The sequence below is a fragment of the Crinia signifera genome, chromosome 5 (genome assembly GCF_055691185.1).
Source record: "Crinia signifera chromosome 5, ASM5569118v1, whole genome shotgun sequence".
NCBI lineage: Eukaryota > Metazoa > Chordata > Amphibia > Anura > Myobatrachidae > Crinia > Crinia signifera.
The window spans coordinates 64,395,186-64,467,274 of NC_139221.1; the positions used below are offsets into that span (position 1 = coordinate 64,395,186).

The 72,089-nt window shown below is 43.4% G+C and overlaps 1 protein-coding gene across 1 annotated transcript; it reads left to right on the forward strand.

Moving 5' to 3' along the window:
* The first annotated feature begins 297 nt into the window (after nt 1-297).
* On the forward strand, nt 298-55,640 carry LRRCC1 (leucine rich repeat and coiled-coil centrosomal protein 1). The gene is made up of 20 exons (XM_083187352.1): nt 298-458; nt 691-759; nt 2,327-2,532; nt 18,409-18,474; nt 19,339-19,506; nt 23,990-24,162; nt 26,140-26,358; nt 26,434-26,639; nt 27,321-27,516; nt 27,602-27,750; nt 28,684-28,888; nt 31,422-31,561; nt 36,066-36,267; nt 38,235-38,420; nt 38,855-39,029; nt 40,328-40,491; nt 48,238-48,446; nt 48,549-48,686; nt 51,611-51,746; nt 55,345-55,640. The coding sequence occupies exons 2-20, from the start codon at nt 695-697 to the stop codon at nt 55,465-55,467; spliced, it is 3,126 nt and encodes a 1,041-aa protein (XP_083043478.1). The 5' UTR covers nt 298-458; nt 691-694; the 3' UTR covers nt 55,468-55,640.
* Nucleotides 55,641-72,089: the final 16,449 nt, after the last annotated feature.

A 72,089-nucleotide genomic window follows, 5' to 3' on the forward strand; every position in this document is an offset into this window, starting at 1 on the left:
CGTAGTATGTTGTCCATATACTAAAAAGTTCCACACACTGGGGATGTGAATAAAATGTTATTCACATCCCCAGTGTGTGGAACTTTTTAGTATATGAAAGTACTACCATATACAGTAAAGTACTACTATACAGTATATTACGGCTGCCTAAAACTTTTGAGACTGTCACTCAGACTGTCACTGTAGTGAGAGCCAGTGGCTGAGCAGGAAGAGGCGGGGCTGGCTGTAGCCGGAGCTCAGCTGAGTGAGCAAGCCAGGAGAGGCGGGGGCTGCGTGTGTCTGTAAGGCTGAGCAGGCAGAGGCGGGTTTGGATGCTGTTGCTATGGCACCCGACAACTTCCGCCATGCACTATCAGTGCTACACAACCCTGCCCTGCTCTGAGTCTGAGCAGCCGTTACAGTTTACACTGCGGCGGGCGGGAGGGAGTGGACTAGCAGGCGGCCATCCCTGCTACCAGGTAGTAAACCACCGCTATCCCGGAGCTCTCAATGTAAATAGCCGCCATGTGTCCCGGGCGGCATGCTGGGGGCCCGGCTCTATTTCTACTATTACACGCAGAGCTGCTGCACTCCGGGCTCACTGACAGAGTTCCCAATGTTACAATGTACAATGTAGCCATGCACTGATCACACACCTTTCTTTCTCTCTCTCTCTTTCTCTCTCTCTCTCTATCTCTCTTCTCATCACAGAAATATGAAGATGGCAGGTGGGGATCCCCATAGTAAGGAACTGACTCTGATGGACAAACAGGTGACCAGGTAAGTGTAACATTGTATACATGATTATACATTAAGCCCTTCAGTGATGTTTTTTTTTTTCTAAGGTAGCGCTCCCCCTAAAAAACTCGCCCAGTGGGGAGCGCTACCTTAGACAAAAAACACCACGCTGAACACTATGTCAGTTGCTGCCCGGCCCTGCATGCAGCAACCCGGCGTGTCAGTAGCCGGCGCCACAGGCTGTCATAAAACAGCGGGGAGTGCGGGGTGAAGAGGAGGTGCGGGGGAGAGGGAGCTAGCTGAGTTCAGCAATCAACTCAGCAGTGCTGCCCGGCGCTAAACAGTGGCAATCCTGAGAATTTTCCGGGCTTGCCAGTCTGGGCACTGAAGCATAGCCCAGAAAATTCTCGGGCGTACCACTGAAGGGGTTAATGGTGCCTATACACTAGGGCGATATTGCTTACAATCCTTCAATTTCAGCCGCACCTGTGTGATAAATTGAAGGATTGTATGACGCAAGGCATGGGCCGCCAGTCGTATGCTGCATTGAAAAATATGGCATAATATTTATCGCATGTGGTACCAGAGCAAGCAACAGGAGGGAAGGCAGGCAGTGGTGTAGGGGAGTGGGTGGCAGGAGGGCTGGCGGGTGACAGAATTTGATTTTTTTTTTTTATATATACTGGGTGGCCCTCTGAAGGTGAGGCCTCTTAATTTGTTGATAGCTCTCAGCCAATCAAAGGGCCGCCCAGGGTTTTTTCAAATGCTACAGACTACCACCATCTGCCAGCCCTACTGCCGCTGCTGCGCAACACCATCGCCCACCAGCCCTCTTCCAGCACCCGATGGCATGCAAAAAAAATGATGGGTGCTGAAAAAAAGCACATAGGATGCGGTAGGACTTTGCATCTGCCGGTGGCCTCTAGATAACGCCTGGGGGAGCAATTCACTGACATTACTGCTATGATGATAAACTGGTAACTAGTCAATGATAAATGTTGCTAGAGAAGAGATTGGGCGGATGTCTATAAATCCATTCAGAACTTAATGTGACTATATATTGCAATTTGGTTCCCGGGCCAAATCTTGTCTACCCAATTCCATTTCCTGTACCTACTGAACAGCTTTCAGAACAGGAAGTGTGATGTGCTGCATTGAAAATTATTCCCCTGCGGCTACTACATATATTAAAATATATTTGGGAATGTTTTCAAATGCATGCATTGTGTAAATATTATTGGCACTTACAAGAAGGCTGCTGTCCCTTTGCTAATGTACCAACTAAGAAAGCCAATCCTGGGGCATTTTTTCAATCCCGGGATTTGGGATTAAAAAAAAATGCTTAATCCCGGGATTGCCTTCCCCAATAACTAAAAACTTCCCCGGCTGCCCCACACATTTACTTACATGGATGGGTGCAGCCGGTAGCGAGGCAGTCGTTGCGGCCAGCAAAACTGAAATCCTGGCCAATCCTGGGATTGGCCACCCTAGTACCAGCCCTACACAGGTCATATCTTGGCTCTTTACCTGACACCATATTTTGCTGACTTGCTTTAGTAGACCTCTGATCTGTGCTTGCTGATCTCATTAATTTTATTTGTTTTACCAGCTTGCTGGACATTTCATTGAACTCTGACCTACTGTCCATCAATTTGCATTGTAATCACATCTTGAAGATTGAAGGGATTGCACACCTCTACAATTTACAGCATTTGGATTTATCATCTAACCTTATAACCAGGATTGAAGGACTAGACTCCTTGCTACGTCTGCAAAGCTTGAACCTGTCCTGCAACAAGCTCTCAAGAGTAGAAGGTTTGTTTTATTGAGTTTACAAGGGAGGAACTTTGGGGTACTCCAGTGAATTAGAGTTTAGGTGCCCATACATTAGGCCTACTTGTCTGATGGACAAGTAGGACCTAATTTTCCTTTAGCTTCCCCAGCAGCTGCCTGGGAGAGCTCACTTCGATTTATCCCATGTATTTCCCGGGGAGCTGCAGGGGGCAGGAGGTCCGGGCTGTGGGTGCATCACGGATAATCTGCAGTGGCCAGGAAGCACTGAGCGCACACTGCGGACAGCTACAGAACATACATTTAAAAAAAAAAAAAAGGCCTACCACTGATTGGCTGAGAGAACTCTCTCAGCCAATCAGCAACAAGACCACAGATTGGCTGAGAGAGAGAGCACTCTCAGCCAATCAGCGGTAGGCCTATCTTTTGAATTTTTTTTTCACTTTCTGCTGCTGCTGTCCGCAGTGTCCGCTCAGCGCTTCCTGGACACTTCGGACAGCCCGCCCTGCACAATGCTGCTCCCGCAGCCCGGACCCCATGCTGCCCAACCCCTTCACATAGGTCTGTGCCAGCGGTGCTTCACTGCTGGCAAACACCTCCGGATCGGGCCTCTGATGGGTGCAATCCAAAAGATTGAACCTGCAGCAGGTTCAATCTGTATGGTCCGACCCAATGCGCACAGGACCATGCATCGGTCAGATGGTGTGTCAAACACACCCAATTTGGTCCGATTTCTCGGCCCGATCATTGTGAATCGAGGCAAATCATCCCAAATCGGATAAGTGTATGGGATGAGGGCCTTTTGCCTTATGGGTCACGTTACTGGACTACAGAAATGATTTGCCAGCGCTGACTGATGGCTAGGGGAAGAGTAAGAGCTGTCTGTATTGGTACTGGGTTGACATTGACCCACTCAGCAGCACTGACTGCTCAATATCCTGTTTATAACGGTGTGAGTACTGGTAGGCAGAGGTAAAGGCGGGGTATTCTTACAGTGGACAACCCCCTTTACATTTCTTAATTGTAATTAGAATTATAACATTGATTTAAAACAAAATGTAAAAAAAAATCTCTAACATCAGTATACAACTTGACCAGTTCTAAACAAATACCAGCAGGTAATACAGCAGAATATTAAACGTTGCTAAATGTGGGGATAGGATGGAAGGCAGGCATCGAAAATATAACCAAAAAGTGAGATTCTAATATGTACAATATTTATTATTATTATTATTTATTCATACATTTCACAAGTCACGCCTCTGTGGCTGATCTCTTCGTTAAGGGTGTTTTGCCAACCACCTATATATTAACATTAGACTCACCATACACAAGTGTCACAGTAGTTAATTACTAATCAGTAGAGACAGGATTATATGCAACATAAAAAGCTTGAAATATGCATGCAAATATGCATGAAAAATACTTAAAATATGCATGAAAAGTGTTAAAATATGCTATACATTAAATAATAAAAGAGGTACTTTTTAACTTATTTATTTAAAAATCAGCATACAATTAGTTGCAAATAAACCTCAAAAATAGGCCCACAGCGTCTGCAGATGTCTAGTGCTGTACACAGGATTTTTTTTTCTTCCTGGCTGCTACAGCAGACTGCAGCGTCCAAAGCTCTTGCGTCAACTGCACGGACCCTCATCTCCGATGGATCAAATGTCAGCATAGCGTGTGAAGGCGGCGCAGTGGAAGGCTTCCTCCCTGTGCCGCATACTCACTGACACGGCATTTCCTCTGCGTCGCGTGATGTCACAACCCTTCCGTCTGCCTCCTCTGCTGCAGAAGTCTGTTTCTTGGTGTGAAGTCCCAGGCAAGGGGCAGGCAAAGGTTCAGGAGCTTCGTAATGGCATCTGCCCGACTGACATTTATCAACATGAATTGGCAGCCTAGAGCAGTGTCAGACATAGCATACATCCAAGGTTCCCCACACTGCGCACATATTGCCCCGGCCTGCACACTCTACCACTATCTGGCCAGCAGCAGCAGGGCAAGGCAGTGCTGTGAATCGCGGGTGGAAAGGGGGCAGGGCCTAAAATATGCACCATCACTAGATTTTAGGTAAAATATGCAATAACCAGTGAGAATGGGCAAAATATGCAAATGCATATAATCCTGTCTCTACTAATCAGTAATGATACAGAATTAAAATATCATAAATAAAGGTGTTAATAGAATAGTATAATTATTTTATGGTTGAATCCATTAACATTTTGTATTCCTTTTTTTGGTGTGTATATTGCATCATTATGGACTTATTCAATTTGACACTGAATCCTAATATTGAGTATTTTTCCGGTCTTACTATCAAAAGTGGTTTTACAGGATTTCTATAATGGTTTTAATTGTGCCGTTACCATCCTCTAATATAAAAAGTTATGAATATAAAATGTTCCTGTTATAAGTGTTTACCAATGCATGTGGTGGTGCTGGTTTTGCTGTATGCGCAGCTCAGCATTAATTGCAATTCCATCTACACAATACCTTCACACCATGACAGAGAGGTCTAAAGGCCCCCATACATAGAGCCGACTTGTCCTAAGGACAAGTCGGACCCAATTCTCCTCCGAGCCGCCCGGCAGCTCCCCAGGAGGCTCACATACGATAAGGACTTTGATGGGCCATTTTTTACATGTGATAAATCGCATTCGATTTATCACATGTAAAAAAAATAACAGGGAGCTGCAGGGCGGTGAGGAGCAGTGGGGGCGGGCGGCTGGGGAGGAAGCAGCGGGGCGCAGCAGCGCGTTACCAGATCAGTGCTGGGGCGGGCGGCAGTGACAGTCAGTCTCCACTGTCTACTATAGCGCTGTAGCGGGCGGGCAGCCGCGGCAATTACAACTTTAAAATAACATGTCAAATGACTGCCTGGCTAATGATTGGCTGGGATAGAGCACTCTCAGCCAATCAGTGGCCTCCCTCCGCGGCCACTGAGAGTCATTTGACACATTATTTTAAAGATGTAATAGCCGCCGCTGCCCGCCCGCTACAGCGCTATAGTAGACAGTTGAGACTGACTGTCACCGCCGCCCGCCCCAGCACTGATCTGGTAACGCGCTGCTGCGCCCCGCTGCTTCCTCCCCAGCACCCGCCCCCACTGCTCCTCACCGCTACGGCGCTGGACAGTGGAGAGAGGCTGACTGTCCAGCGCCGACTGATTTATTAAACATCATATGTCCCGCCGGTCCGACCCCTGGGGCCGGGTCCGATACGCACGGGACCGCGCATCGGACCCGACCCCATGTCATGAAGAACCGATTTGGTCCGATTTATCGGACCGATTGTGTAAACGGGGGCGGTGCTTGTAGATTACATCATCTCCAAGAGCTGCTGGGCTGCCCCCAGCCTCTGTGCACCGTTAGTCTAACCCCCACCCCTCCACAAGGTGAATGGGGTTTTAGCCTCGGTGTAAAAGGGGTATCAGTCTGATCATCCCTTGCCATAGAATAGCTGGAGGTGAGGCTAATAAAGTGTGGAGAATGGCAATTCATGACTAGGTAAGGTCAGAAATTATCACAAAGTGTAGGCAAAGGTTGCAGGTGTAACTTTACATTTGCTCATAGCTTGCACAAAGGAATAATGGGGCAGATGTATGAATCCTTAAAAAGAGATAAACACGAGGGTGAAAATGTACCCAATACAGATCTGATCGCTAGGCTGCATATTTTGGCTGCCTAGTGAGCAGGTAAACACCGCCCCTCCGAATGCACCCCCCTGCCGACCGAATCCCCACGACATGATACGAGCGGATGTGTACGCTTAGACATCTGCTTGCATACGGCCACACACCACCGAATGATTTTTCCTCTCTTCGCAGATAAAAGTAAGCCTAGACTTCCTTTTATTCTGCATGGTGATGGCCGAATTGGGGTCGCTGGCATCATCCACCCACTCTGAGCAGGCAGCGTCTTTATGGGTGCACCCACCATTTTAGTGGGCAGGCCCATGAAACACTGGGCAGACCCCAGAAACCGGTCCCTGGCTGCCCCGGTTAGTGAAAAACTTGGGGGTTTACAACTATTTGCATGCAGAGACTCCCACAATCAGGGATAGTGCTGAACTGGACCTGTGCGAACAGGTCTGAATCGTCCCCAAAGAATGATAAACATCCAGCCAATCAGCTAATGACTGTCATGTTATACGCTCTTTCAAAAATGACAGTTAGGATCTGATTGGCTGGACGTTTATTACCCTTGGGTATCTCTTTTTAGGGCTTAATGCATCTGCCTCAATGTAACATGTTTCCCAATATTTGAAGTTTAGCCTCACTTGACACCACACCCTGCGACACAATGCCAATAATAACAGTAACACACACACACACACACACACACACACACACACACACAATGGTGGGCCCATATGACATGATTCACCAATAGTTACTTCATTAATAATGTGGCCCCCTAAGTGTGTATTATTTAAGTATATTAATGTTATTACTTGAGGGTGTCTATAGGGGGTGACATTGGACAGCAGGGGGGCTGTAGGCGGATGCCTTCTGGAATAACTTTTGACACAGCTCTTCGGCTCTTCAGCGGTGACCGAGACATACAGGGAAGTCTTGGCGGGGCAGTATGCGTATTGACGTCGGCAATGCAGCATGGACCACCAAAACCTGATCATGTGACTTGGTAACCGGGGGCTACATGGGCTGGAAAGTTTTGTCACGCCTGTTCAAGTGATTGTGGGCTTCTGTGGGCTGTTTAAAAAGCCCTATTAAGGTGCCCTTACACTAGGGCGATTCACATGCAATTTGGTCACTTTTTATGCGATCACAACAATAACTTGCATGAAAAGCGTTTAAACTGCATGTGATTAACGTCTGGTCCAATGCGATGCGTGGTCCAATGCACATCCTATCAGAGACAGCGAGTCGCACTGGCTGCAGAAGAGAGCTGTCTGATCTGGCTTGGATCGCATGCAATATATTGTATGGAAAAGGACCACATACGATCCTGCCACCAAGGAAGGTCCTGGACAACTCAAGGGGCGATTGCATACACGAGAACCTGCACAAGTCTATGACCAGCTTTAGACACTGCAGTCCCAATTTTTTTTGCCCGATTCTCTAGACCCTTCTGAATCGTGGGGCCTGGCATGAGCACCCCCTTTGAATCCCTCTGCTTATTGGGCCTGAGGAAGTGTGGCTATTAAATAACAACTGCAATAGTAAAAATATAAACAATGCATTGTACGTTAAACGGGAGTGGCGTAAGATTGACCTTGGACTGTCTCAGAGCAGATTCACAAGTTTCCCCTCTCTTGCACAGATCGTTTGCAGTCTCATCTTACAATGACGTTTAGTCATTTCATGTTTGTTTATAAACCTGCTTACCTAATTATTTTTACAATAGGAATGTTCTACTATACACTTAAAAGCCCCTAAACTTCTGATTGACACACAAAGAAAAAAACTGAATGGTAACCAAAGTAAATTAAATAAGCTGATACAATTGTGTTTAGAATTACAACCACACAAGTGTCTTTTCTAAGAGAACGCCACACAGCTGAATATAATGAATTCAATTTATTAGTACATAATTAATAATCCCTTTATAATAAAATAAAAAACAAATACATTTGTACACAGATAATCAATAAAATTGAATATGGTAACTGAGATCACACTCCTATATAGATGCTAAGATCAAGTCCTGTATTTATATTCAGTAACTCTCCAACGTGTCCAGTGCTTCAAATTATAAAAATGAGGTACTGTAGCAATCAACACCTACTTATATTAGCTTTGTATAGGGTGTCCAAGCAGGGTTCCGATCCTGTATGCTTTTATGGCAAATTATATCCACTCTTTTATGTTGGTCGGCTAATAAGTATCCAGACAGATTACAGCTCGGGCTGTTAGAGGTGCCCTATGCAGAGGAGCAGTCCGGAGCAACCAAGAGCTGGTTCTCACGGATGGTTCAAGCTAACCTGTGTGGCAGCCGCAGCCTGATGTCGTGCTGCTGGAGGATGCAAGCGGCAGGGAGCCAGCCATCCGTCTCCTTTGATGACGTATAATTGTCGGTCTAGTGGACTCGCCTAGAGGATCAGAAATTTGGTCCCAACAATTTCTGCACTGTGATTTTTTTTTTTTTTTGTAAATGCCGATAAAATTTGGTGGTGAAGCCAGAAAGCAAGTTCTTCACCAAGAGAGTGTGATCCGGTCTCAAACCCCTTAATGCGTTTCTCCGCTGTTTTTCTTGTGTTGAGTGGTATCAAACTATATTTAAAATCAGTCACATGTGACTCATGTTACATTTTTGTCCCCGGTCAAAGGGCTCTGATACAAATTACTGAAATCTGTACAATCCTTGTGAATTAATCAGTGTATGTGTGTGACCATGTACAAAATATTTCAAGTCAGGCAAGCTAATTCTGTTTGCATGTGATTTACATTACAATATGATGATTGGTTCTCAACAACTTCCAAATCTGTTCAGTGTTTACACATGTGGGAAATTGAAACGTGATAAATATATCGGTATTCAATTATCACACAATATGCTAGGATTTTTTCGCAGAAAAAAATATACTAAAATGTTAGCTGTTATTTGAAATGTCATTTTCATGTATTGGGGGTATTCAGTCTGTGACGATGTTTCCGGACAGGGGGATATATTGGCACTCACCTATTCAATGTTAACTACAGCATTGAAGGCTGTCAGATCCAACTTCTTCCAAAGTCTGATCTGTATTGTTGGAAACAGTCATGGATTGCCGAATTCTCATCCGTTTAATGACGATTTGCAGCCATTTTTCGCCAATTTCAGAAATTTTCCGACACTTGACTGTCGGTACATTGAATACTAACAGTCAAATTAGTGTCAGAATATGGTGAAAACAGCTGGGATTCCGACTGTTGGGATATTTCGAAAGTGGGAATCCGAGATTGATTACCCCCATTGTTTCCTATACTGTATTTCATGGAATGACCCAGTTGTGTTTTTCCCATGCTTTGTAAAAAAGCTTAGCTCAAAAGTAGAGCAACATATTAACTTCAAATTTTTTGTTAAATTGAACAAAACGTTCTCCGCCTCTCTCTGTATGCTAACCGAGGCTTACGGGGTAGATTGTATGTCACATGCTTGTGTGTTTGAGTGGCACAAAATATTCAAACCAATTAAGTTTTTTTCCATAGCCGTAACAAATTAGATCCGACTATTCAATTGCAACCATTTTCACCGCTATTAAAGGCATTGGTGAAAAATGCCTTAAAAAGCAGTGAAAGCAGCTGCAATTTCACTGGTAAACTGGCAAAGACACATCGATCGGCGGCTAATTCGATGACCCAGGTGTTTTTCGCCACTTCAGAATTTTGGCCTAGCTGAGAAATTGGCCCTCCAATTGAATAGGGCGAATTCCCATTTACCATAAAAAAATGAAAAAGAGTGCAGCTTTTCCCCCCAACCTAATTTAGTACCCCCTCAGTGATTGTTGTAAGGATGTTGGAGATGATGTCCCAGAAGGCCTAGCACATCCACAACAAAAAAAACATATAAATGATAGCAGGGTACTTGTTTCCTAGCACGGCCACAAAGATGTTGATCGGGGGCATCGCGGCCATCGCATGCACTAAAAAAATCGGGTGCGATGGTACCGACGCAATGCCCGCGATTTTCCCATAGGGAACAATGTTAAATACCTCAATTTAGCCGCGATGCCCCCGATTTACCATAGGAATCAATGTTAAATGGCTCAATTGACCCAAATCATCATAGGGAACAATGGGAAATGGGCCAGAAAACCCAAAAAACACAGCTGAACACTGAAATGTCCCCCCAAAAGTAGTTGACGCCACCCCACGATCAACGCGAACCCGAAGCGTGGCGAGGGGCGGCGGTACGCGTCCTCCGACCTTTTCATACCCCCACTATCCACGTCGGCGTGGAGTTGAGAATAGAATAGTGTGGCGAGCGTAGCGAGCCACCGAGCCCGAAGCGTGGCGAGGGGACGCGGATACCTGTGAAGCCCGCGAAGGGACGCGTTTACCTGTGAAGGTATCTGCGTCCCCTCGCTGCACTCGCCACGCTTCGGGCTCGGTGGCTCGCTGCGCTCGCCACACTAATCTATTCTCAACTCCACGCCGACGTGGATAGTGGGGGTATGAAAAGGTCGGAGGACGCGTACCGCCGCCCCTTGCGGGCTCGCTGCGCTCGCCACGCTTCGGGTTGGCGTTGATCGTGGGGTGGCGTCAATTACTTTTGGGGGGACATTTCACTGTTCAGGGGTGTTTTTTGGGTTTTCTGGCCCATTTACCATTGTTCCCTATGATGATTTGGGTCAAGTGAGCCATTTAACATTGATTCCTATGGGAAATCGGGGACCATTTAAGCCTTTTTTAGCCGCATACGACGCGACTGACGCGATATTGACTTTTTTCAATGCATTTCAATGGGAAAATCGGGGGCATCGCGTCGGTCGCGTCGTATACCACTAAAAATGACACCCGATGCCCGCGATTGTGGCCGTGCTAGGAAACAAGTACCGATAGCAGAAATGGTAAACATTGACACATATTAAGATTTAAGATCTAAAGCCCTGTACCCACAGGGCGATTTAAGCCATTATCGTATCTCCAGTGTGTGTGTGTGTGTGTGTGTGTTTTTTGAGTTGTGGGAGATAAATCGCTAGGAGTGGGCTTCCGCAGCCAGCCCTTTGTGTCGCTGGTTGCGATTTCTAGTCAAAATGAGGTACAGACAAAATGAGACAGAATTGCTTGCAATCTTCAGTCAACTTCGGTTGCTGATGAAAATGGTACACTGAGCAATATGGTCGCTGAGCAATATATTACTGAGCGATATTATGCCAAAATTGCTCAGCAACCATAAAGCACTGTGTGTACACCTTTAACATGAAAAAGGTTTGTGCTGAATTGGTTCCAAGGCATCTCCATGCAGAGCATAAAGAAAATAAAAAATAATAATTTATGCAGACATTTTAGGACAAATTCAAGGAGATTCAAATGTTTTAGGTTCAGTTATTACCTGTGAGGAATCATGGATCTTCCACTACAATCCTGAGACAAGACACAAGTTGATGCAGTGAAAACCCCATACGACAGGTGGTGCACCAAGAATAAAATAAAGTACATTAAAGCAAATCCAAATAATTAAAAGCAATGTTAATTGTTTTAATATCATGGATTTTTAATATCATGGTCTATTATTATTATTGTAGCGAGTTTATTACCTCGCTACAATAATAATAATGAGTTGTGGTTATTAAATACAAAGATTGATGCTATAACTTACATTTATTTATTATATTGAGTACATTATAACTCAGTTACCCCTCTATGTACTCCCCTTCTGCATATTAATACACAGCAGCATTCCTAATTTTCATTAGACAAAGCTGTGCAGTAGCTCATTATCTGCCAGCTATATCCCATCGAGTACAGATTTACTTTACCTGTTTGTTCATAATTAAAAGCTATATTTCTGAGTATATTGTGCTTTTTTATTTAGGTACTTGTGCATTATCACGGCGCCCATGCCCGCGGATCGCATCATATGCAAATATTGCATGCAATTTGCATAAGATGCGATTTAGCACACCACCACTAGCCACGTCAGCCTAAAGTGTGGCGAGCTGACGCGGTACGCATCCTCCCGACCTGTTCATACCCACACTATCCACGTCGGCGTGGAATTGATTTTATAAAGTGTGGCGAGCGCAGCGAGGGGATGCGTGAAACAAGCCCGAAGCTTGGTGAGTGCAGTGAGCCCTGCAAGGGGACACGGAATACATGTCAAGTAATCCTTGTCCCCTGCGCTCGCCATGCTTCGGGCTCGTTTTCAGCGTCCCCTTTTTATAAAAACAACTCCACGCCGACGTGGATAGTGGGGGTATAAAAGGGTCGGGAGGGCGCGTACCACGTCTCCTCGCAGGGCTCGCCATGCTTCGGGCTGACATGAGTAGTGGTGGTGTGCTAAATCGCATGTGATCCGCGGGCATGGGCGCCGTGATAATACACAAGTACCTTTATTTACTGTTTAATCCAAAGTTTAGGTGCTTCTTGAATCCTTCTTTATATGTAAATTATTTTGTTGTTGTTGTTGTATTTTTAGAATATATTTCGCATGCTCTATAGGAATACTTTTATTTTTTAAGCATTAAATGCAGGTATGAAGAACCTGTATGCCTTTATTAGTAAAAGCTTAAAGTTTAAGGAGGGTATTCATTTATGGGCCACGGCTGTCGAGCTGGCCCGACAGCCGTGACCCTGTCCCATTCTCGGTCTGCTCGACCGAGAAAAAGCAGACGGGTTCAATGTCCCGCCTGCAGCGGCACAAGAAGGGGGCGTGGCCGGGAAGAGGCGAGCTGCAGCTGGGCGCTTGTCACTTGACTGCTCGTTCTGCCGAGATACCCTGTTCAGTGTGGTCAGAGAAGACCGCATTGAATAGGGTCCCGCAGCCATCTCCCCCGTTGGGAGATGGCTGCAGGTGATTGGAGCATTTTAAAGTTTTAGGGGGTATTCAATCACCTAGATAAAGATAAACTAGAAATTTAGAGGGCTAACTATAATTTCTTTAGTCTTGTACTTCATGTCGCTTCATGTGGACAGGCCCAAAGGTATTTGGTAAAATCTGGCCTCCATAATCACAGGAAAGTGTTTTTCGAAAGCATTTCTTATTTCATCGTTCTAAAGGAAAAAATAGCATTAAAAGCTGACGTGATTGTGAAGATAAGTATACAGTGCATGTACAGTGCTAGATGCTCGGTGCCTTTTCCAACAATAGATCTTTAAAAGTCATTTTTTTTACTGTCATTTTGCTTTTAGAAATTATAACCTGTTCTGAAGGTAATGCATTACACCTTCCAGAATTTGGTGATTCCAAAATTGTCTTTTTTTCTTATACAATTGTAGATACTTTAAACCACTTACATTAACTTGAAAACAGAAACCTTAAATGCTATAATATAGCTGGTGGAAAAGACATGTAATTTTTGGGGGATATATTGCTTTGAAATTTAGCGGATATAATAGAGCATAATCATAAACTTTTCCTGTAATAATAACTATATAGAAGTTCTAGAAGTCTGATGTATAATCCCAGAAGAGCTGGATGTTTCCTTTAATTATAAGAATAAAAAAAGTTTGTGCATGTCAATCATAACTGCCCACATGCCACTCAGACATCCGTAGATACTCCAATGAGACCTCACCCACATGCACTGTTCCTATAATAATCCATTCAGACCTCACCCACATGCAAACATCCTCAGATACACTCTTCAGACCCCACCCACATTCATAAATCCTGAGATACTGTAGTCAGACCCCTCCCACATGCATACATCCTGAGATACTGTAGTCAGACCCCACCCACTGGCATAAATTCTGAGACACTGTAATCAGACCCCTCCCACATGCATACATCCTCAGATACTCTAGTCCACAGGTTCTCAAACTTGGTCCTCAGGACCCCACACAGTGCAAGTTTTGCAGGACTCCTCATAGAATCACAAGTGAAATAATTAGCTCCGCCTGCTGCTCCTTTTAGAATGTGTCAGTGCGTAATGAGCACACGTGTGCACCAGCTGGGTGACCTGGAAATTGTGGACTGTGGGGGTCCTGAGGACTGAGTTTGAGAACCACTGCTCTATACCAACATGTATATTCAGACCCCACCCACAGGCATACATCTTCAGATACTCTCTTCAGACCCCACCCACAGGCAAACATCTTCAGATACTCTCTTCAGACCCCACCCACAGGCATATATCTTCAGATACTCTCTTCAGACCCCAACCACAGGCATACATCTTCAGATACTCTCTTCAGACCCCAACCACAGGCATACATCTTCAGATACTCTCTTCTGTCCCCAAACACAGGCATACATCTTCAGATACTCTCTTCAGACCCCACCCACAGGCATACATCTTCAGATACTCTCTTCAGACCCCAACCCCAACCACAGGCATACATCTTCAGATACTCTCTTCAGACCCCACCCACAGGCATACATCTTCAGATACTCTCTTCAGACCCCAACCACAGGCATACATCTTCAGATACTCTCTTCAGACCCCAACCACAGGCATACATCCTCAGATACTCTCTTCAGACCCCAACCACAGGCATACATCCTCAGATACTCTCTTCAGACCCCAACCACAGGCATACATCCTCAGATACTCTCTTCAGACCCCAACCACAGGCATACATCCTCAGATACTCTCTTCAGACCCCAACCACAGGCATACATCCTCAGATACTCTCTTCAGACCCCAACCACAGGCATACATCCTCAGATACTCTCTTCAGACCCCAACCACAGGCATACATCCTCAGATACTCTCTTCAGACCCCAACCACAGGCATACATGTTCAGATACTCTCTTCAGACCCCAACCACAGGCATACATCTTCAGATACTCTCTTCAGACCCCAACCACAGGCATACATCTTCAGATACTCTCTTCAGACCCCAACCACAGGCATACATCTTCAGATACTCTCTTCAGACCCCAACCACAGGCATACATCTTCAGATACTCTCTTCAGACCCCAACCTCTTCAGTGCTTGGATGTTTTTGACACCTTGATGTATTGCTAAATAAAATAACATTTTACCTGACATCCATATGGTAACTGACTGCCTATTTTGTGTGAATAGGTAGCTGGATGGCTTATTCGGAAAAAAATACAGTAATAGATATAATGTTTTGGCATCTAACATATATACTAAACTATACTTTTATAATAAGTTTTCCAATCCCTTAACACAACAGTATATAATTATCTTGTATTATAGAATTATGGAGCCCAATTTACTGTGCACTGTCCTCTATCAACAATAATAAATGCAACCCCAAGCTCTATGCATTCAATTGTAGATAGGAAAAAGTTGTAGCTTTACCTTTGCTACAGAAATGGTCACAAATAGGAGCTCTATGCTTATTGATATCTAGTCTATCTAATTTAATTGACATACTTCAAAGAATACATTTGTTTACTAAACGTACGCCCCAATTTTGTGTGCATGTTAAAAATGTTTCCTGATCATGAAAGTATGACACATTATGTGTGATATAACCTATTACAGTGCAGCTACTCCTAAAATACAACTATAGACTAGTAAAGTCACTAAAGGCCCATACACACTGGGTGATTTTGAGCTGAAAGCTTGTCACTTTAACAGTTTTAGCTGCTTTTAGCTCAAAATCCCAGTCCATCGATTTTCGCCATCAGCGCTATACATACACGCTTGGCAAAAAAAAAAATGCCCAGTGTATATGCACCTTAATATAGATTGAAAAGTTTCTTGAGATTCTTAATGCTGCCCCTACATATGTGCGATTGCATTCGATTCGATATCGGGTTCCATTTCCCTTGAAGCTCACCATTCCATAAATCGCATGAAATTTGCATTTTAGTGCATTTGATTTTGCATTCGATCCATACGATTTATCGAATGTACCGTTCGATAAAAAAACTGGGTGGAAGAGGAGTGGCCAGGAAGTGTCCTGAACTGTTCAACAATCGCAAGTCGGCATTTAGAAAAATCGCATGCGCACAAAACAGTATTCGACCGCACGTACAATTTCAGCATTGGTATGCAGACCAGACCTGTGCTAGAAGCACCTCAGCAGAGAACGACACCCCAGGTAGGGAAGAGGAACTGCATAGGTTTTGAAAGATGCAGGTAGAAGGAACACTAGATATTTTGGGTGATAAATTGACCTGGTGCTTGGAATTTGTCAATATTTGTACGTGATGGTAATAAACTGAAGTATATCTGATTTTATATTCTATATGATTATTTATATACTGTATCTGACCATGTATTACGTCAAAGCAGAAATCTACATTGTTTTCTTAATTAGAAGACTGGTTAAATGGGCTATAGAGACTTTATATCGTATTTTCAAGGCATTCGCTACCCATTATATGTAGTGTTCTGGTGTACACTTGTAGGACACCATTTGGGGTGCTTTCCCCTCTGGACCTGCTATGGGGTATTACTATGGGCAGTACCTGGACCCTATGCCAGAGGCTTAGTCAGTGACTTTTTATACCTTTGTCACCTGACAGCCAAGCACAGATGCTCAAAAGATCAGCACCTGTTCTGTCAAAACCAACCTGGGATATATACCCATCCCAGAAACATGCAGAATTCATGTATCTTTCTACACATTTGCAGGTGGTAAGTGATGGTAATCCTCCATCTCTTTAGCTATACTGTTACTTATTGCCCCTTGCTGGTGAGAGCGTACTCTGGATGTTTATATTTATGTTCAGTGGCATAGCAACAGTACCCGCAGATGGCTTGGAGACGCTGGGTGGCTTGTGGGTGACCTGTCAGTGCAGAATAGAGAATCAAGCACCGTGGGAGAGGCTTTAGCCTTACAGGAGATGGTGATTAAGCATACTAGAGGAGGTGGCAGTCATTTTGGAAGGGACATTTTCAATAGTATGAAGGGGGTCCTCACCAGGACCGCAGACTTGCAGCAGTCTGGGTGGCAGCTGGGATGGGTGATTCCCTGAAAACTAGCAGAACCCTTGAGAGCAAGCAAGTACTATGGGGAGAGTAGCATAATATTTTTAGTTATGGTAGTTTATTTCCTCTGAATACATTGGGGAACACTGCGCACCCATCCTGGTAATGCTTTTTTTGTTGTTCTTGTTGAAAAGGTTTTTCTCAAATGATGGTGTTCTTCACGTTTCCCTGTGTTTCTGTCCTGTGGTGATGGGTAAACACAATAATTAAGTCCCTGCAGGTTGTGCATAGGGACAGAGGGATTGAGCATACAGTTTATAGAGCTTAAACTCATAATATGGACTATAGAGGTTTGAGAGAAAAGCATTTAATGAAAGGATAGATAAATATCCTGCTTTTATGTTATTTTAATTGTATGTATCAATCATTTTACCTCCATGAACTATAAGAGGTGACTTCTGACACATCACAAGTATTCTTACAGCAAATATAGATTTCTTATGCATTAAGGTCCATACACACTGGGCGACTATGCCCAGCGTGTATGGACAGCGATGATGTCAATCATTGCTGGGGGGAAAGCCGCTCAGTGCATAAACACTGAGCGGCTTTCCCCCTGCCCGGCGCCAACTGAGGGGGGAGGACAGCATTGCGCAGAGCTATGCAATGCCGTCCTCAACGCCGCTCATCTGCTGGTATTACCAGCAGATGAGCGGCTTTCCCTGCGATGATGCGGGAGCTCGCAGCAGTGCTCATCGCAGGGTCATACTTGCCTACTTTTGAAAACTAGTTTCAGGGAGATTATAGTTGGTAGTAGAATTTTGAACCAGCGTCCCATTCAGGGGGTGTGTCATGCTCCGCCCAAAGGGCGTGTTTAGTTCCATATATTGAGAGATTGTGAAAAGAGATTGTGAACGTGGCACCTAGAAGCGTGGGTGTGTACTGCTGCATCTGAGAGGAATCTTTTAAAATGACTTTTATATCCAATTGTAGATGAGCCCCAAAGCAGTTAGTAAGAGCTACTAAACTTGCTAAAGTGCTGGGAAATAGTGCTGTTGATGCAATGTAAATATATCTATTGCTCATTCCTTTTTACCCCAAAATATAACAGTGTAATGTGGGCTAGGTGAAATGAGGGAGATTACTAGACTAATGAGGGAGAGAGGGAGATTGCTTCTATTTCAGGGAGTCTCCTGCAGAATGCAGGAGGGTAGGCAACTGTGCACTGGGGCATACACACTGGGCGGCTTTAAACTGAAAGCCGCTCAAACTGGGTGTTTTGAGCGGCTTTCAGCTCAAAGTTGACCAGTGTGTATGGGCCTTTAGTTTCCCTGAGCTGTATTTATTCTCAATATCTCCTTTCTTGTATGATTTTATTTAAGCAAACATATTGTCTCCTGTTATCAAACATTTTGCAATGATCTGTTTTCCTCAGGGCTGCAGAAGTTATTACATCTCAAGAAACTGAACGTATCTTATAACCGCATACATGACCTCAGTGGTAAGTCGGTGTCTCTCCTCGGTTTCCTCATTTCCTTTGTTAAGATTGTGAATTGCCAGTGAACAGGTTTATTAATGACTTGACAGTCAAGCATTGGTATCTTAATGCAATCACACACTACATCATTTCTATTTGTATAATGGTTTGTGACAGCAACATCTTCATGATATTATCACATTGTACTCATTTACAAGCTGCTCTGAGCTTTTATAGTGTTTACCATATTGGGGTCTCAGTGTTTTACCCTTTCAAACAGAAGCATCTTGAGATAAAAGTGTATATAGAAATCATTTTTTTCATACATCCGTTGCAGCACTTTGAATAAGAATTATTGTTCTCATTAAAGAGTTAGAGATTTCCTCTATCATCCAATCTGGGGGAAATTTCTTGTATTTACTGTGATCAGAGTGGCTGGCTACGAGTAGAGGCGCTAAAAGGTTATCTAAAAACTCCACCCCTCTAACCCCTCCCCCTAACACTTGGGAACAGTCAATCTGATGAGAAGGCCGGAGAAATCTTCTGATTCATGGCAGGCCAGCCACAGATTATGGCTATGGTGGTGCTGACGTGGTTTACATCCAAACAGTTTTTGACGGTACACAATTGGTGTTGGGCCAAATATAATAGCGTATGTTGCTGTGACTCTAGCAGTGATCCAAACTGCATTCATTTGTTACACCTGAGCTGTACTGAATGCAGAAGCAGACGGTAAATACAGTAAGGTCCACAGCTGCCTTACACCTAGAACAGGTGCTATCTTACACCTATGACTCTGATTGCAGTCTGAGAGTACAATGAGTGTAATAAGAGTATTATCTGACAGAGCAAAGTGATGATTTGTCTATGTATCATTTTGTTTTCCAGGACTAATTCCTCTTCATGGTTGGAATCACAAACTCAGCCACCTCTATCTCCATAACAACTGCATTAATAGCCTAGACCATGTAGTGCACAGTATGGTGGGACTCCACTCTTTACATTACCTTACATTAAAGCAGGATGAGAAAGGCAACCCAGTTTGTGACACAACAGGTAATTGACACATGCATTCAAGTGACTTGCTATAATCAAAGCAAAACAACGATTTGGGGGGGGGGGGGGGTGTTATCAAAGCTTGGAAAGAGAGAAAATAAAGTACCAACCAATCAGTGGTCCCTCCCCCGTCCGCACTTCTACCGTTGCCCCCGCCTCCATTCGCTGCATTAAGCATGTGCCAGCGGCAGGCCCTGCTTGGGAAAGTGTGGGTCTGCTTGAAAGTTCGGGCACTCGAGCTGTCCCGAATATCCTCAAGCCTGCCGCCTGGCCACTACTGTGAATGGCGGCAGGGGAACTCCAACATACGATTGCCGGGAGGGATGGAGAGGGGGGGAGTGGTCTGCCCTGTCTGTGGTGGGTATTTCTGGGGCAGGAAAAAGGTATGTCCTGCCCCAGAAAAACCCACCACTCAAGGGGTTAAAGGAATATCTACATAGGTGTATAGAGGCCCATTTCCAGAAACAATCATTCCAGTGTTCTAATAATACATTGTGTTTGCTAATCGCATTAGAAGACTAATGGATGATTAGAAAACCCTTGAACACCCTTGTGTAATTATGTTATCACAGCTGAAAATGGGTTTGCTCATTAGAGAAGCTATAAAACTGGCCTTCATTTGAGCTAGTTAGGTATTTGTAGCATCACATTTGTGGGTTCAAAAAAGAGAATTGTAGTCAGAAAAGGAGAACGTTCACGAGAAACTCGACAGTCTATTCTTGTTCTTCGAATTGAAGGCTATTCCAAATTGCAGTATGTACTACTCCCTTCAGAGAACAGCACAAACAGGCTCTAACCAGAGTCCTCAACTGGCAGCTTCATTACATGGTACCCGCAAAATGTCAACGTCCACAGTGAAGAGGCGACTCTGGGATGCTGGACTTCTAGGCAGAGTGGCAAAAAAAAAGCCATATCTGAGCCAATACAAGGAAAAGACTAGTATGGACAAAAGAACACCGACATTACACAGAGGGAAATTAGAAAAAATTGTTATGTAAAGATTAATCGAAGTTTGAGGTGTCTGGATCGCAAAGAAGAACATTTTTGAGACACAGAACAAGTGAAAAGATGCTGGAAGAGTGCCTGACACAATCAGTCAAGCATTGTGTAGGTATTGTGGTGGTCTGCAGCTGCTTTGGTGCTTGTAAAGTGGGAGAATTGTACAAGGTCAAAGGGATTTTGAATAAGGAAGGCTCTCACTCCATTTTGCAATATCATATCCTGTGGACAGAGCTTGATTGGAGCCAATTTCCTCCTCTAACAGGATAATGACCCAAAGTACACCTCCAAATTATGCAGGAACAATTTAGGGAAGAAGCAGGCAGCTGGTATTCTGTCTGTAATGGAGTGGCCAGCACAGTCACCAGATCTCAACCCTATTGAGCTGTTGTGGGAGCAGCTTGACCGTATGGTACGCAGGAAGTGCCCATCAAGCCAATCCAACTTGTGGGAGGAGCTTCAAGATACATGGGGTGAAATTTGTTCAGATTACCTCAACAAATGAACAGCTACAACGCCAAAGGTCTGCAATGCTGCAATAGGAGAATTCTTTGACAAAGCAAAGCAACATTATTATTTCAAATAAAAATCATTAGGTACTTGTGTATTATAGCGGCGCCCCCGATGTGCATCGCGCGATTTTTTCATCGCGTTGCATGGCATGCCCCCTATGCGATGAAAGATCGTATAAGCACCATAATGGGTGCTTACAATGTGAAATGCACCACCACGCCACCCCCCCCCCCCCCCCCCACTATAAACGTGAACCCGAAGCGTGGCGAGCGGCGGCGGTACGCGTCCTACAACCTTTTCATACCCCCACTATCCAAGTCGGCGTGGAGTTGAGAATAGAAAGTGTGGTGAGCGCAGCGAGCCACCAAGCCCGAAGTTTGGCGATGGGACGCGGATACCTTCACAGGTATCGGAGTCCCCTCGCGGGCTTCACAGGTATCCGCTGCGCTCGCCACGCTTCGGGCTCGCTGCGCTCGCCACACTTTCGATTCTCAACTCCACGCCGACGTGGATAGTGGGGGTATGAAAAGGTCGGAGGACGCGTACCGCCGCCCCTCGCGGGCTCGCTGTGCTCGCCACGCTTTGGGTTCACGTTTATAGTGGGGGGGGGGGGGGGTGGCATGGGGGTGCATTTCACATTGTAAGCAACCATTAGGGTGCTTATACAATGTTTAATCTCGTCGCATCGCATTGTATGGCATTGTATGCCATGTACAATGTCATACAATTTTAAAATTGTATGACGTACAGTATCGCGTCGAATCGCATACCATTGTATGCCTTATGGTATACGATGCGATAGGCGCCGCCAAAATACACAAGTACCAATCATTATTTCTAACCCTTTCAACGTCTTGACTATATGTTATATTAATTTTGCAACTAATTAGATAAATATATGTCTGTTTTCATGTAAAACGCAACATTGTTTGGGTGACCCCAAACTTTTGAACAGTAGTGTTGGTTGTACTAGATAGATATCTCACTGTAACTCAGAGGTGGTGGCCCTACAATACTTCACATTCTAAAACTATTTGTCACTGAGGAGTTCATATGTTAGCCTGTAGAACAAATTATTTTTTAGTGTTCATTCTAGCACCCTGCACCTTTTAAACCCCATTCAGTTCCTCTTTCCTGCATGGGGTGTTGGTATCTGCTTTGGTGCCTCTAGTGCAGTCTGGTTTGTATCTCACCTAGTCTAGTCTGTGCTAAAACCCCAAAGCAGAGAGCGACACTCTAGATAGGAAAAGGAACTGCATGGAATTTAAAAGGTGCAGAGTGCTAGAATGAACACTACTTCTTATTGTGTGTGTGTGTGTATGTGTATATATATATATATATATATATATATATATATATATATATATATATATATATATATATATATATATATATATATATATATATATATATATATATATATATATATATATATATATATATATATATATATATATATATATATATATATAACAAACAAAATGGTCAGGAATTGCGCTAAACACGGTCTTTCGACCAGCTGCAACTCTGGAGCGACTCTCCTGTTAGTGAGAGACAGAAGATAGAATACACAGATGGGGGGTGTCCAGGCTAGCTAGTGGAGTTAGCATCTACACTCCCCTACTGCGGATTTTACTACCATTTTTTACTGAATGTGAGAAAGGAAGTCCCTGCCTTCAAACTTGTAGGGTATATCCACATTTTTGGATCTCACTCTTTGGGCTATAGACACCTTTTTGTTTACCTTTGAAGGAAGTGTCTCCGGATCCCCAACCTTGGATTTTTATCCTTGGCTTTATTCTCCGTCCCTACCCACCCTGATTTTAACAGACTATACGTGTAAAGGAAAATTGTCCATTACTGCCATTGTTCTTTGGATGTCTGGCCCATATTAGGCCATGCCATGCCCCTGATGAAGTCGTGTAGACGAAACGCGTTGGGCTTCCAATAAAGAATTGGTTTTTACATTCGAGGTCTTCGGTTTCATTTTTGAAGTTTACAAATACTCCGTCTGAATACAAGTGACTCCAGGATCACATCTATTTGGGACTTATAATTTGTGGCTAAAGTGGTATCACTTGAGCGCACTCTGGACACCCCCCATCTATATATATATATATATATATTGCACTTACAATCCCGGTGGCCGGAATGCCAACACTTTCTCCCTCCGTGGGTGTCCACGACACCCCTGGAGGGAAAATAAATTAGTGTGCCGAGCGTAGCGAGGCACCGGGCCCGCTGCGTGGCGAGCGCAGCGAGCCCGCAAGGGGTGGCGATCCACGTCCCCCCCCTTGTCGGCATTTCGGCTGTCGGGATTCTGAACGCCGGGATTCAATACTGAATCCATATATATATATGTACATATATTTTGTTTATTTTGCAGTGTTCTACTTCTAGCACACTACAACCTACCCATGTGATTGTGTTTAAGTTTAGGGCACAACAGAAGCATGGACTATAGTCTGACACCAGTTGGCTAATAGCAGTCATCACAGAATAATTATTTCCTATGCATGCTTTATACAGAGTTAAATGCAACTGTGAAACGTTCTTCCTTGTGTCGGTTTATTCAGTGTGTTAAGGTGATGACCTATTTTTCATAAACATCAACAGTGTCCATATGTAGTATGCAATGTCCAGCCACAGTGTGTATTGCGGTTTGTCACTACAGAATAAGATGCGTTAGGAGATAGTTATCACTTGGTGTGCTGCTAGCTGCTGCTGGGAGGTGTGTGAGGTTTAATCAATCATACAGTACAACAGGGATAGATTGCCTTCAGAGGTGAGACACCAAGTGCACACCCTGTCTGTCCCTATTTCTGTGACATTGATAGGTCCCGGAGATAACCCTTTATGTCTCCTGTAATCTTTTATAGATTTCTATTCCGCCTTATTTACCACACGGTGTAACTTTTAATTCCACCTCATGTAATCTGGGTGTCTGCATAATTCATTATTTTGCCTTTAGGATACAGAGATACGGTGCTTGGAAACTTGCCCCAGTTAAAAGCCCTTGATGGTGTAAATAGGTCAGGAGAGCCTGTTCTTGGATTTGATATAGAGGCAATAGATCTTCCCAATCTGGAGTTCCTGGAATATCTGATTGCTAGCGACAATGACAGTGGGAACAAAGTAATGCAGGTAACATTTGTCCACTATAAACAGTTACTTTGTGCAGGCTTTCATTAGTTAATTTTTTATAGCAAATGCAAAGTTATACCGCAGGATTTCCAGTTGTATTTTAAGTTGGTGCCCCAAACTCCTGGACACTAAGAACTGACATTGTATTGCACAGGGGGGTACCACAGGATTATTGGAGCACTGCTGCTCTTGCAGTTTTGCCTAATGCACTTCAGATTTGCTTACTTTGTAATTAGTAGGCTGCTTTTCATATTTACTTTCAGCAAAGTACAATGGGCCTAGTACAGGCATGTCCAAACTGTGGCCCTCCAGCTGTTGTGAAACTACACATCCCAGCATGCATTGCCATAGTTTTAGCATTCCCTAACAACAAAACTGTGGCAAGGCATGAGGGGACTTGTAGTTTCACAACAGCTGGAGGGCCATAGTTTAGACATGCCTGGCCTAGGGCAATTGCAAACCCAGATGTTCTAGATGACTATCTAGACTGCTCCCAGCCCTGTGGCTCATCACTACTTATGGTACATGCATCCTGTAGAGGTTGGTGCTGAAAATGGCATGCACTCTGCATATGTACAGTAGGTAATCCTGCCTAACTGCCCATGGGGCACTTTACTAATGTGCTGTTGCTGAGAAGCCACTGAGATGAGTACAAGTCAAAATCACTTGTATCTTATCTAAAGCTGGGTACAGATCTTTCTGATCGCTCTGTTGATGGAGTTAAACTCTTGCGATCAGCCGGTAGTGTGTACCGAGCTTGCCTCGCTGTGACCCCATTCACACTGAGATAGAAATAGGATCGGGAGGTCGGCAGCTAAAATATATACAGCATGCAAGATGCCACCCCATGCAGAAACATTTTAAGCCATTTATTGGCTGACGCTTCTGCAAACACACCTAGGCCTATAGTAATCAGTTGATAATGATTGGGCTGACAATTCTATTGTCTAGGTATGTACCCAGCATAACTTGCTGTTCCGTTGCATGCACAGTGGTAAAAATGTGGTCACAGTATAACGGTAAACTGAGATATTGTCTGAGACTGTGAATAGTGTGAATTTTAGTTTAAATGGGTGCTCAGTGCTAGTACAGGTTGAGTATCCCGTATCCAAAATGCTCGGGACCAGGAGAATTTTGGATAACGGATTATTCCGTATTTCGGAATATTTTAATATTTCAATGATGTATTTTGAAGTATCTTGCATTTATGCTGTATAAACACATAATATACACACACATATATTTTATTACCACATAAAATACACACAAATATATTTTATTTGTTCAAAAAACAAGGTTTCAAAACGTGAAACAAAATGTGTGTACTATCTCAGCACTGAATTTGAATGCCAAGCAATCATTTTCTTGTACATATATAGTGCCAGTTACATATCATGTCCTCAGTAGTGCTGTTACAAATGTCCCCAGTGAGTTTTCTGGAATGTCCGTATTTCGGAATAATTCGGATAACGGATATTCGGATACGGGATACTCGACCTGTAGTATCAAAGTATATTTATTTATTAACAGTTTCTTATATAGCGCAGCAGATTCCGTTGCGCTCTACAATAGTAGACCGTGATAAAACAAACTGGGTAACAACAGACAGACTTGGAGGTAGGAGGGCCCTGCTGCAAGTTTACAATCTATAGGATTATAGATAAAGTATACAGCAAGGACTTAAAAAGAAATTAAACCTACTGTTGTCAGGGGGTGGTTACCTTTTTGTTCTCTACCTAAAGCATTTCTGCCATAACTATAGTAACTGTTGCTTCACAAAGCCAGCATTGTAGGGTAAGCACTTAACATACAGTAAGGCAGTGTTACACTGGTGTCTGAAGTGGGGGTGCTCCTGATTCTTTATTGTTACTGTACATGAACTAACTTTTAAATATATGTACAATGTCCATGTTTTGTCTACCACGTGCTGCCCGTTCTCATATCTATGTATAAGCTTGTTATTGTTTGTATTATCAGGATTCTACAAGTGTTCCAGCCATAACACCCCGAATTGATCAGGTTTTATCTCAGTACAAAAAGAGGTCTGATACCCTTGGTTCAGGCTATCAGAGTAGTTGTATGGATGCCACCTCTTCATCAGAGCAACCGTTTGCCACTCATCAAGTCACCAATAACATGCTCCGTGAAATGAGGATTAAAAAGTTAGAGGACCAGATATCTGAACTTCTCAGGAAGGTTAGCAAGTGCAATGTATCCTGCAGACAAGCCAAGAGTATAAGGTGTAAAAAGTGACATATTCTCTTTTTATAGAGTCCCAAAAAAGATAGGCCTGAAAAAACACTGAAAGTAAAGAGAGACACAGACCTGACAACGGAGAGTGACTACGACAGCGGGAAAGAGAACGTACAGACAAAGACCAGTTTAACTAAGAAGAGCAGAATCCCTAGTTGTCGTAAGAGCAGCCAGACAACGAAGTCTCACAGCCATCACCAGCCAAAGGGTAGAACCCTAAACAGGTATCTCAGTGACTCAATTAATTGTTATTGTTATTTTCAATTCATATTTGTTTATTTAACAAGATAATTGCTGTAGGACACATGCTGCAATGCACGCATACTTTACTTTAAGGCCCCCATACACTGGTCCGATTTGTCCTAAGGACAAGTTGGACCAGTTTGCTCTTGAAAGACCCCGGCAGCTCCCTAGGATCTGGCACTTGATGTGTCATTTTTACGGGGGCGGGGTCCGGCCAGCTGGTGGTGACAGGAGGTGGGCAGCCCGTAGTGGTGAGTCCGTCAGAGCAGCGGCGGCTGGGATCTTGTAGCCACATTTTGCTGGGCGGCGGGATACATCTGCTGAATATTGTGAAATGACTTGCCAGGACGATGATTGGCTAAGAGACTTCTCTCAGCCAATCAGATGGGAGGCCGCTGAATTCTCTGCGGGAGCGCATGTCACCCTCGCACCGTGCATGGGCAACTTTATTGTCAGACGTCGGCGAGCAAGATCCGTGTGGAGTCTGTAAGTTTAGCATCTTATAAATCCCCTACTCGGACATCCCCATCTTATTTTGTTTGATTCCAAGTATATTGGATTTCCCCGCAGAGCAGCAAATTTTAAATACCCCATAGCCACCAGTCTATGTGACAATTGTATTAATAAACCCTTGATCTGTGCATTTTTCTTTTCTTTCATAGTGTATCAAAGCAAAGTGCAGGAATAAAGCAGAAGAGTCCCATCACTCCCAGGAAAGCAGAGACTCCAAGTAGTGGTTCTACAGAAAGAGCCGACACTGATAATGCAGAAAGGGTCAGACTCACTGGGACTCCATCAGCTCAGAGAGGCAAAACACAGGCATTTGTATCCAATTCAGCAGAGGAGTCAACGTACAGGGTAAGGTTCTCCTAGTCCTAGAGCATAGTGTATGCGGCAAATTGTAGCAAGAGTTCTGAGTGATTTACATGCATGGATGCTGCAGGCACTTGTTCAAGAATTGGATCAGGAACGAGAGCGAAGGTGGAAAGCTGAACAACTTGCGGTGAAATTATCAGAAAATATCAAAGCGTTACAATGCCAGGCAAAAGAAGAGAAAGATATTAACAGCATGGCTGTGTACACAACAGACAGGTAAGAATCATCCTATGTCTATCAGTCTAGTCGGAGGCAGTACACTGAAATGGACTTGTACAATCCTGAATATAGTATTATTTTGGTTTAGATTGTGATTAAAGTGACAGTCTCCCAAATATAAATCGGCGTGTGAATGCTAGACCCACCTGTCTTTCTGTGGTTATAGAGTTAAGCTGGGCACATGCTATGATGTCCTGCTAGCTGACCTATGTGTTACTTTCCAATTTTGCCGCACTCGTTGCCCAAACTCACCGATCCTATATTGCCACCTCAATGCGTTTGGCCGATCGACACCAGTGGATGTCACTTGTCATGTCTTTGTGTCCCGCATACTGTATAATCCAAGCAGGTGTCCTGTGTTCCCCACCTTCCTTTGTGGTCAGTGATTTTCCATACAGAAAACATTTTCAGACCAATTTAGTGTAACTGTCTCAGTGGCCTAAAACACTTTCTGAAGAGGTAGAAAGGTGTCTTCAGTGGCTTACAGAGGATTTGTTTGTGCGACGAATCAAAATGATTTCACTTACATTTTAAACTATATTGCATGTTAGTATGGGCCTCTTGGTATACATATGGATAACCGGCTCTCAGGATGTTGGCAGACAGAATACTGATGCTGACATCCCGATGGAGGGAATCCTAACAGGGGTCAGGTAAGTATACTCACCCCAACCCCACAGCCTAACCCTGAATACCCCTGCTAGTCCATAAAGCTAACCCCCACTTCCCCAGCCACATAATTACTGATCTGGATGCCGGCTGTCTGGTTTCCGGCACCAGTGTTCTGATGTATTTGGAGTTCTGCCGCCGTTCCCAGCAATGTAGAGTGCTTCAGAAAGAGTTCTCTGCTCCTTTTCACATTACAGAAGTATCGGGGTTACAGGTGGGCACTCCTTATGAGACCTTAATTCTGATTACCCTGTCATGTAGGGTTAAAGAATTATTCTTTAAGGAAAAGAATCAAAAAGCCGCACTTCAAGCACTTTTGCACCAACTGAAAGAAGAAAATAAGAGACTTACAAATGAAGTAAAAAAATCTGTGAGTAGAGAGGAAGACTATGACCGAGCTGTTAAAAAGTTGGAAGATGAATTGTCCAAATTGGAGACGCAGAGGATACAGCAAGAAGCACTGAAGGTAATCTATGCTAGAGAGACAATGTATTGGTTATGCTGGGTACACACTAGAACAGGGGTGAGAAATTATTTCAACTGGGGGGGACACATGACCCTTCCAGTAACTATTTGAGGGCCATGCTCCTTAAAAGGGGGAGTGGCCACTCAAAAGGCGGTGTGTCCACTCAATTGGAGGGGTCCTTGAGTGTACCACAGCATATACCCCTTATACACATTATGCAATACAATAGAAGACCCCCTTATACATGCCTTTTACACATTTTGCCACAAGGAATAAGCCAAAATCATATTATGTCACACGGAATAAGCCAAAATTCACGTAATGCCACACAGAATGATCCAAAATGCACGTTATGCCACCCGGATTAAGCCAAAATGAACATTATGCCACACAGTATGAGACAAAATTCACATGATTTAATCCAGTAACAATAATTAAAAAACAGATCTTGTACAATGCTTAATATCTGCTGCAATCCTGTGGCCTACAGAGCATATATAACACTACCTTGTTAGCTTGATGTCATACATTTAATTTACGTTCTGACTGAAGGCCAAAAGTATACAGTCAGGAGAAACAAGCCACAGTCACCAGGAAAGAGGTGCTTTTGAAGCCCCACACACTTATTCATATGCAAGCAAGGGGCTAGTAAAGGAGTATGGTGGTGTCAGCAATTAGTCTCCTACAACTGGTACAAAATTGGCAATTACAGCTGTGAGTGGCAGAATCAGAGACCACTGAGGAAACCTACTAGTTCATGGGTCTCACCAGGCACCCTCACACAATAGGCATGTAAAGTTGTTGATAACCCCCAGGTACCTTGATTCCCACACTCCTATGTAAAGGGAAAAATTGTGCCATGACGACGCTCTTGGCTAGACGCAGGCTGGCTGCAGGGACAACGCAAGGAACCACTGGGAACGGGGGCACTGGGACACAAATTCATCTGTACACCCCCTCTGGTTCTGAACCGACCGCGGATACCCCCCTAGTCCAGCACCAGGGTCGCATGACCTCTTAGTCACCTCTAGTTATGGCCCTGGCAATGACCAGCTGCGTTAGGGTGTTTGTCATTGCTACCTGGTGGGGGGCAGCGGGCCAGGCAGGAAATAGAATGATCTCTGTCCAAAATGTTTCCGGCTTAATCCGAGCGACATATCGAATGGGTCGTCCAGTGTGTATGCACAATATGTGCCCCCCTGCTGTATTTATAGATGCTGCAGGGTCAACCAGGTGACATCGATATTGATGCCTTGCTGCCGAATGATGGCATCCCCCTCGCCCGGCATCAGCAAATGTGTATACAAACACTTGCTGATGCAGGGTTCTGTTTGCGATACTGTGTTTATTTCCCTACAGTTTACTGCTTTCCTGCTGCTAATCACAGAGGTGGCCTGCAAGAAAAGATTTGGATGGAGTTGTGCGGCCATTGAGTTATGGAACAGTTAGCCACATTGCTCTACACTCTGGACTTTCAGAAATTACACTTATTGTTTGAAGAAGTGCTGCTGTAATATAAAAAGCTAGAAGCTGTTCTGGTGTGACTGTGATCAGGGGGTTCTAGGACCTGGATAGACCGTTATCTGTTTCATAATGGTCCAGTGGGCAAAAGGTTATTGGTTGGCTGTATGATACAGTGACCCAGCAATGTTGACCACTGGTCAGGAGGATGGGAAAGTAAGAGAGAAAAAAAGTGAGGAAATGTGTGCGCTGTACAGAGGGGATGTAATTGTATAGGATTTTTTTTTTTTTTATGAAGTTTATGTGGGCAGTTGCAAAGTCTGATAAACTGCCTGAACTGATTTGAAGACTACAGAAGAGTCTTATTGTGAGTGGGAGGGTAATCCAGTGCAGCCAAAGAAAGTCCTGCCATTGTGAATGGGAGCTATTAATTATCCTAAGACATTTATTACTAAAATCTAAAATGTGAATCTATTAAAATTCACAGGTGTGCATAAATGTAATTGCAGCATATGTTGCTTATGTATCCATTGTATATTGGACTTTAAATGGGCCCTGCTTGTGGGTACCCTTATTACCTAATTTGATAAATACACCGGAGGTAACCCTATGTATGAATCAACCAATCTGCAGTCTATTCAAGAATTACATTATGAAGCTGGTTTGAAGTAATACATTGCAGTACAGGGTTTGCTTGGTACCTTACTGCCGCCTGTGGTGGTTTAAATTATTATAGAGCCACAGTGTATACATGCACTCCTTTTTTACCTCAGCTGTAGCCTACCTCCATATTTGAGGCAGCCATCTTGTGAGCTGGACTAACATGAATTGCTGGGCTGCATACTCATGAATATGCATCAACAACATCACTAGTCCATGGGGAAATGGATAAATATATTTTTCTGTATTTTCACAAAGCACAAAATGTGGATGCATTAGAGTTCAGAGAGCACAGTCTTCCCCTTTTTCCCTAAGTTCTGAAAGTATACTGTATGTGACATTTTTGTTTGCCCTTTTTTTTTTTTTTTTTTTAAGTTATTGTGAATAATGATGATACTTCTTTTTAACACAGATGAAGCACATTCAGGAAGCTGAACGCAAAGTATCTGTCTCCCAAAGAGAAATAGAGTTGCTTCGGGCATCTGTACGTCAGCACAAAGATAAAATCCAGCAGCTCCACGACCTGCTTACCGCCAGGGAGCGGGAACACAGGTACTTGTTATTGTCAACAGCACATGCACATGAAATACGGGACTAACAGCCCTTGCTCTCATCAGTCTGAACTCCCACTGTGAAAATCATGTTCAAAAGCAGTCTATGAACTCACGCAACCTCCACCAGGATGTAGCACCTGACTGGAGACTGTCCTGCTGGGTCCATTTGTTTGTGAAGAGAATAGTGGTGCGTTAGATGTTACAGGAAAAAATAAAATATTTCCTGCTGTATTTTGCAGCTCTGCAATCATTGCTCACATCCCTTATATGTTGGAGAGGGATTTAGAACATGACAACACTTAACGGATCCATTTATACATTTTATATTAATTGACTTACTCTTACCTGTAGCAGCCAATCAGATGACCAACCTGTTTCCTCCTACACCTGCCCTTTTAGCCTTATGGCACAAGGCTTATGGTCCCCATACCTCAGCGCCATATTGTTGCTATTTGCCAATTGCCCCAATGGCCAGGTTGTGAAATCACGAATATTAAACATGTTTAAAAATCCTGATTCCCAAATCATTACTGATATTGGCAAATTTGGGATTTAAAAAAATATATATTTTCTTTTATTGGAGCATGATCACAAAATACAATACAGGTCGGGTCTCCCTTCCCTTATCTGTGTACTCCAAACCCCGAAATATTCCGAAAACCGTGTTTCTTCAGAATGTTTTTTTTTGTGTGTGTGGGGGGGTCCCCCCTGCCCCTTTTTTCATACTTGCCTCGTACCCCAATGTCCACTGTGTCCTTCAGGATCCTCTTCAGCTGCATCTCCGGTGCCAGGGGTGCATTGCACAAGTGCGCCGGTGAAGTCACCAGCGCACTCGCGCAATGCACCCCTGGGCCGGAGATGCCGCTGGGGGACACCACGAATGTCAGGGGACCATCGGGGCACTACCAGGGGACCAGGAAAGTATGGAAAAACAAAAATAAATAATAATCCGGAAAAATCCCTTATCCAAAGTGCTCGTGGGCCTGAACATTTCGGATTAGGGATACTCAGCCTGTAATAACATAATTCCTCTGTACATAATACAATATATGAATTTTACAGTTTGCATATAATAAAAATAAGCAAGCTCCAACCTATATATTGTAGTAATTTGTTTCATTACAAATATCCAAATCATTAAAGACAGAATAAAGATATGCACCTGGACCCGCGCCTACAGACCACATCTAACCCTAACCAAAGGGTACCTTATCAAGAGGAACTATGTGACCGTAGGTCATGCATAGCAAATGATATTGGGGAGTCTTGCATACACTCACGCGTTTCATACCACAGCATATTCTTGATACACTGCCATATCTGTTCTTTCATGGATTCTGACAGGGATTCTATATAACTCTTCCACGTCTCGAAGAACTTCTCAGTAGATTTCTCTTTTTGCAATGAAGCCTCCAGCCACTCCAAAATATAGAACAATTTGGCCAAGAAAAGCGATAGTGGGTGGGGGGCTGGGGGTTGTATCCACAATTGAAGGATGCATTTTTTTTAACAGCAGTGGATGCAATTATGAGTAACTTTCTAACTCCTTGTGATATCCCGGATCTTTCTGGTGTGATACCAAAAATTGCCCATTCGGAGGTCGGGGCAGGCAATTTACTAAACGCTGAGTCACCTATCTCCAAACCTGGACTCAAAATCTTCTAATTATCGGGCAGTCCCGTAAACAATGGAATAATTCCGTCCTTTGAGAACCACACTTGAGCTCAATAATGGATAAATTATGTGAAACCGGTACATAGCGGTCTTGTACCTCACTTGCATCAGGCCTGGTGCATAGCTCAGCACAGTTTCATTCCCAGTTGTTGTCCACATGAACCGTAAAGGATGAACAAGTTACGAGTGAAAAAATTGTAAAAAACTAATGTCGACCTTTTCATGTGTCATCATATCGCATGTATCGACCTTTTGTCAGTGTCCCCCTAGTGCATGTTGACATTTTCACCATGTCGCCCTTTTGCCTGTTGACCAATAGTAGTTGACTTGACAATCGGAACCAGTATCCATAGTTTAGTCATATTAATGAAACCTGCCGGTTGGTCGGTTGCAATGGCTTACATGTAAGTTGGTTTTATGTTGGGCGCACTACGAAGGTTAAATTGTGGGAGGTGAGCCATATAAGACCTGGATACGGTCATTTGGTCTAAAGCATGATGATCAACAGTCATTAGTCGACATGGGAAAATGTCGACATGGGTCTAGGTCGACATAGGAAAAGGTCGACATGGTTCTAGGTCGAAAGGTCATTAGTTTGACAGGGCATTAGTTCGACGATGTCTAGGTCGACAGTCAAAAGGTTGACATGGGGTTTTCCACTGTTTTTTGAGCCGACATGTGCCGACAGGCGGTATTTCATGCCCTACCATCCACTAGGGCGTGGTGGGAGAATAAAATAGTGTGCCGAGCATAGCGAGCGCATGCGGTGCACTTAAAACTGTGCCTATGTCAACTGTGTTGACATTCAGGTAAAAAAACAGTGAAAACCCCCATGTTGACCTTTTGACATAGACATTGTCGAACTAATGACCTGTCGAACTAATGACCTTTCGACCTAGGACCATGTCAACCTAATGCTGTCGACCTAATGACTGTCGACCATCATGCTGTAGACTGTTAGAGGTGTTCCCCCATCCTGAACCTTCTGTGAGGGGGTTCTAACAACTGCCTGTCCTTAGTCTCCAGGATTTGATCAATAACCTGTGTTCCTTTACTGCTAGCAGGAGAAAATCAGATAGACACACACACACACACACACACACACACTGGGGTATCAATGAGAGTTCTGAAGTTTATTAGTCTAAAGCTTGCATTTATTCAATTTCTTATCTATATAAAGAAATGGGTTTTACACACATAATTGCATTCCATTCCCATACATAATTTCACTAAATAATTGACACACCAGCTTGCTCACATCACTACTGAGATTTGGTTCCCCCTCATCTCCTGGGCGTACAGCCAGAAATACCGATAACCTTTGTACCCCTTCTAAAAGAGTTACGAGTCTCCTCTAGGCTTATCTCTTAAGCTACTAAACACAATTATAATGAGAACACCTTACATTACATATATGATGCATACAAAATGGCGTATATGGAGCTACATAGAATAACTACCAATCTGCCTCTCTCAAGACCAAATGATCCCAACCCATAAGACCTAATGTAGTAACATGTCACGTCTTTGGTTCGTGTTGCTACAGTATTATTTTGGCATTTATCCCGCTCTTGGTTGGTATTCTATTGATGACCTGCACTGTTTGCCTTCAGTGTTGCTTAAAAAAAAAAGTGTTTGTTAATGATGGTGCATGTAAACTCTTGTCATTCACTTGTTCAGTTAGGAAATTCTATAATTATTTTTTTCATCAGCATCCGGTCCACTTATGGTCGACACCTGTAAATGGTCGACATTGACAGAAGGACCGACTTGGTTCATACTTTACCATCCAAGTGGGCATAGAGTTAGATTATAATAGTATTCCGACCTTAGCGAGGAGACACGGTACACTTATACAGTTTCCATGTCGACATGTTCAGATCTGATCGCTTCTCTGCTGATTTGCAGAGCCCTGCGATCAGATAGCTGCCGCCCGACAGCGTTAAATCCCACCCTGTGCAAGGCTGCAAAAGGCTTGTGAAAATATCGCAGATTGGCGATTAGCTGCAAATCCATCCTCAACTCACTTGCTGTCAGATGATTGTTCTAGTGTGTTCAGTCTGTGTGAAACCCAGGGCCTACTCTAACTGTGCGATACAAACAGGCTGATCGGAGCTGGAGCTGACGTCACACACCCTCCCTGAAAGCGTTCCTTTCCCTGACACTCCCAATACTCTGCCCTGTAACTCAATGCAGGCTTTCTGTCAAACTGAAAAGAAGCTGGATTTTATTGCTGGATGGCCTTGTGCATGCTCGCTACAATCCCTACACATAGGCAGTCGTTCTATAATCAGACAGCCTGTGAATTTGCAGCCCAGCATTCAGAATAATCTGCAGATAACCCCCACAGTATGTACACATTAGACTATATGCACTATATTGTCATGAACTATGTTCATTCTCATGCTGATCGTTCATTTTATTATAACGTCTATGTACCTTTAGAAAGAGAGGAGCCTTTTATTGAATCATTTGCCAATGACCAAAATCTGTAATGGAAGCTGCAATGTCTTCTTTTTGGTCTTCATGCCCCCCTCGAAAACACAACAGTTCTATGAGACTAACTGCTGAGCCCAAGAATAATCGCTGCAGGGAGCAGCCCTCCAACCTCCTGTGAGAGGGGTCAGGCTTTATTCATTTATTCCCCCCACAGATGTAACTAACTGGTATATCAAATAATTAACTGTGCTCTAGGATATGCAGTCAAGTCGTGCCTATTCCTTCTCTTTATGTCCTCATAGTAAGTCCCCCAAAGCTGCCTCTGTTTACCAAGACTTGGAACCACTAGCTGTTACACCAGTAATGCAAAGTTTGTGTTTCATCCCTAGAAAGGAACTTGATACAAGAGTAACATTAAATGGGCCAGAATTCCAAGAAGCTGTGGTTAAGGAAGTGACCAAGGAAGAGCGTCACCATAACCTGCAGATGAAAGAGTTCCAAGAGAAAATAAATGCCCTGACCCGACAGTATGCAGATCTAGAAGATGAGTTCCGTGCTGCTCTCATTATAGAAGCAGGAAGATTTAAAGAGGTACTGCTATGTCCGAAATCTGAAGACGTGTGATTTCAGTAATGAATGCATACCTTCCAACATTTGAATTCTTTAAACTTAGACCTGTGCACCAAAAAGGGAGTAGCATGTCTTTGTGCCCCTCGTTCATCTCACTCTTCAGATGTCCACACTCTCAGTAGTAGTTGTGCACATGTGGGCAACCAGCGGTGGCTAGGAATCTGCACAGCAGGAGCACCAACTACAGATGCTCGTCTGTATGCTCTGCCTCCTCCTGAATCCCTTGTCTCCTGGGAGAGCTGTCATGACTTCTCTCCCAGTCCTGGTCAGCCCATTCCCATAGTGCTCTGCTGTTCTGCAAAGATGCCACAATGTTTGGGCGAGCTGGGCTGCAGCACTGCAACAGAACTCGGGTACGAGTCAGATTCTGGAGTCAAGGACCAGGTGCCGGACTAAGAAAAGTGTGTAGACCGGGAGGCCTGGCCAGGATACAGTATAACCCTTCGGTTCAACTTACTCAACCCAAACACCAACAAAGTTATTGCCCTTTATTTTTATTTTTTTCGAATGGGGGGGGGGGGGGGGATACCATTTCGGTTCCTTGTACAGGGCAGCAAAATGTCTAGTTATGACAGCATCTTTTCACAGCTCACCGCGGCACACTGCAGCCTGTGAGAGGGATTGTGTGTCAGTCCCTAAAAAAAAAGTGGGACAGTTGGAAGGTATGACAAATGTGCTTTATCTTAGTTATAGAATTAAGCAGGCCCCACAGCTTTTATAGCGCCCGTGTCACTGCCTCACTTTAAACTTTAGAGTGATATTACATCCTGTACAGCCAACAAAATAACACAGAGCAGACATAGATTTGATTAATTCACATTTATTACACCTTACACCACTTTTTCACAAATCTTTTTAATATTTTGCTTCTTTTACATTTGATAAAAGTTAAGTTTTTATTTAAAACATTATTTTGGGCGCACTCAATGATCAACATACATTGGCAGAAACTGCTGCCATTTTTTTCGTTAGTCCAGTGTGCCCCATACAGGATCCCTTTTCTTCTCCTCTCTTCAGTTATACGTTACACAGATTCCGGGGAGCACCTCCCTTAATATATCATTTGGCATTTTGAATATATCCTTGACAAAGGGACGAACTAGCGATTGGATTTAGGGACTCTGCAGGTTAACCTCTCCTGCTCAACAGTCTACAAACATTAAAAGACCCATAGCTATTGCTAATCGCTTATGAAAATATTTAACATAAACTCTGATTGCAAGAGCCGGCATATTGCTGATAATAGATTACAGTAGTTGTATGAGTGAGGAAAATAAAGCATTTCAGTATCCGTGTAAAAAGCAGAGCTTGGCATCAATACTGTGATTTCCCGAGGCAGAAAGGGAACGTGGAACCAATTTGTGAATTATATCACATAGCAAATGCAATTCATGCGAACGTCTGCCGATGGTCATAATCGCTCTGCTTTTTGATTAACTTGGACATTAAGCCAACTACTCAGACATTCTTCACATAGATTCATGTATAGATCATAAATGCAGCTAAGCATTGGGAATAGAAATGCTTTTCACTGATGGAATTTGCAGCTTTATTTATATCGAACGATTTAACAAACGTAATAAGGGATTAATTGTGGTTCTTTAATGACCATTGTAAAATATGTAGTTATGAAATATAATAAATACATTACTCCCTTATATCATCAGTCTGATACATATATCTACTAGGTGTAGCGGTGGAGTTTTGCACAATCCTTTCTAGTAAGGAAGTGTTGTATCCAGCAGCCAATCGGATTCTAGATGTTATTTTCTATTGTAATTTAAAAAATGCAAACAAAAATGTAATTGGGAAAAATATATTTGGTAATTGGGAGCAGCGTAGCCTTTTCTATATGGGCTTATTTGCAAGAGTTATCCTATGTGTATTATGTTTCAATGGAAAGTTTAAATGGATTTTCATTGGAATAGGTTAAAGATGGCTTTGATAATGTTACAGCAGAGTTAGCTGAGCATAAAGAAGCCCTCTCACGCTGCCGACTGAAAGAAAAGCAGTCAGCGGGTTTAATTCAGGAGCTCACTACCATGGTGAAGGAACAAAAGGCAAGGCTAGCGGACGTCACCAAAGCAAAGCAAGAAACCACAAGTGATCTAAAAGTAAGTTACGGATTCTTTGTATATTGAAAAGCAATATAACCAATAAGGCTTGTATGTGAACATTCCTCTAAATAGGAGAACAGTAGGGACCACTTCACAAGGCAACTCACAATTCAACTTCACAAGGCAACTCACAGCTTCTTGAAGCTGAAGTCCTGTATTGGTTGAAGTAGGCCTTATTGGGAGCCAGATGTAATCAAGCTTCAAAAAGTGATAAACAGCCAGCCAATCAGCTCCTAGCTGCCATGTCACAGGCTGGGTTTGATAAATGACAGGTGGGAGCTGATTGGCTGGTTTGTTTATCACTCTCCATACATCTGGATTTGGGGACACCTGCTGTACACTCTGTAACCTCGCACGGCCACCTGAAAGCATCTCTTGCAGGCAGGTTTTTTCTTTTACACTTTGTAATTCTGTGTTTGCTCTTCCTGTAGAAGAAAATCCGAAACCTGGAAGTGGTTGCCGATGGGGAAAAACATAAAACGGTCCAAATTGAACTTCTGAAGCAAGAAAAGTCCAAACTTATTTCACAGCTCACTGCGCAGGAATCACTGATAGATGGGTTAAGAGCCGAAAGGAAAATCTGGGGACAAGAGCTAACTCAGCAAGGTGAAAGTTTTGAGTTGGTCCTCATTGTTGATAGGCCCCATCCACTAGTCCGATTTTGCCTGTTTGATGCGACCAGTCAGAAAAGCCTGCTGTGCGACTACCGGTTAATCTTCTGGCAACTGCACTCTCAAAGGGACCTTCGTGCCCCTCTGCTTCCTTGTGCCTGCCACACAGCCAATCATTGCTGATAGGACAGCCCCGTGGCACCCCCTGCCTGGCTACTACAGATGAGCAGCTGCCGGAGAAAAGTAGAGCTGCAATATCACAATGCCATGATGGTCACCAATGTTCTCAATAAATGTTCTTAAGCTAATGCAATCATAAAACAAATAACAATTTCTGAGCATGTTTTGTGAAATATTAGCCAGTAACATTAAACACAAATAGCCCACGTTTTTATTTAACGGTTTTGGGGTCTGTTGCATCCCAAGGTCTTCAGGAAATGCTACAACAAATGCTGAATGTGAACAGTGTAATCAGTCATTCCATCTGTGACAACGCAACATGCTCCATCTGTAGCTTTGTCTCTACCAAGTGTTCATTTGTACTGCACTGAGTGGTCCCCTACAAAAGGACTCTGCAGCACCATCCCAAGGCTGGTGTGGTGTAAACAGCAGTAATCTGTTCTTTCATGTTTATCTTGATGCTTTAGACCAGGGGTAGCCAATTCCAGTCCTCGAGAGCTACCAACAGTTCGCAATTACCAGACCACTTAGCTGCTGCACAGGTGCACTCATTACTCACTGACACATTTTAAAAGATCCACAGGTGGTGTAAATTGCTTTGTGAGTCACTGTGAGGAGACCTGGAAAACATTAACTGTTGGTAGCTCTCAAGGACTGGAGTTGGCTACCCCTGCTTTAGATTTAAGGTGGCCATACACCTGAGCAATGTGCACAATTTCGACAGCCTGCATGTCTGATCCCTCAGTTCACATAGTCCGCACTTACGACCTGCATACGACCAGGTCAAATTCAGATCGTTCTGATGTATAGGGACCTTTAGAGATGTCACAGTGAGTTTGTGGTCACTGATCATTGAGTGTCATATCCCATCATATACTTTCAGGGGTATGCAAACATGCTCACTAACAAAAACCAGATGATATTCCTCAGAGGATTTACTATAATCGTTTTGACATCACATTAAAGCCCATACACACACTTAAGGTGTATACGACTTATAAGTACAAATGGGGGCAATCATATTGAAGGGGAAGTCCGTAATAATCTGCCTTAATTTCTCTAGCATCCTGTGTATGCATACATGTCTCACCATAGTGCTATCCTATGTTGTAGGCGTCACTCTGGCCCAGGACAGAGGAAGGCTTGATGCCAAAATTGAAGTCCTTTCCACAGAGATAGAGACTCTAAAAAAGCAAAATGAACGAGACAACGATGCTCTAAGAATTAAAACTAAAATTGTTGATGATCAAACAGAAACCATCAGGAAACTGAAAGAAGTAAGTGATATTTCATTGTTTTATTTCATTGTTTGTCAACCATTCCCAAATGGATTTGTATCAGGGTTGCTGACTTTATGGCTGCTCTGCCCGGCAGAGCCAGCTCAGCCAAGCAGGGGGCATAGACAGTTAGCACGATGCGTTATGCGGACAAGATTGGACTCACTTTAGGAGGCTCTACAGGGGGTGGCGATCGCAACATCGTGGCCACTTCACCACTTTAATGCCCATATGACAGGCATTGTATAGCGGGAGTGGAACCTCAGTCAGTGGCCTATTTATAATGGGTGCAATGTCCCACAATGAAGGCAGTAGTGCTGCCGGAATTGCTGGAAAAATGTCCGTCACGCAGTGGAATCTGAGTTCCTTAGTGCTCTGGCTACCGTGCTAGGCGTGGGCAGGCGCTGCTCCCAGCAGAGAGAAGAGGGCACCGGCCCTAGGAGGCTTCACACAGGCCTTCTCCTCTCTTAGGGGCAGTATTCAATCCTGGCCGAAAATACCAGCATGAGAGAAAATGTCAGTTTTCGCTTTTTTTTGGGGGGGGGGGGGAAGCGAATTTGATTCGCCTATTCAATCACACTGCTGATTTTTAACCTGGGCGATAAATTCAGCATGGGCAAAAACCGCCTGTATCTGCGAAATTGCTGCAAATTCTTGAAAAGGCAAATTTCTGCCTTTTTTTCTCTACCATCCATAAGGGATACTGGGGATTCACTTAATACTATGGGTTATAGATGGGGTTCAAAATAGTCTGTGTACATAAAACTTAAAACGGTATGCTGGTTCCTCCTCTCTATGCCCCCTCCCACAGCTCAGTTTAGAAAAATGTACCATCAGGAGAGGATGCACACTCTGGGGGATCCCATAACCCCCCTGCGCACACTGGCAGCTCTTTAGTAAACAATGAATTTGGGCATGGTTTTACATGTTACATATATTTGCCAGTATAAATATTCGCAGTAGCTACGGCACCATTACAGGGGGCGGAGCTACCTCAGAGCGGGACCAGCAGAGACTCTGTCGCTGAAAACAGCTCCTTTAATGGCTTGTTTTACTGGTAGTGTAGATTCCAATTATAGCGCTTTTACATTCCAACTGGGTCTTTTTGGCAAGTGTGCAGGTTTCATTCCCGCTGGGTCCCTTGCACAGCTAGGGCAGACTTTCTTTTACTCTCCCTGACTAATTAATTCATCATGGGGAGAAAGTGCACTGTATGTAGCACCAGGTTTTTCCCTCCCCCCCACTGACACTTATATGTGCGATCAGTGCAGCCAGCTATCTCAGCATAGTAAGTTCTCGGGTGGGGAGGGGGGGGAACACTGTTCTGAACCACAGTGGCTGAGTGCAATGAAGGCTTTAATGCAGCAATTGTCTCAGCAAATAGCTGCCACACCACACCAGCCTCTACAGATACAGGTGTCTGTGCAAGGTCTGCAGAAATCTGGTAGGCTGGTCTTCATCAGGAGTAAATGCACCACAAAGCACGGGCTTTTAAGGTGCCCATACACTGCCTGCAACGTCTCACAGCAGTGTACGGACACCCGATACCCTGCAAGTGTATGGATCGCATGCGTCCCTGCTTACCGCCCGCCTCGCCGCCAGGAGGAACAGGTGGTCGGACGGCCTGCCAGTCTGACCACCTGGTTAGGTCCGATGCGCACGGGACCGCGCATCGGACCCGATGGCATATCAGGGAGTGTGATTTGGTCTGATTTAACGGGCCGATTGGTCGCAATCGGCCGAGATCGGACCAAATCGCCTCGATGCATGGGGGCCTTTAGAGGTTGGCTCTGACTCCGAAGAGGAGGTGGAGCCTGTTTTGGAAGAGGTATATCCAACTCAGGGCCACGAACCTCTTATTGTGGCCATCAGAGATGTGTTATATATACATACTGAGAAATCTGAGCAATCCTTTTTCTTTACACAGAAAAGGGCTAGTGTCCCCTTTCCCGATTCTAAGGATTTGTATGACCTTTTCAGAAAAGCTTGGGCATCCCCGGATAAAAAATTCCAGATTCCCAAGCGTCTAGTGTCCACCTTCCCCTTTGTGCTAGAGGGCAGAAGGGTCTGGGAAATCCCGCCAGCAGTGGATGCCTCGGTCTCACGCTTGTCAAAAATGACAGTCCTCCTGGCTCCTTGAAGGACCCAGCTGAAAGAAAGATTGAGGGCATATTAAATCATTTACACTGCTTCAGGTGCATCCCAGAGGCCTATTATTGCAGGCTGCTGGGTGACTCACGCCATTCACTCATGGGCGGGTCAATTCAGGAATGCCTGGTGGGTGGAAAGACTCTCGTTGATATGACAACCCTGGTTTAACACATTCAGGATACCACACATGTTCTTTGTGATACCTTTAAGCCCCCCAAGGGGTACAGTTTCAGGGCAGGTGGTCAAGCCACAAGTCTCTCCTTCCAATCAACATCCTGGAACTTCGGACGATTTATGAGGCTTTGATTCAGGCTTCCTAAATCAGGTGATTCAAGTGCAGTCCGACAACACTATGGCTGTAGCCTTTGTCAATCGTCAAGGAGGAACAAAAAGCAGGGCATGCATGCAGGAGGTCTCCAAAATCCTCCTCTGGGCAGAAAAGCACGCAAGGGCCATATCAGCCATTTTCATTCCAGGCGGTGAAAACTGTGAGGCAGACTTTCTCAGTCACCATGACATACACCGGGGGAGTGGAGTCCCCACCCACAGGTGTTCCAGCTGATCACGGGCCAGTGGGATTGTCCAGACATAGATTTGATGGCATCCCAGCTTAACAAGAAGCTGCAGCTTTACTGTGCCAGGACGAGGGACCCTCAGGCTGCAGCGATGGATGCCCTGTCGACGCCTTGGTCATACCAGCTGGTATATATATTCCTTCCAATTCCGTTATTCCCAAGTACTCTGCAAGATCAGGAAAGAGAGGGTGCAAGCAATTCTGATTGTTCCGGACTGGCCACGAAGGGTGTGGTACGCCAATCTTCTTTCCATGTCGATGGATGAACCTTTGCCTCTTCTGCTGAGAAGGGATCTTCTTCAGCAAGGGCCGTTTGTTTATCCGGACTTACGGCGGCTTCGTTTGTCGGCTTGGAGATTGAGCGGCTGATCTTAGCCAGGAAGGGTTTTCCAGGAAACGTAATCCCTACCATGATTCAGGTTAGAAAGCCAGTAAAATCCAGACACTATCATCGGATTTGGAAGAGATTTGTGTCATGGTGTTCTGTACATCCTGCATACTTTCATACTGCCCACGGCTCTGTGGGACCTGTAGGAGGTAGTGACCTTTTTTTGTCAGTCCTCCTGGTTTGAGCCTTTGGACTCCATTGAGGATAAATTCTTTATGGGGAAAGTGGTCATACTTGTGGCATTGACCTCGGCTAGACAGGTCTCCGAATTGGGGGCTTTGTTGTGTAAGTCTCCCTATTTGATGTTTTTCGAGGACAGGACAGAGGTGATTTCGGTGTTTCAGTGTAACCAGCCGATTGTGGTTCCAGCTCAGTCTGGTTCCTTGGACATTCCTATATCTTTTGATGTTGTCCATGCATTAAAGATTTATCTTAAAAGGACGGCTGGGACTAGGAACTCTGACTCCCTTTTCATTTTGTATGACGCTCACAAAAGGGGTTGTCCTGCTTCAAAGCAGTCAATTGCTCGCTGAATACGATTGACTATTCAGCAAGCTTATTCTTCTGCGGCTTTGCCTGTTATGAACTCGACAAGATCTGTTGGCTCGGACATACAACTTTGCAGAGATGCTACTTGGTCTGGGAAGAACACGTTTGTTAAGTTCTACAGGTTTGATACCCAGTTTGATGAAGACGCGAGATCACGTTGAGCACTTTTCCTGATATTTCTTCAACCTGCACCATTGCACAAACCAGATTGCACTTTATTCCGGACCAGTTTATCTATTTCCATCTCAGGATTCTTCAAACCTCAGCAATTTCCTCAGTGCTTAGCAATGTACTCACATACCACACGGACTGCCTGCATACCATGCTGTTCTGAGTGATAGAAGATCCTACTGGGCATTAATCCGGGACTTCACAAAGCATATACAGCTGTAATCACAAGGGGACTTTTACAACCACCCTGTTTCCATTCTGGTAAATATACATGCTGGTGCAGCGAACTGTTGTTTATGCATTCCAAGGAGCTAATATGCTAGCAAAATTCAAGATTTCAATAGAATCCATTTCTCATCAAATTTAATAATTGTTTTTGTTTTTTAATATTGTTTTTTCTTTACATGAGAATTCTCATTAATAATGTTCATATATTTGTATACTAATTGATAAATGTATATTCTTTATAAGTGGTAGTGTGTATCTAAAGGTTGTATACATTTCTTCTTTTTTTGTCTTGCGTAATTTGGGACTTATACACCTAAGGAGTGTCGACCTTTCTTGTGCCGACCTAACGACCGCATCCCCCAAAAGTAATGGGACAAACTAAACAGACCTAAATCCAACTTTACTTTTAAGGATTTGCAGCCTTAAGTCTGGAATGCTGGGTTTCATCCCTGGTGATGCCCTGCCAGGCCTCTACTGCAAATTTCTTCAGTTCCTGCTTGTTCTTGGGGCATTTTCCCTTCAGTTTTGTCTTCATCAAGTGAAATGCATGCTCAATTAGATTCAGTTCAGGTGATTGACTTGGCCATTGCATAACATTCCACTTGCCTTAAAAAAACTCTTTTGTTGCTTTTGCAGTATGCTTCAAGTCATCTGCACTGTCCAATGAGCAGATATTATTGCCCAAAACACTTCAGAATTCATCCTGCTGCTGTTGTCAGCAGTCACATTATCAACAAATACAAGGGAACCAGTTCCATTGGCAGCCATACATGCCTATGCCATGACACTACCACCAACACGTTTCACTGATGAGGTGATATGTCTTGGATCATGAGCAGTTCCTTTGCTTCTCTATACTCTTCTCTTCCCATCACTTTGGTACAAGTTGATCTTTGTCTTATCTGTCCATAGAATGTTGTTCCAGAACTGTAAAGGCTTTTTTAGATGTTTTTTTTTTTTAACTCTTTATTTAAACATGTAGAGCTAAGTGAACATTTTACATGTTAGGACAGTGATAGCTATACGCAGATAGCTCAAACGTATTAATACAACAGTTGTACTTACAGAGAATACAGAGGGGAGGGAGGAGAAGGGGGGGGGGAGGGTCAGGTCGTGAAAGAGAGCAATAAGTAGGTTATGATGAATTCGTAGGAGCCAGAAAGCTCGAGAGCAGTGATGAATAGCAAGATACGAATAGGACTGAGGATTTCAAATGAGAAGACATACAAACGTTATAACAACCATATCAACAGGGACATAGTGGTAGGAGGAGGATCCAAGGGCAGGACATCAAAGGGTTATCTACAGCTCTCATGTGGCCTGATAGACACAGTTAGAGGTAGGGTGGTTTGCTAGTAACCAGGGATTCCAGATTAGGGCGAATTTATGGGGGCAGTCGTGGAGGTAGTAGCTGATCTTTTCCATATTTGCTATATATCCAATATAGTTATTTAGTGCCTGTAGGGTAGGGGGGGAGGGTGATTTCCAGTTTTTTGCTACAAGTGATTTTGCAGCGGCTAACACATGAGAGAACAGTTTATTCATGTGAGGGTCTAGGTTTTGAAAGGGGCGGGCTAGTAAAAAGGACCATGGGTCCAGGGTAATTGCAATGCCAGAAAGAGATCTCAACAGGTCTAGAACCTGGGACCAAAAGGTGGCTATGATAGGGCATGTCCACCAGATATGGTAGAGAGTTCCTCTTCTCCCGCAGCCCCGCCAACAGACCGGAGTAGCCGAGGGAAAGATTTTGGACAACCTATAATACCACCTATAATATTGAGCTTTTGGCAATTCCCTCTCTCACCTCGCCCCAGCACAGATCGTCTAGGGGGACCAAGATCCCTTTCCCACTCCAGCTCATGGCGGGTCTGCTTGGGAGCTGTAGCTTCTATCAAGATAGAGTATATTCGGGAGATCATCCCCCTGCCCATTGGGTTCACGATGCATTCCCGTTCAATTAGGGTAGGAGCTGTAATCGGTCTGGTGTGGTGAATTGAATTGACAAAGTGGCGGATCTGAAAATACTCATAAAAGAGGGGAGTCAGTGAAGGATATTTAGTTTTAAGGTCATCTAGAGAGACCAGAGCGTTCTTAACATAGAGGTCTGATACCAATTTGATACCCACTTTAGACCACGATTTAAATTGGTTAGGTGCACATCCCGGTGGGAACTCTGGGTTGTCCCAGAGGGGGGTGATGTGGGAGGGGGAGGAAGAGGGGCTAAATTTGGGGAAGGAGTAGTTCCAGAGATTGATGGAGAATCTAAGGGAAGGGCGCAGGCACCTGATGGGCTGTCTTGAGGTTTTTGATAGGCCCCAGATGGAGGCGAGGGAGCGGATCCCCAGTACTGAGGATTCTAGGCCTAATCATGCTACCCGTTGGCGTGAATGAAGCAGCTATTTGGCTTAAGTGGCTTGCTAAGTAGTATGATTTGACATCAGGTAATCCTCGACCACCTGCCTCTCTGGGAAGTTTAAGAGTGTTGAAAGCCAATCTAGGGGGTTTGTCGTTCCAAATAAATCTGGATAAGGATGCTTGAATTTCCCGCAATACTTTCTCTGGGACTTTTACTGGGAGTGTCTGAAATAGGTAGAGAAGTTGTAGTAATAATCCTACCTAGCCATGAGATAATATAGGTTCTCCAGAGTGCAAGATCCTTATTGAGTTTAGTCTTCCTGTTTTTGAGGCTCACCAATGGTTTACATCTTGTGGTGAAACCTCTATATTAACTCTGAAGTCTTCTCTTGATTGTTGACTTTGACACATAGACACCTGCTTCCTGGAGAGTGTTCTTGATCTGACCAACTGTTGTGAAGGGGTTCTCCTCACCAAGGAAGTAATTCTTCTGTCATCCGGCACAGTTGTTTTCCGTGGTCTTCCTGGTCTTTTGGTGTTGCTGAGCTCTCTGGTGCATTCTTTTTAAGAATGTTCCAATCTGTTTATTTGGCCACACCTTATGTTTCGGCTATCTCTCTGATGGGCTAATTTTGATTTTTCAGCCTAATGATGGCTTGCTTCACTGATAGTGGCAGGTCTTTGGATCGCATATGGAGAGTCGACAGCAACAGATTCTAAATGCAAATGTCACACCTGGAATCAACCTGGTTTGCATGCTCATTGCCTTAGTGGGTTTCATGCTGTTGCTAGGGGTCCCATGCTTGTTGCCACAGGTTTCCATGCTTTGTGGCAGGGGGGGGGGGGTTACTTGCTCGTTGCCGGGGTGGGGTGTGGGTGGTTTACTTGCTCACTGCCAGGGGTTGCAGTGCCACAGTGCTTCCGGGAATCCACACTTCCAGGTAAAGCTTGGCACTCTGCACTCCCCTGACAGATGCTAGAGGTGAAGGCACTTTTAACGTCTGTCTTTCACAGCGGAGCCCCTTTTTGGAGGGATGCAGGGTCTCCGTCTGCATGTTGACGGATACTCTGCACCCGTGTGGCGCAGTTTTAGCTGCCAGCCCACTCTCCTGTCCATTTCCCAGTGCCCGCCAGGCCAGTCTCCCATTCCCTGCCACCACAGCGCCACCTCTGCGTAAAAAAATCTTAAACGCAGTTAATACACATGCACGTATCTCTCACATATTCGGGTAACAATGACCGTTAATACTAGTTTACATTATTGGGGAAAAAATATTAGGTGGATAGTTGAGCATGGAATGTTAACTGCCATACACTTTTGCGTGATCAGGGACTGCAGGAGAGGGACGAACGCATCCGGAAATTGCGGGCAGAAAATATCGAGCTTGAGAAGGCATTAAGGGAACAGACCGATGAAAGAGCAGCACAATTTCAGGAACTGAAAGAGAAGCTGGAAAGGCAGATGGAGCGGAAGGAGGAAGTCAAGCTACAACTAGAAGAGAGAGACGCAGAGCTGGAAGATGTGAAGAAAGCTTACAGGTAATTAACCAATCTATGGAGCAGAGGTTTTACTAAATGTAGCTTGTGCTGTTTGATGTTGAATCTGGGCTCATTTCAGGCATTTGCTCTTTCTATTCATAGTGCCTTGAATAAGAAGTGGCAGGATAAAGCAGAATTACTAAGCCAGCTTGAAACACAAGTCAGGCAGATGAAAGAGAATTTCGATGCCAAGGAAAAGAAGCTGATTGAAGAGAAAGACAAAAGCCTTCACAACCAGAAGTGAGTAGATGGCTATTTTGGTTTTAAGGAATTTGAATCACATCTATTTTTTTTTTTAGTCTAATGATTAGGAACGCCTTTTATCTATAATAGCTGTCTATCATGTACACATACAACTGCAACTCAACAATGGGAGTTCAGACAAATGGCATGGATTGATGTCTTCAGCGTTCTATTTACTGAGCACATTGGGAGCATACGTGTGTATATTGTTAATTACTGCCAACAACTGGCATACAGATACTTACATAAAACACAAGGATCACATATATATACTATAGGGACACTTACTAAACTGGGCAAGGAAGAATTCATGTTCATACAAGTTGGGGTCTGTCCTAAAGAACTTGTGTACTAATGGATTTAAGCCCTTATTCTGGTTCACTCACAAAGGCAAATTCCTTCTCAAATGGACAAAACCATGTGCACTGCGGGGGGGGGGGGGGGGCAGATGTAACATGTGCAGAGAGAGTTAGATTTGGGTGGGGTTTTTCTTCACAATTAGATCTATATTGCAGTGTAAAAATAAATCTGTCAGTATTTTCCCTGCACAGACATAAAATAACTTGCCCAAATCTAAATCTCTCTGCACATGTTACATCTGCCCCCCACCCTCTCCTGCAGTGCAGATGGTTTTGTCCATTTGAGAACGAATTTGCCTTTGCGAGTGAACCAGAATAATTGAGTAGAAGGCTTCCGTGTGTTATAAGAGCTCATCCAGCTAGGAGATTTAGGAGTTATGTACCCGTCTTAGTTTTCCATAGAGATAATCGGGGACAGAATCATAAGAACAACTTTGCTACAATATATAAGTATTTTATTTGAATTATTATGAAGATGTACTGTGACTGACTAAAAAGCTTCTGATTGTTATTCTCAGTCTGCTTTTATTGAGCAATCGTTGTATATCACCAAACATTATTACAGTGCAAAGCGCCAGATCCATCACCTGTCATTTTCCTTTACAAATAAATCCTCTTCAGGCATAACATTGCAATCAGTCACTGTGCAGATTAATTGGCAGGATTGTATCAAAGGGTTATTGGTACTATTATTGAGGTCCAGGTCAAGTTAGAATAGGGGATCTAATCAGATAAGGGGCTTTCCAGGGCTTGGACACCCCCCAGTACAAGAATATAATTGTATTGAGACTGGAGACAGTTGCTACATCGCATCCCAAACACCAGTGAGCTTCAGCACCTAGGATGGGGGGGTAGAGAAGGAAGGATCACAGGATGTCTGCACAGGGAAAGGCAGGAGAGTGAAGAGTCTATACCGTGTCCCGGAAAGAGGAAATCTTGGGACAGGACCCAATGTCTAATTTTTAACCTTATGCTCCCCTTTGCTATATGTGATTGCCTTGGTATTTAAATTCCAATACACTGAGCGACTTAAGGTCCATAGACACTAGGCAGTTTTGCCCAGTGTGTGCGGACAGCGATAATGGGGAGAATCGCTGGGCTTAAAATTGTTCAGTGCATACACACTGAGAGTTTTTCTCACATTTCAGCAAATTTCCCGGGGTGGCCAGCTTTCCATAGCAGGTAATACCAGCAATGATGCAAGGAGCACGCATGAGTGCTCATCGCTGGCCCGTACATGCTGGGTGGCTCTTGAGCTGAAAGCAGCTCAAATTACAAAACTGAGCTTCTTTCAGCTCAAACTAGGCCAGTATGCATGGGCCTTAAGAATATGTAACTGTATGGCAGAGAATTGTATCTCTAAACGTGATGTGATTGTCAAGGTACTAACTACCTCCCCTTTATTAGGAACTCTTTGTGCCATTATTGAAATGTTCCATTCATTGTGTATTGTGACTTGAAATGAAGACTGTAGACTAATTAAGGATCCTGACCTGCAGTCATGACATTAGTGGTACTAATAACGCCTCACCAATAGGAGGGCATTTGGGAGAAATTCCACCGAGTAGCATGAATTGCGTGTTTCAGTATTCTGTGGTTCAAAAATGCAAGAGCAGGAATTATTAACGGTAAATATTTGTTTGTTCAATTCAGTCATAGTTTAGTTTTTTGTATAGCAGCGCGGCTAGTGTTAGCATAAGTTTCAATCAGGATTGTTCACAATCCCAGTGGTTAGAGCAACATAACAAATAATACAGTGGATGTAGTAGATAGTGGAACGGATAACTGTACACGTCATACAGAAATTATAACAGACATAACTGTACGTCCACAACATGTTGATTATATTAAAACATGTCCATTGTGTTGGGTCACTGTTCAGACTATTTTGCCATGATCCATTCTAGACCCATGAGCTTTTTATTTACACATATATTTATGAAATTGTGCATTTCCTATATAAAGTGCCCATACACGGTACAATTATTGTATAAAATATTGCATAGGTTTTGCAATGCAATGAGATCTAGTACAAAATGTATGTGCAGCACATACTTTTTGAGCTGCGCATCTCATTGCACCCAGCAATTGTACCGTGTATGGGCACCTTTATTGGGAATTAAATAATATTATTAATACATTTTAGTTATAAGGCGCCACAAGTGGTACGCAGCACCGCACATATAGCACATACCAGAACAATGCAGGGTACACAGAACTAAACATAACAGTAACTGGAAAAACTAAATGGATCACAGGTAACAATGAGCAGTACAATTCTTAGTACACATACAGCATGTTGATAGACTACACCATGAGTCTTCAAACTGCGGCCCTCCAGATGTTGTGAAACTACAAATCCCAGCATGCCTTGCCACAGTTTTGCTATAAGGGAGTGTTAAAACTGTGGCAAGGCATGCTGGGATTTGTAGTTTCACAACATCTGTAGGGCCGCAGTTTGAAGACCCATGGACTACACTATACACAAATTAGAATCTCCTTTATTTGTTGAGACTCGGAATCTGATTGTAGACCAGTCACATTTCATGTCTCTCTTCTCAGAGTTATAATGGAGAAACTTCATTCCGTGGATGATGCATTTCGGAGACAGTTGGAGTCTATTCTAGCTGCCCACCAGGCTGAACTTACTAAGGTGGCAAGTGAAAAGCAAAAGGAAATAGAAGCTGCCAATGATAAAGTAAGCGTGAAAAATCCGTGTCCTAGAAGTGTGAATATTGCTCGCTCACTCTACACTTACACTTTTACTGTCTTGCTGAAAATAGATCCATAAAATAGGGCTTATTTAACTTTCTGCTATGATTTAGCTTCATGCATTTAAGCTAGTTACACACCTGTACAATTCAATATCAGGTGAGCAGGCCGACGTTTCTATTGGTGTGTGTGCATCAACATTGCGATAAACAGCGTATCACACGCAATGGTCAGGATTAGGAGGTCAGATCTTATGTACTGTCTAATACTTGTCTGGCCGACCTGATCCTATAGAAGACCATACACACTGATGTACCTCTACCATAGTGTGTATGGGTGTGCAGAAGGATGGCAGCAGGTAAAGCCAGGGGAATCACTGCACATCCGTCATCAGAATGATGGTACCTGGCTAACCCTAAGCACAGAATGGGCAGCACTGAATGTGTCCTCAACCACAAGTTTATAGATACAAACATTTCTCAGACTTGGTCACTGTTAAACATGTGAAAATAATTTATATCTATATAACCTAGCCTACTAAATCCTGAAGTATTTCTGCAAATTTAAAGGGATGCAGTTGAAATTCAGACAGTCAGGATCCCGGCACGCAGGGTCTATTCTCCCTCCTGTGGACCCCCATATAGGGGTAATAGAACCTTCTGGCGAGCCACTCTACCTGCAGCATGGCTAGCACCGTGAGCCAGCAAGGAGCCTCGTTGCGCTCTACCACTGACAGGATCCAGCTGTCGAGATCCTAACAGCCGGGATCCCGACTGTCAGGAAATCATACTGAACCCCATTTTAATGGACAAATTTTTTTTTTTTTCTGAATTGAACATATTGGGTAAAATAAAAAATGGTGCATGTGCAACATGTTTTCATGCTATTTCCATAACTACTTACTAAAATTATAAAAATGAGTAGTGTAATTTATTGATTGGGTAGACGGAGGCTATATGTGGTTGGGTTGGCTTCAGTTAATAGCATCATGTTTATGTTTTTAATAGTATACAATTTGTTATTTGTTACTTCTGCACAAATAACAATTAATATCAAAGTATTCCTCTGCCCTAAAAGCCTTTAGATGTCTGCTTCACGGTGAACTGAAATATTTTCTTTTTACATCAGTTTTCTCTAATTATATGCAAACCTACTGTGAGCAGATCTCCTTGGCGTTCAAAGGACCGCCTCTGAATACAGATTAAAAAACAACTTGATATAAATTGTGCCAAAATGAAATCTTGGTAATAAGGTTTAAATGTATAAGGCTGTAAAGTTTTTATCGTTATTTTGTATGGATAATTTGTTAATTCTTGACTACATTAATAGGAAAGCTACATGTCTTTCCCCATATGTTCCTCCAGATAACAGTAAGTTCATGACATTCAAATAATTACAGTTTAACACAGGGATGGGGAACCTTCAGCCCTCCAGCTGTTGACGAACTACACATCCCAGCATGCACTGCAACATTTTTAGCATGGCCACATAGCAAAACTGTAGCAGAGCATGCTGGGATGTGTAGTTCAACAACAGCTGGTGGGCCGAAGGTTCCCCTTCCCTGGTTTCACAGCACAAAACTATAGCAAACAGAGTGCTCCATAAAATCCACAAACTTGAAACCGTATCTAGTGGTCATGGAAAGTTATGAGACGGCCTCTGTTTTTCTGCCCCATAGGTAGACATGGCAATGCTATGCTGGTTTTTATGAAGCTCTAAATGTCGATTTGTCTGAACCTGTGGTGGTACTGCCGTTGTCTTGGTTTGGCAAGTGGAAAATCTTTGTACCTTTTGTCACCGTGGATGAGGAAGACGTGTCTGTGAGATTTGTGACCTAAAAACTGCAGCACGGGTGATTGTTTCTGCGCCGTATGATTGCCCTAACGTTTCCTTTCCGCTTTTTCTGAGTTTTAGCACAAAATTCAGTTACGCATATTCAGACGTGTTAATATATGAGCTTCACAATTACCAGCATAGCGTTGCCATGTCAACCTATGAGACAGAAAAACAGTAGAAGTATCATTACTTTTTAATCAGCCCTTGAATCTCCGTTCATTTAAAAAATAAAAAAGTCACAACAAGGCTAGGTTGACACGAGTCATAGTTTCTTCTTCGTGCAGTCATTGCCTTGGCAGAGCGGTAACTAGCAGTTAGTGTAGCGGTACTATAAGAGTAAGTAAGAATCCTCTTTCCCTGTACCTTGTCTGCTGCCAGTACTTGGTGTGTCAAATTACCCGTAAGAGTACAGATGTATCTGCATACATCGATTCTCCATGCAATACAAGTCACCTTATACATAACGCATGACTCTATAGTGCTTGACCTCTTCTGTTCAACTTTTTCCATTAATTGGCATCCTATTTGTATAAATGAGAAAATTATATGGAGCATAGAGTGTGAGACTGCCACTGTATCTGCATAAGAAATGTATCGGTACTGTGTTTTCCTGGAAAACAGGGTGATACCACGTTCTCATTGCTGCCCATGCAAAAACCCGTTTTTTTTTTTTGCCGGGTTTTTGTCGGGGCACAGATCATCCCAGCTCAAAGACCCCATTCATACTGCACCTTAGACCCAGGAAATTCCCATGTCTGCCCCGTTCACACTTCTACCCTGGTCTGCCCTGCTAACAAGTGTAATAAATCTAAGAGCAGCTAATATTGGCTGTTGAGAATGCAGCTTTGATTGGCTGTATAAAGAGCATCTTTGGATGACCATACAGCACCACCACTCTTCCTCCACTTGAGATTCTGCACCTTGAAGTACTTCTTACAAAGTGCTTTAAGTTTGTTCACAACCTGTTGCTGGGTTTTATGGATGCCACGGGCAGACAGTATTTTTGATATGTTGTAGTACACTGTTGAATCCAGTGCCAGTCACTTGCTTCTTTATTTCCTCCTCCACTCTCACAGCCAGCAGCTCAGGCACCTCCTCATCCCTCCACATGTCACCTGATCTCATTCCCCAATCAGCTTGCTTTTTTACATCCTGTGTGATAAACCCAGGTCATGCCTGTTCACACTGGTGGACACCCGTGTAATTCCCAGGAACAACCCTGCAAAAAAATAGAGTGCAATTGCAGGGACATTGCACCCAGGAATTTTACTCACACCCATTCACACTGAGACACGACACATGAAATGACTGATTGCCCTGGCAAAAACCCGGGTTTTGCAGCATTGAGAATGGGGTAGAACATAGCATTTCATATGCAGATACAGCCACAGTTGCAAAAAAAGACGCCCGGTGCTACCAAGTTGCAATATGGCATGGCGTGACTAGAAGGGCTGTGTAACATGAAAGGAGGCTAGATGTACATGGAGACATCTGTACATTCAGGTCAAACATCGAGATTGACAGGTTAACGGGGTATCTTCCCCACCCGTTACTAATCTGACATACACAGTGATTAAGGATCAGCTGCCGATCTGATCCTCCGCCCTGAAATCAAACCAGATTGAAGTTAAGTTTTTCATAACATCACTTGGCAACATGAAATACAAGTGTTAATACAGATGAAATGATCTATTAAATGCAGTAAAGGATACAGACGCGCCTCATTTATATCTGCCTTAACATTACAGGTGTATCAAATTGAAGAGGAAATGCGCCAGCTCCTGCAGGAAACGGCGAATAGTAAAAAAGTAATGGCGGAAAAGATAAAACGGCTTACCAGAGCTTTTAGCGACATTGAGCTGGATCTCTAGGTGAAGAGTATACTGTAGGTTGCACAGACTTTGGACCTACAGTGCATCTGCTTATAGATGTTATGGAAGATTCTGTGAAAAGGAACTCATTAAAGAGTTCACATTACGCTGTATTATATTTTTATAAATGATGTTTCTAAATTATAATGTTGTCTTATTTTTACCTGTATATAAATGAGGAAATGTTTTAAATAAACTTTATTTGCTCTAAAAGCAAGGCATTTTTATTTGCACAGCACCTGTGACATGCACAGCCATTTAGTGGGTTAAACGTATATTAACCCCTTCCCGACATTTGACGTACATTTACGTCATGGTCGGGAAGCACTTCCCGACACATGGCGTAAATGTACGTCATGGATTTAAACTGTCACCGCGTCTATAGACGCGGTGACAGTTTCAACATGTCTGCTGTCCCTGACAGCAGACATGTCCGTGCATGCCCAGGGGGGGCTGCGATGCCGCCCCCCCGTCGGCGATCGCTGTGATTGGCTGTTCAGTGTGAACAGCCATTCACAGCGTTTTCCTGTGTCACCGGCGAATAACGTTCGCCGGTGACACGGGATCAGAGGTGATTGGTGCTGTAAAGTACAGCACCAATCACCGCGGGGTGTAAGGGTGACACTGGTGTCACCCCACCTCACCCCGCCCGCCCCCAAAGGCCGTGATTGGTCCGTCGGACCGACGGACCAATCACAGCCAAGGAGGGGGATTTAAACTAACGGTGACTGCACTGCAGACGCCATTCTGGTCTGGAATAGCGTGCAGTGCGGTCACCGTACCCCCCTGCCGCCATACTGACCAGAACCTTGCTCCATACTTGCTCCATACTTACCTGATCGCTGCTTCATCACTGCTTCCTGGATCCTGTTGCTACTTGTGCCTTCCTGTGAAATTGTGCTGCTGCAGTGTACTAGCTAGATAGAGAGATAGAGAGAGATAGAGAGAGATAGAGAGAGAGATAGTGTCAGAGAGTGCTATATTTTGTGCTGCTGCAGTGTGATATAGTTATAGATAGAGAGAGAGAGATAGAGAGAGAGAGATAGATAGAGAGGCCTAGTGACAGAGTGCTATATTTTGTGCTGCTGCAGTGTGATAGTTAGAGAGATAGAGAGAGATAGAGAGAGAGAGATAGAGAGAGATAGTGACAGATTGTGCTATATATTTTTTATATAACTGACTGCTGCCCCCTCCTTTTGTGCTGATCAGTATAAATTAACTGATCAGCAACTTTTTGGGGGCGCAGGTTTTTTTTTATATATAGATATACCTGTCAGTGCTGCTGCTGCAGTGTCATAGAGTGATAGATAGTGAGAGATAGAGAGATAGAGAGAGATAGTGACAGAGAGTGATAGAGAGTGCTAAATTTTGTGTCTGCTGCCCCCGCCTTTTGTGCTGATCACTATATCTGAGGTGATCAGCAACTTTTTTGGGGGTACAGAGGTTTTTTTTTTTTTATATATACCTGTCAGTTGCACCAAAGGTTGTGCACCTGCTGCACCTCACTGGTAATCAGTGTCGCATCACTGATCACCTTTTTTTTTTGTGTGTGTGCTGTGGGGTCTTTTTTTATTTTTTTTTTACACACACTGTGATTTTGTGGGTGTCCTGTGGCCGCTGTGCGCTGATCAGTGACGTACATCACTGATCATCTTTTTCGGCACAGGGTTGATCTATTTTTTTTTTTTTTTGATCAAATTCCTGTTGCCTTTGAGCGCTGTTCAGTGACAGACGTTACTGACCAACATCTGTGCTCAATTTTTGGCGCAGGACCTTTTTTTTTTTTTTAACCCCTTACATTTTTTATTTTTAACCCCTTCATTTTTTTTTTTTTTATTGGTATAAAGTATTTTTTTTTTTTCTGCACTACATACACACTACACACTACATACCCCCCGGATTGAAATAAAGTTTGTACCCCCCCCCTACACTATACACGTGTTGAAACATTTCACTACCAGTAACACAAAAATAAAAATGGCATCCCAAATGTCCTCCCAAATGTCCTCCCAAATGTCCTCCCAGTCATCCAGGAGAATGTATTCAGTGGAGGAGGCATATGCCATGCTTGCTTCTGACTCTGACACAGCCAGTGATGCAAGCGGGGAATTTGAAGGATTTGCCTTAAGCTCCTCTTCCTCCTCTGGTGATAAGGGACCCCCTCAAAGACGCCCCCGTAGAGCAGCTGAGACCCCCCCCCCCCAATAATTGATCTCGTATGGACCCCACCACCAGACAATTTTGAGCCCCAGGTTCCTGAGTTTTTGGCCATGCCAGGAATCCAATTTGATTCCACAGGTCTCAGAGAAATTGACTTTTTCAAATTATTTTTCTCTGATGATTTTATAAATTTAATGGTGGACCAAACTAATTTATATGCCCAGCAGTTTATTGCTCAAAACCCCACGTCATCATTTGCTAGGTGGACCCCTGTAGATGCAGTAGAGATGATGACGTTTTGGGGTCTGGTGTTTCATATGGGCATAGTAAAAAAGCCAGAAATTAGGCAATATTGGAGTACAGATGTTCTGTACAGTACTCCATTTTACCGTATGGCCATGACCCGGACTCGATTTGAGACCATTCTTAAATTTATACATTACACCGATAATGCACAGTGCCCACCCAGAGATGATCCCACCTTTGACCGGCTATTCAAAGTCAGGCCGGTCATTGATCATTTCAGTGCCAAATTTGAAGAGGTGTACATCCCTGAAAAATTTATTTGTATCGACGAGTCCCTTATACATTTTAAAGGAAGGGTTAAATTCCGCCAGTACCTTCCCAGTAAGAGGGCAAGGTATGGCATAAAAATGTATAAACTGTGTGAAAGCACCTCAGGGTACACCCACAGGTTTAGGGTTTATGAAGGGAAGGATTCAAGAATTGAACCGCCAGAATGCCCCCCCTCCCTCGTAGGTGTTAGTGGGAAAATTGTCTGGGATTTAGTGCACCCCTTCCTGGATAAAGGTTATCACCTCTATGTGGATAACTTTTACACCAGCATCCCCCTGTTTAAGGCCCTTGGTTCAAGAGGTACAGCAGCTTGCGGTACTGTGCGCAAGAACCAAAGAGGCCTCCCAAAAACGCACATTGCCCAAGTAATGAGAAGGGGTGAAAGCAGGGGAATATGCAACGAAAATATGTTGTTGGTCAAATATAAGGACAAGAGGGATGTCCTTATACTGACAACAATTCACGGAGACAGTACCACCTCCATCCCCGTACGAGGTACCAGTACCCACACCTCCAAACCTAATTGTATCCTGGATTACAATAGGTACATGGGCGGAGTTGATCTTTCAGATCAGGTACTGAAGCCGTACAGTGCCCTGCGGAAAACAAAAATCTGGTACAAGAAGGTGGCCGTGTATATCATCCAGATGGCACTGTATAACGCTTACGTGCTATTCCGTTCTACCGGCCAGAGGGGGACATTTATGCACTTTCAAGAGGAAGTCATAAAGGGCCTAATATTTGGGAACCAGCAGGCAGAGGGCCCCAGTACTTCTAGTACTGGTCCCCGTATTGTACCAGGGCAGCATTTTCCTGATGAAATCCCCTCCACTGGAAAAAAGGGCAGGACACAAAAAAGGTGCAAAGTTTGCTATAAAAAGGGAATAAGAAAGCAAACTATTTTCCAGTGTGACACTTGCCCCGACAAACCCGGCCTATGTATAAAGGAGTGTTTTAAAATATACCACACATCTATGGAATATAAGGTTCATAATTTCACCGTGCTTCGGGGGTCTTGCTAATGCCACATAGCACCCACCATTCATTCCACCAGAATCTGAGCCGCAAAATCCAAAAATCACTCCTTCCCTTCTGAGTCCTGCCATGCACCCAACTGGTACTTTTTGGTCACATGTGAGGCATTGCCGTACTTGGGAGAAATTGGGGCACAGATTTTGGGGTGCTTTTTCTCCTTCATTCCTTGTGAAAATGAAAAATTTTGAGCCAGAACTGCATTTTTGTGTAAAAAAATGTAATTTTTCATGTTCACTGCCCACTTGTATCAAAATTGGTGAAACCCCTGGGGGTTTGAAATGTACACTATACCCCTAGATGAATTCCCTGAGGGGTGTAGTTTGCAAAATGGGGTGACTTGTGGGGGGGTTCCACTGTATTGGTGCAACATAGCACCCACCATTCATTCCACCAAAATCTGTGCTGCAAAATCCAAAAATCACTCCTTCCCTTCTGAGTCCTGCCATGCACCCAACTGGTACTTTTTGGTCACATGTGAGGCATTGCCGTACTTGGGAGAAATTGGGGCACATATTTTGGGGTGCTTTGTCTCCTTCATACCTTGTGAAAATTAAAAATTTTGAGCCAGAACTGCATTTTTGTGTAAAAAAATGTAATTTTTCATGTTCACTGCCCACTTGTATCAAAATTGGTGAAACCCCTGGGGGTTTGAAATGTACACTATACCCCTAGATGAATTCCCTGAGGGGTGTAGTTTGCAAAATGGGGTCACTTGTGGGGGGGTTCCACTGTATTGGTGCTTTGGGGGTCTTGCTAATGCGACATAGCACCCACCATCATTCCACCAGAATTTGTGCTGCAAAATCCAAATATCACTCCTTCCCTTCTGAGTCCTGCCACTTTTTGGTCACACATGAGGCATTGCCGTACTCGGGAGAAATTGGGGCACAGATTTTGGGGTGCTTTGTCTCCTTCATACCTTCTGAAAATGAAAAATTTTGAGCCAGAACTGCATTTTTGTGTAAAAAAATGTAATTTTTCATTTTCACTGCCCACTTGTATCAAAATTGGTGAAACCCCTGGGGGTTTGAAATGTACACTATACCCCTAGATGAATTCCCTGAGGGGTGTACTTTGCAAAATGGGGTGACTTGTGGGGGGGTTCCACTGTATTGGTGCAACATAGCACCCACCATTCATTCCACCAAAATCTGTGCTGCAAAATCCAAAAATCACTCCTTCCCTTCTGAGTCCTGCCATGCACCCAACTGGTACTTTTTGGTCACATGTGAGGCATTGCCGTACTTGGGAGAAATTGGGGCACATATTTTGGGGTGCTTTGTCTCCTTCATACCTTGTGAAAATTAAAAATTTTGAGCCAGAACTGCATTTTTGTGTAAAAAAATGTAATTTTTCATGTTCACTGCCCACTTGTATCAAAATTGGTGAAACCCCTGGGGGTTTGAAATGTACACTATACCCCTAGATGAATTCCCTGAGGGGTGTAGTTTGCAAAATGGGGTCACTTGTGGGGGGGTTCCACTGTCTTGGTGCTTGGGGGGTCTTGCTAATGCGACATAGCACCCACCAAAATTCCACCAGAATCTGAGCTGTAAAATCCAAAAATCACTGCTTCCCTTCTGAGTCCTGCCATGCACCCAACTGGTATTTTTTGGTCACATGTGAGGCATTGCCGTACTCGGGAGAAATTGGGGCACAGATTTTGGGGTGCTTTTTCTCCTTCATTCCTTGTGAAAATGAAAAATTTTGAGCCAGAACTGCATTTTTGTGTAAAAAAATGTAATTTTTCATGTTCACTGCCCACTTGTATCAAAATTGGTGAAACCCCTGGGGGTTTGAAATGTACACTATACCCCTAGATGAATTCCCTGAGGGGTGTAGTTTGCAAAATGGGGTCACTTGTGGGGGGGTTCCACTGTATTGGTGCAACATAGCACCCACCATTCATTCCACCAAAATCTGTGCTGCAAAATCCAAAAATCACTCCTTCCCTTCTGAGTCCTGCCATGCACCCAACTGGTACTTTTTGGTCACATGTGAGGCATTGCCGTACTCGGGAGAAATTGGGGCACAGATTTTGGGGTGCTTTTTCTCCTTCATACCTTCTGAAAATGAAAAATTTTGAGCCAGAACTGCATTTTTGTGTAAAAAAATGTAATTTTTCATTTTCACTGCCCACTTGTATCAAAATTGGTGAAACCCCTGGGGGTTTGAAATGTACACTATACCCCTAGATGAATTCCCTGAGGGGTGTAGTTTGCAAAATGGGGTCACTTGTGGGGGGGTTCCACTGTCTTGGTGCTTGGGGGGTCTTGCTAATGCGACATAGCACCCACCAAAATTCCACCAGAATCTGAGCTGCAAAATCCAAAAATCACTCCTTCCCTTCTGAGTCCTGCCATGCACCCAACTGGTATTTTTTGGTCACATGTGAGGCATTGCCGTACTCGGGAGAAATTGGGGCACAGATTTTGGGGTGCTTTTTCTCCTTCATTCCTTGTGAAAATGAAAAATTTTGAGCCAGAACTGCATTTTTGTGTAAAAAAATGTAATTTTTCATGTTCACTGCCCACTTGTATCAAAATTGGTGAAACCCCTGGGGGTTTGAAATGTACACTATACCCCTAGATGAATTCCCTGAGGGGTGTAGTTTGCAAAATGGGGTCACTTGTGGGGGGGTTCCACTGTATTGGTGCTTGGGGGGTCTTGCTAATGCGACATAGCACCCACCAAAATTCCACCAGAATCTGAGCTGCAAAATCCAAAAATCACTCCTTCCCTTCTGAGTCCTGCCATGCACCCAACTGGTATTTTTTGGTCACATGTGAGGCATTGCCGTACTCGGGAGAAATTGGGGCACAGATTTTGGGGTGCTTTTTCTCCTTCATTCCTTGTGAAAATGAAAAATTTTGAGCCAGAACTGCATTTTTGTGTAAAAAAATGTAATTTTTCATGTTCACTGCCCACTTGTATCAAAATTGGTGAAACCCCTGGGGGTTTGAAATGTACACTATACCCCTAGATGAATTCCCTGAGGGGTGTACTTTGCAAAATGGGGTGACTTGTGGGGGGGTTCCACTGTATTGGTGCAACATAGCACCCACCATTCATTCCACCAAAATCTGTGCTGCAAAATCCAAAAATCACTCCTTCCCTTCTGAGTCCTGCCATGCACCCAACTGGTACTTTTTGGTCACATGTGAGGCATTGCCGTACTCGGGAGAAATTGGGGCACAGATTTTGGGGTGCTTTTTCTCCTTCATACCTTCTGAAAATGAAAAATTTTGAGCCAGAACTGCATTTTTGTGTAAAAAAATGTAATTTTTCATTTTCACTGCCCACTTGTATCAAAATTGGTGAAACCCCTGGGGGTTTAAAATGTACACTATACCCCTAGATGAATTCCCTGAGGGGTGTAGTTTGCAAAATGGGGTCACTTGTGGGGGGGTTCCACTGTATTGGTGCTTGGGGGGTCTTGCTAATGCGACATAGCACCCACCAAAATTCCACCAGAATCTGAGCTGCAAAATCCAAAAATCACTCCTTCCCTTCTGAGTCCTGCCATGCACCCAACTGGTATTTTTTGGTCACATGTGAGGCATTGCCGTACTCGGGAGAAATTGGGGCACAGATTTTGGGGTGCTTTTTCTCCTTCATTCCTTGTGAAAATGAAAAATTTTGAGCCAGAACTGCATTTTTGTGTAAAAAAATGTAATTTTTCATGTTCACTGCCCACTTGTATCAAAATTGGTGAAACCCCTGGGGGTTTGAAATGTACACTATACCCCTAGATGAATTCCCTGAGGGGTGTACTTTGCAAAATGGGGTGACTTGTGGGGGGGTTCCACTGTATTGGTGCAACATAGCACCCACCATTCATTCCACCAAAATCTGTGCTGCAAAATCCAAAAATCACTCCTTCCCTTCTGAGTCCTGCCATGCACCCAACTGGTACTTTTTGGTCACATGTGAGGCATTGCCGTACTCGGGAGAAATTGGGGCACAGATTTTGGGGTGCTTTTTCTCCTTCATACCTTCTGAAAATGAAAAATTTTGAGCCAGAACTGCATTTTTGTGTAAAAAAATGTAATTTTTCATTTTCACTGCCCACTTGTATCAAAATTGGTGAAACCCCTGGGGGTTTAAAATGTACACTATACCCCTAGATGAATTCCCTGAAGGGTGTAGTTTGCAAAATGGGGTCACTTGTGGGGGGGTTCCACTGTATTGGTGCTTGGGGGACTTGCTAATGCGACATAGCACCCACCAAAATTCCACCAGAATCTGAGCTGCAAAATCCAAAAATCACTCCTTCCCTTCTGAGTCCTGCCATGCACCCAACTGGTATTTTTTGGTCACATGTGAGGCATTGCCGTACTCGGTAGAAATTGGGGCACAGATTTTGGGGGGCTTTGTCTCCTTCATTCCTTGTGAAAATGAAAAATTTTGAGCCAGAACTGCATTTTTGTGTAAAAAATTTAATTTTTCATTTTCACTGCCCAGTTGGACCACAATTGGTGAAACCCCTGGGGGTTTGAAATGTACACTATACCCCTAGATGAATTCCCTGAGGGGTGTAGTTTGCAAAATGGGGTCACTTGTGGGGGGGTTCCTAAATTTTAGCATCTTATGGTGCCTAGAAACCTACATGGTGCCTAAAAAATAATCTCATAAAAAGGAGGCTCCAAAATCAAGTAGGTGCTCCTTCTATTATGAAGCCTGTGGTTTGGTCAACGTGCACACTAGGGCCACATATAGGATATTTATGAAAACAAAAGATTTGGGGGAATCAATTTTTAGTCACATTTCTCTAGTAAAATGTACTGTGTTCCTTAGAAAAATGTATTAAAATTGCAAATCTGCAAAAAAAATGAAATTTTGAAATTTCACCTACACTTTGTTTTAATTCCTGTGAAACACCTAAAGGGTTAACAAACTTCCAAAATGCTGTTTTGAATACTGTGAGGGGTGCAGTTTTTGAAATGGCATCATTTATGGGGGTGTCTCACATACAAGTCCCTCAAAGTCACATCAGAACTGAACTGGTCCCTAAAAAAATCAGTGTTTGAAATTTTCTTGAAAATTTGAGAATTTGCTATTCATATTGTAAGCCTCCTAGTGTCCAAAAAATTAAAAGGAAGTTGAAATAATGATGGAAACATAAAGTAGACATATGGTCTATGTTAGTTATTAACTATTTTGAGTGGTAAGATTATTTGTCTCACAAGCAGAAAATTTAACATTTTGCAAATCGCTAAATTTTCCATTTTTTCACGACATTTTGGTATTTTTCACAAAAAAACACAGACTGTATCGACCCAAATTTACCACTAATTTGAAGTACAATGTGTCACGAAAAAACAATCTCAAAATCACTGGGATAAGTAAAAGCAAAAAAAAGTTATCCCCACTTAAGTGAGACATGTCAGATTTGAAAAAAATGGCTCTGTCAGGAACGCAAAAACTAGCTCTGTCAGGAAGGGGTTAATAGACTAGTTGCCAGCCCACTACACTGACCTTTGTATAGTATTCTATGGTTTCTCACAGGAAAATAACCACTGTTTACATTTCATACAATCCACAGTCTCTACAATTAATCTAGAAGCAACATGTACATAGAATTTTTTTAAGTATATTTTTGTTAAAGGACACATACCTGTTAATTTGGCTTTACTCTAATGAAAAAGTCTTGATCTTTTTAACAAATGGATTTGTTAGTCCTAAAGGTGCCCATACACAGTACAATGATTGTATACAATTTGGACTAGATCGTATCGCATCGGTTTTGCAATGACCGACATGGCTTAGGTCGACACATAAAATAGGTCAACATGGCTAAGCTCGACAGGGTTTGAAGATTGACACAAACATTAGGCAACAATAGCTAGGTCGACATGAGTTTTTTCTTTAACGTCCCGAATGTCAACTTAGCGGACATTATTATTGTGAACGATTAAAATTATCCGGACATAAACTGGGATTATATGACTTGTAATACTGCTAAGGGAATGTTTTAATGAAAACATTAAATTATCATTATTTATCTCAGTTGGTTGAGAAACCAACTAGAAATAACATCCTGGTCCTTTACGTAAGTAACAATAGGGACATTCTTTCAAACTAAATTTTACCAAAGATAATCTTTGCATTTTAGAAAATCTAACTTTGGTAAGTATGAGGAAGCCTTTAAAGACATAAACTGGTAATAATTATTTAGAGGTATGAATACCGCAGAAATACTTGAGGATGGCACTAATAAATGTATCCATTTAAAGCGGATAAACAGCGGTACTGGATTATTCATTTGTAGAGATAAACCAATATGGCTTAATAATCAAGTCAAATTTGAAATGGCTAAGAAAAAGAGGGCATTTAAAATGTTTAACAAGAATGGACACCTGAATCATTTATCACCTATAAGGAATGTAGCAAGAAATGGAAAACCTAATCAAAGTGGCTAAATTAGAGACTGAAAGTAAAATAGCCTCAGATAGCAATAAAATCCCCCAAAATGATATAGTTCTATAAATGGGAATTGGCTAAGGCAGTGGTTCCCAAACTTTTTGAATCACTGCACCCTACAGCATCAGAATCTTTTTTTACGGCACCCTTAGGCCCAAAAATTTGTCACTGAGAATTTCAGAAAAAAATATTAAATTAAATAAGGTGTGATTTAATTTTATTCTTAGGTCCAGTTACGTGGTGAGGAACATGATTCACTGTTTGCCCACATATATTATAATTGAAAGCCACAAACACTGATTTTGCCTATTTCATTGACCATAAATAATTTGATTTGGTTTTAGACCACCAACCTGAGGCACCCCTGCAAGTTCTCCAAGGCACCCCAGGGAGCCTAGACACACAGTTTGGAAACCACTGGGCTAAGGAAAGTTAATATTGGCCCATTGAAAAACATATTCAATTAATTTTTGGCTTCAGTGTTTACAAGAGAAGAGTTTTCAGATGTTTTCCCACAAAAATAAAGTGCAGCTCTTGATAGCTCTCCAGCTTTATGTTTGAGTGAGGAAATAGTTAAAAATAGATGACATGATATAAATATTAACAAGTCTCCAGGCCCGGCAAAAATACGTCCAGAGAAAAGAAACTGAGCTCTGTCACATTGCTGTTATATCTGATCTTCGAGGAATGAGTAAATTTGGGGACTGTACCGAGGTAAGAGATAGCATCCAAGATTTGTTAGAACACGACAAGGTGAAAAAGTAAGGCTCAACATGGATTTGTTTAAAAATAGATCATGCCAGACAAACGTAATTCGTTTGTACAAACAAGTCAGCAGGAATGTGGACTTAGGGAAATCAGTCGATGCAATTATTTCTGATTTTGCAAAGACATTTGACATGGTGCCACATAAAAGGTTTTTAAAACTTGGTAACCTAATGGTAAGGGAAAAAATTTGTACTTGGATAAAAAATTAGTTATACGATTGTGAACAGAGAATTTGTGGTAAATGGTAAACATTCCAGCAGGGGAAAGGTCCAAAGTGGAGTCCCGCAAGAATCATTATTCTGTACAACCTTGTTTAATATATTCATAAACAATATAGGTGATGGCCTAGAATGTAAAATTGTAATATTCACAGATGTCACAATACTGAGTAAGGAAATTAACTCAGGAGGGGATGTGGAAGAACTGCAAAATAACTTAAACTAGAAAAATGGGCAGACAGGTGGAAGGATGATTTAAATTAAGTAATTAATTATGGAAGCAAAAACATGCTAGTTATAAGTTAAATTAAGTTAATATGTTGAGCTCTGCAGTGGGAAAAGACCCCTAAAGGTCATTATATATGACATGGTGAGTAATAATGCACACTGCTCAAGTGCTGCAGCAAAAGCAAACAGGACTCTGGCATGTTTTTTTTCCAGGGATAAGGGTTCAGCGACTGCACGTGTTAGTGAAATATATATAATAAAATCTTTAAAAATCAATTAAAGAAGTAAATTGTTGTTGGTAATAAATAACAATATATTTATTTTAACAATAATAGAACAATGAAATGTACACGGTAAAATAATATATATTATAATGAATCACAGGATAAAAGTTATAAAATAAGATATAGTAAGGATGAGGAAAATAAGTAGTATTAACTTCGGTCTGGCTGGAGGCAGGCTTCCCTGGCATGCATTAAAACGGGAATGGACTCGGGAGATGTCAGTATGTTAGTGCCCCTTTATAAATTGTTGGTGAGGCCACACTTAGAGTACTGTATTCAGTTCTGGGCACCTCACCTTAAAAAAGACAAGTGAACTGGAACGGGTGTAGAGAAGGGCAACTAAACTAATAAGGGGTCTTGAGTCACTGAATATGTATACACTGGAAAAACGGGGGTTGAGAGGAGATATGAATAGGATGTTCAAATAAAGGATTGGAAATCATTAGGAACTAGGAGAAGACAAAGTATTCAGTAACAAGACTGTACTAGGATGCGCGGGCATGCACTGAGGCTCGAGGAAGAGAAATTCCATACAAAATTAAGATAATTATTCACCATAAGAGCAGCTAAGTTCTGGAACTCTGCACCAGAAAATGTGGTAACAATGATTAGAGTAAATGAGTTTAAACTAAATACGGATAAATTATTGGCCGTAAAAGGAATCATATTGTTATGACTTAGACTAGTTAAATAGGTTGAACTCGATGGACTGATGTCTTTTTTCAACCTAAAATACTATATTAAGGAATACTATACCCCAATATGGCCTCTGTCCCACAAACATAGATTACTGTATCACAATATGGCCTCTGTCCCCCACACTGTACACAAAGAATACTGTACCCTAATGGGAACCATATGAACTGTCGACAAACAATGCCATACAGTCCATATTTGCCTGATTCAGAGTTGTATGGTTCACACATGTCTCAGATGTCTATCGATTGATGCATGCGCAGGATCTGTAATTTCTGTCATCTTTTTTACAGGCTGCAGCCTTTAACCTGCGGCAATGGGGACCCCCATTTTGTAGGCATGGGCATAGAGAGACAATGTCCATTCATATTAAATGATTTAATTTTTAAAATAATTACTTTGTACGGCTCAATGGAGAGGGGAGTGAGGATGAGGGCTCCTGCTTCCTGTCTTGCTTGATCAGGATAGGGGTCTCTCTTTCCTAGCCAATGCCATCTTCCCAGTGATATTTAGGAAGATGATGCAGGCCAAGAGCCGCAGCACAGGTATAATCTGTGGGTGAGGGGTGTGGCAGCAGTAATGGACCCAGGCCCATGCCGCCCCCTGCAGGTTACTCAAATGGACAAGATGCCTAGTAATCTGATAGCTGCATCCTTGGATCCCTCACAGAAGGCAGCAGGAGGCGTCTATTAACATAAGGCGCCTTCTGCAGCATTCCCATATTTCCACATCATCATCATCATCATTGCTGCAATACTTTCAACTGTGTTTCATTTTCAATGTAAAGGCAAAGCATTGTCCCCATAATGTGCTTGGCTCACATTCCTTTTCTAGCATTTGTCAATTGTTAATATAAAGGATTTTCATTTGAATCGCAAATTGATATCCATTTTGACAAAATTATTGTAGTTTATTTTAAATTAAGTAACAGATGGGATTATTCCAATAATAGTCTTTACCCTGGTTCCTGTGGTGTAGCCGCAGAACAGTTCTGGAGCTCTTCAGGCAATATCCCATTCAGGTGGCAAGTAGATTAAGCTGCCAATGGACATCATGCTGCTGATATATGTTGCTGTGTAATTTTTGTATTTCCATTCTGCATGATGCTGGAACTTGTTATTACCCGTGGAGAACTCATTTCAATGAACCTTAAAGCCTGCCGAGCCACTAATGATGGAAAAGTTTTGTTTCATAAAGAATGTCCACTTTCTGTTTAGTAAGAGCATTGCTTTGCATATAAATTCATTCATTCATTTTAGTCCAGTTAAAGTAGAATGTTTGCCCTACCTTTGCAATGGATAGGGGAAGGCCGCATACGTCCCAACATGACCCTCTCCAGGAGGGACACAATGCTCTGTTTCGGGACTTCCCTATTAATGTATGATTGCTATCACTTGTTATGAAGCACCTTTTTATCACTTATCACCTCTGCCCTCTCTGCACCCTGCAGACCCCTCTGCACCCTGCAGATCCCTCTGCCCTCTCTGCACCCAGCAGGTCCATCTGCCCTCTCTGCACCCTGCAGACCCCTCTGCCCTCTCTGCACCCTGCAGACCCATTCTGCACTTTGCACACCCCTCTGCACCCAGCAGACCCCTCAGTCCCTTGTACCTGGCAGCCCAGTGGGAGGGGAGAGGCTGCTCTCAGCATGGGAGGCCAGGGGCGGTGATCTGGCAGGTGGCCAGGATATTGCAGGTAGCAGCTGGCGTTCAGTCTTGGCCTGGTGCAGTCACAGCACACAGGGTCTGAGGGCAGGTCCCAGCTTCCAGCCCTGGCCTGCAGCACAATGCCAGCTGCATTATAGCAAGTGAGTGCAAGCAGGTCCTGATGCCAGACCGCCACCACCAGTCACAAGTAATCCCCTTCCGGCACCGAGTCTTTATCCCACCTACACTCCCCCTGCCGCCGGCTGACTCAGTTCCCCCACCCCCTCCCGTCGTTCAATTCCTGCTTGCGCTGCAGACCCTGCACTAGGCAATTTTGAGCTTAAAGTAACTTACTTTTCCCATTTTAAACTACTTTGTGCTCAAAATATCGTAGTCTATGTCGGTTTGTTTCTACCCAGTTTGTTTAATCACTGTTTCCAATTGTAAAGCGCAACAGTATATGCTGCACTGTATAAGAAACTGTGGTACTTGTGTATTAGCGTGGAACTGACTTTATATAGTGCGGCGAGCGCAGCAGGCCACTGAAGCGCGGTGAGCAGACGCGGATTACCTTACATGTATTCCGCGTCCCCTCGCGGGGCTCGCCATGCTTCGGGCTCGGTGGCTTGAACTGCTCACCACACTATATAGAATCAACTCCACACCGACATGGATAGTGGGGGTATGAAAAGGTCGGGAGGACGCGTTCCGCCGCCGCTCGCCACACTTCGGGGTGGTGTGGATAGTGGGGGGGGTGCCTAAATCTCATTGCATCTCATACAAATGTATAGCAAATTCAATGGCATCTCACCCTATAAAATTGCATGCGATTGCATGCGTTTTTGCGGTGCGATCGCATGCAATGTGATCGCATTGCACCCGCGGCCAGAGTGAAGTGAATAAATTACATAGGGAAATCGCATCGCATTACATGTGATCGCATCGCACGCAAAAATCGCATGTGATGCGATTTTCTTACACAGAGCAATTTGCTTAGTGGGCGCCCTGCTATTACACAAGTACCTTAACTCTAAATAATAATAATAGTGTGTATGGGTGGGAAATAAGCACTGATGTGCGCGTCTGCTTCATCGCCGGCCCAGATAGTGGTATAGCAGCGGCAGTTGTTACTACCCTGTGTTAGGTGGCTGCTATTTTTCTCTGTAGAGGCGTTGTTGCACTGTCTCCGATATGTGTACTGGGAAAAGGGGGGATGAGAAAAAGCGCTCTATAGTGTAGTAAGTGGGTTTTCCATGAAATATAAAAATAAATATTGTGCGTACCGTTCTATAGTACTTTAGTGCTTATCAATATGTGATGTTGGGGTATCCTGTTGATGCGGGTTACCAGGGAACTGCCTGGATAAATTAAGACAACCTCTTCGGGCAGCTTTCCAACAGTATCAACCAAGGGTCCAAAGGACATCAGTGTCACGCAGTGGTGAAAGAAGAAAAACTCCAATTAAAATTTTTATGGAGTTTTATTTACAGTATTATTATTTGCAATAGTGAAAATAAAAAATGGAAAGAACAGCTTACATAAAGTGCAGTAGTAGAATGGATCGCTCTCAACGCGTTTCGTCACTTATGGCCTAATTCCATAGGCTGGTCTTCATCAGGAGAGTATATGATTTTTGGGAAGATCTGTGCCAGTGTGCTGAATGACAGGTGCCCTCTGGAGTGGTGTCAGTTGAATAGCGTTCAAGGATATGGTAATGTTCCTCCTGTAGAATAATGTCCACAAGTCCTGCTTCAGGTGTCCCAAGTGCCAAATGAGACGCAATTGCTGGTGTGGTTATAGGTTCTCTGGCTGCCTTCAAACCTGCATTTCACCTAGTTTTAATCATCCACAGAACCTGACCCTCTCCTTCAGCCTGTCTACAATTGTAAAGCGCAACGGAATCTGCTGCACTATATAAGAAACTGTGAATAAATAAAAGAAATAATATACAATGCAGTAGTCTCGGAAGATGGGATATAATGTGATAGTGACCTGTGGACTTGGAAGATATAGCGGATGTCAGGTATTGATGATGGAGCACAGATGAAGATAAGTATCGATGGCGGAACACCAATGGAGGTGAGTATCAATGAAGGAACACTGATGGAGCCCTGCAGAGCTGCAAGATGCACAGGTCTCTGGAAGGAGTGGACTCTCTTGGAGCTGGAAATCCTGGAAGCAGCTAAAGAACGAGCAACCATACAGGTAACACAATCAGTAGCACTGCTGATTTGGAAGATCTTGCCCAGGATTCTTATAGCAGCCAATGTGTGGTGATTGGCTGGGCAATCAGCAGGACAAGCAGGGAGGACAGGAGGACACTCAGGATTAGCTCTGGAACATCAGGTGACCGGAACAAACATGGCTGCACCCATGTTTGGTTTAGGAGGGAAACCAAGTTTGGACTTCACATGCCTGCGGAACAGTAGTAGCGATGGCGGCGTGGAAACCTCAGGAAGCAGAGTCTGGCAATCAGCTGGGGATGCTGTACAGCCACACAAACAGTGGTGCCGGGTGAGCTCAGGCGCGGATGCTAGACGGCTGCACTGCGCACTGAATACAGACAGCATTGACAGCTTGGACAGACA

Coding starts and splice junctions, on each gene's coding strand:
- LRRCC1 (XM_083187352.1), top strand. CDS start 695: ATGAAGATGGCAGGTGGGGATCCCCATAGTAAGGAACTGACTCTGATG. Junction 760..2,326: donor ATGGACAAACAGGTGACCAG/GTAAGTGTAACA, acceptor TTGTTTTACCAG/CTTGCTGGACATTTCATTGA. Junction 27,517..27,601: donor CAGAGGAGTCAACGTACAGG/GTAAGGTTCTCC, acceptor TGGATGCTGCAG/GCACTTGTTCAAGAATTGGA.